Here is a 72,089-nt window from a genome sequence, read left to right on the forward strand (position 1 = left end):
AGGCCAATAGCCGTATGTTATGCATCAATAGCAGCAACAGCTTTTCCAGGTTCTGTAGTCATCTGAACAAAATTATAGACATCCAGCACACTCCAATAATAATAATAAAAAAAAGAAGTAAAAAACAAATCTCCAGAAAACAGCCAAGTTCTGTTGCTGTTGTGGTTCCTGGCACCATTTTTTTTTAAGCTTCTCCATCATCATCTGGAAAGAAAACATTCTAGGATAACGTCTTTAAAAACAGCTCTGATAAAGCACGGTCACGACTGCGTACCATAAAGCAGGTACAAGGTATTTTCCATTCACAGAGGTATGATACCGTACTGCCCTACGTCTATAATACTAGCGGTACAGTTAAAAAGGCATTGTTGGAGACTTGGTTCTGTTTTCCCAGCAGAGGCCCCAAGGGCGGGAGACTCACGTCCTCAGACAGGTTTCCTCTCATCGGTGGCATAGTTCTGGGTACGGACTGCTCTTCATGAGTTTCACCTAAAAACCGTTTCAGAAAGACCAAAATGAACAAACGAAAACAGTATCATGGCTGGCAGCGGATTACATGTAAAGTTTGGTAATATCAGAAATATTGGTACTTGGTAATCATCATAGAGGGTGGAAACATTACCAGCCGGTAAATATTGTTGCCCTAGGGCGAGGCTGTCTGGAGCAGTGCTCGGATAGAAGTGTTTTCACTGGGATTTAGCCTTAGTTAATGCGTCCACATCAGCTTTGTCTGCTTCTGCAAGGCGTTTTTGATGGCTCTCAGACAGGATATTGTCTTCCTTTCTTCGGGACCTCTGGGAAACATCATCCTTGGGAACTATAGAACCTGCCGTGTTCACTTCCTGCAGCACCATCAGTAGCCAATCCTGCCTTTCCTCCGTGTACAGATTTTTATGCAGGTTATGCATAAGCTGTATTTCACCCACAGTTTTCCTCCTGTAGGGAACAGAAACAGAGAAGCCACTCCATCAGTCCTCTTCCCATCATAAAGCCAGCCCTAAAAATGCAATCCCCAAGTCCTCGGCCCTGCAGAACAAGAAACGGTACTTACTTCAGGGGTCTCCCATCTGATTTTGCAAAAACACAGATTGCAAACAGGACGATCATTACTTTAACCATGTCATGTACAGACATCATCTTTACTAAGAAGGTAAAGCAGAATGCAGGTATCTAAAAAATATTTTTAGTATTCCAAATTATAAAATTTAATTTAGCAGTTTATATTTATAACTATTCAACTGTACACAGACTGATACAGCAACTAATTGCATTGCTTTTCATGAAGGACTTTTGGAATCAGCCTCTTTTTAAAAAAATATATTTTTATTGATTTCAGAAAGGAAGGGAGTGGAAGAGAGAGATAGAGACATCAATGATGAGAGAGAATCATTGATTGGTTGCCTCCTACACACCTCCTACTGGGGTTGAGCCCACAACCCAGGCATGTGCCCTTAACTGGATTCTAACCCAGGACCCTTCAGTCCCCAGGCTGACACTCTATCCACTGAGCCAAACCAGGTAGGGCCAACCTTTTTATTTTAGAGATACATTAGTATGTATTATATATACGCATAATTTGACTTAGAAATTAGACTGAATAATTTTACTTTATAGGTAAATTGTTTTTACTTTTTAGGTATCTTTTTGAGAGTTCTTGTGCAAGTTTTAATATATGAATTTTAAGCGACATGAGGAATGAACATGCTAACTTTTTAGAATTCTACATTTTATGTTACTTATGACTAAATGTTTATAATTTTCTTGGAAATGGCTAATTCTCTTACTTAGGTAAATTATTAACACTATTTATTTACTTAGAAAATTTCTTTATCATAAGTCAACGTCATTTCAGGCACTGCAATAATAACCATAAATACCAAATTAATAATCTCTGTGTTATAGATATTTTTACTAAATTAGTACATACTTCTACCATTTAAAAATGTGTCAAAGTATTTAGAAATCATCTAATTAATTATAAGAATTTAGAGCTTTGGCTTCATATAAAATGCTTGTTTGTTTGTTTTTCTTCAGCTTCTTTTAAAACTATCCTGTCTGAGTATAATTGTTAGCACTTTCCTCTTTTGTTCATGAAGCTTTTCATCTCAAAATAGACTAGTCTAATCTTAATCTGCACTTCAGTAATTGCAGAGCCTATTGTTATAGAAGTGCTTTTTCTTAATGCTTAATGTTCTCTTTTCACATACACATAGAGTCACTATGCACTCATATTTTAAAGGGAAATGGCTTTGTTTATTTATTTTTGAAGTGGTGCATCATTCAGAAGTGGTATAAGAAATAGAGCACTATGAGGAGGCCAGATCCGACCCAGCAAAGCCTGCCCGCTGCTGCATCTCCCCCACCCCTCACATCCATGTCTGATGTCCAGCCACCATCGCCATCATGCCCAAGAGAAAGGCTGAAGGGGATGCTAAAGGTGAAGGAGATAAAGCCAAGGTGAAGGACGAACCATAGAGAAGATCTGCCAGGTTACCAGCTAAACCTGCTCCTCCAAAGCCAGAGCCCAAGCCTGAAAAGGCCCCTGCAAAGAAGGGAGAGAAGATACGAAAAGGGAAAAGGGAGAGCTGATGCTGGCAAAGATGGGAATAGCCCTGCAGAAAATGGAGATGCCAAAGCAGACCAGGCACAGAAAGCTGAAGGTGCTGGAGGTGCCAAGAGAAGTGTGTGCATTTTTGATAGCTGTGTATTTCTGGTGACTGTACAGTTAGAAATACTATTTTTTATCAAGTTTTATAAAAATGCAGAATTTTGTTTTACCTTTTTTCTTTTAAGCTATGTTGTTAGCACACAGAACACTTCATTGTTATTTTGGGGGGAAGGACATATAGTACTAATAGAATGTCTTCAAAGCTGGACTGAAATGGGGGAAAATACCTTTCCCTTCTAGTTTTGAGAAACTTCCTCTTGGTTCCTGGGAGGAGGATCTCTTGATGTTGACACACATTAGCCATCTTGGCACAATCACCTTGTCGTGTGGGAAACTAAAATTTGTTTTTCTGTCCTTTTCTTCCTCTCCACTTCAGCATAGACTTTGGCTCTCTTAAGCCCAGAGACCTATTGGGACCTGACCCAAAAACGTTGACTTCCAGTCGGTTGGGCAATCTGAGCTTTCCAGTGTCACCACTGAGATGGCCTCCCTCTAAAGAACAGCAGTTCCTTTTTAGATTGTGGATCTACTGATATGCTCTGCCATTTTCATTTCATTTCCTGAAAGTCAGGGTCGGCTTGTGAAAAGTTGTTACACAACATGCTCAATGTGGAATGTCAACCCTCACTCTAAGCTTTCCCTATTCACAGCATCAGATGAAGACTTCACTGGGTTTTATGGTGGCTTTCTGATTTTGGTAATTCATTGAAGAAGGGAGTTTGAAAGGTGTTGTATACTGTTAATAATTGTCTGCCCATGTCCTGCCTGAAATACCATGATTGTTTATGAAAAGTATCTTTAATAAAGCTGGATGCATTTTGAAAAAAAAAAGAAGTAGTATAAGAAATATGATCTACTACATTTATTTTCCTTGAGCAATATGAAGCATCCCTGTGCAATATAAAGCTATTGATGGAGCAACAAATACATGTGCTTCAATTTGGTTTATGTTATTTTTAAAATGGCACTGTAGCTAGAAGATGGGAGCATTGGTGTCTAATCTTAGCTCTATCACATTCACCTAGTGCAGCAGTTCTCTACCTGTGGGTCACGATCCTTTTGGGGGTCGAACGACCCTTTCACAGGGGTCATCTAAGACCATCGGAAGACACATATATAATTACATATTGTTTTTGTGATTAATCACTATGCTTTAATTATTTTCAATTTGTAACAATGAAAATACATTCTGCATATCAGATATTTACATTATGATTCATAACAGTAGCAAAATTACAGTTATGAAGTAGCAACGAAAGTAATTTTATGGTTGGGGTCACCACAACATGAGGAACTGTATTAATGGGTCGCGCCATTAGGAAGGTTGAGAACCACTGACCTAGTGGCTTCAGACATCTCTGCTTTGTTTCCTATTCTTAATAGAGACAAGCTTCTTACAAGAATGTCATGAAAAAGCTCAAAAATCAGGTGTAAAATACCCTTACAATTCATGTACAGTTTTCAGAATAGGAAATTAGAAAAAAGCTTTATTAAAGGGAATAAATACTCAGCAGTAAAACTGTTTCTCCAGCTCTAGTATACAACTTGAGTTCTCTGTGAGTCATAAAACAAACAGTTTGATAAGGATATTCTGCAGGAAAAAAATGCACTTTTTACTCAATTTAATAAATGTATATTGGTTATTTAAATCAGAATGATTTTTTCCTCATTAGTCTGTTTTATTTGAAAATATCAGTAAGATACCATTAAAGCATATGATGCCAAATTATAATTTTGTGTGTGTGATTTCAGATAAATTTAGGAAAAGCAAGGCCCCTCAAAAGACTTTCATCACAAAAATAAATGATTTCAGAGTATTTTAGTAGCATAAATTTATTTTGTGTTGTGGCATTTTATATTAAACACTAGAGGCCCGGTGCACAAAAATTTGTGCACTCAGGGGGGTCCCTCAGCCCGGCCTATGGCCTCTTGCAGTCTGGGACCCCTCGGAGGATGTCAACCTGCTGGTTTAGGCCTGCTCCCTGGGGGAACGGGTCCAAGCTTGCAGTCAGACATCCCTCTGGCAGCTCGGCAGCCCTCGGGGGATGTCCACTTGCCAGCAGGGAGCAGGCCTAAGCTGCAGTCAGACATCCTTAGCGCTGCTGAGGAGGCGGGAGAGGCTCCCACCACCACTGCTGTACTGGCAGCCATCAACCTGGCTTGTGGCTGAGCAGAGCTCCCCCTGTGGGAGCACACTGACCACCAGGGGGAAGCTCCTGCATTGAGTGTCTGCCCCCTAGTGGTCAGTGTATGTCTTAGTGACCAGTTATTCCTAGTCGTTCTGCTGTTAGGGTCAGTTTGCATATTACCCTTTTATTATGTAGGATAGAGGCCTGGTTCATGGGTGGGGGCCAACTGGTTTGCCCTTAAGAGTGTCCTGGATCAGGGTGGGGTTCCCGCTGGGGTGCCTGGCCAGCCTGGGTGAGGGGCTGATGGGTGTTTGCAGGATGGTCACACCCTTTCAGAAAGGGGGTCCTCACTGGGGTGGCTGACCAGCCTGGGTGAGGGGCTGATGGCTGTTTTCAGGCTGGTCACACCCCCTTCAGGGTGTGGGGTCGACTGGGGTGCCTGGCCAGTCTGGCTGAGGGGCTGAGGGCCATGTTCAGGCTGGCCAACCCCCCCCCCTTCCCCCCGCCCCGGCGACAGAAGCTCCCAGCCTCTCCTTTTTTTCCTTTTTTCTTTTTTATTCTGGGATTTATTTACTTTCTATAATTAAAACTTTGCTGCTTTGAGTGGAGCTCAGAGCTGCCATGACAAGGGTGAAGCTTGGCTTCCTCCATTACCAGGGACAACCCACTCCTGCTTGCTCCAGCTCCGTGGCCATGGCTGGATAAAAGCAGGTATCTGGGGTGTATTTACCTTCTATAATTGAAACTTTGTTTCTTTGGGTGGAGTTCAGAGCTGCCATGGCAGACAGGAAGCTTGGCTTCCTCCATCATTGGGGCAACCAAGCCTCCAGCTTGCTCCAGTTTCCTGACTGCGGCCGTTATATTGGTTGGTTAATTTGCATATAGTCGCTCTGATTGGTTGGTGGGCGTGGCTTAAGGCATAGTGAAAGTACGGTCAATTTGCATGTTTGTCTTTTATTAGTGTAGATAACTCAAACCATCCTTTCACATTGTAACTTGAACAAACAGCATACTACTTGTAGAAAATTATACACATCAAATTATACCTAGATTATAACAATTATCTTATATGAAATTTAAAACAGAAAGTAAAGATTACTCACAACACAATGTCTTAGGACAATATATTTCAGGTATCTTGGCAGCTGGTGCTCTCTTAAAGTTGAGTAAACTTGAGGGAGCTGATGAATTCGATCGTAGACGCTTAAGGGTGACTTTTATATGTAGGTCTTCCTCTCAGCAAGAGAAGCTTTTTTTTGTTACAGATGATATCACTCCCAATTCTCTGGATCACAAGTATAGGGCAGAACAACAGACAACCCCATTGGGTGGTGCCCATTCTTCTTAAGATTTAGATCATTATATATTAATAAGAACACAGTATGGAGCTGGGAAAAAGAATTATGCAAGGATTTCTAACAAATATTACATTGCAGTTCTGAATTCTGACTGGGTTAATGAATTTGACATATTAAAAAAACTGATATCAATGATATACGGTGAAGTCATCATTTTAAGTAAAACTTAAAACTTAAACTAAAACTTAAAACATTGAAAATAAAAACTGAAAATAAGTATATGTTTATAACCATATTATTGATACAGTTATTATGAGAATTATAATGAATCATATTATGTTATTCTTACTTTACAAGCCATTTTCAAGTAATCCACATCAGTCCTTATCATCTTTCAAAATAATAGATATAGTGCCTTTCTTAAAGGTGTTAAAAATATTTTGAGAAAATGCTCTTAGTATATAATGAATTGTAAAGGCTTCAAAGGTGAAATAATTTAAACCTTTATATAACTTACATTTTATTAATGCATTTAATTTGCAATAATAAGACATTTGATACACACTAACTATATGAAGACTTTACATATACTATTCCACTGAGGTTTTGTAGCAATCCTTTCAATAAATACAATCATTAGCCCCATTTTCATGTGAGGACACTGAGGTTTGGAAAGTAAAGAAAATGGAATTCAACAATGGTTTTTATGACTCCAGAGTCATTTTTATTCTTACTACCTCAATTTCCCCCTAGAAACACATCAAAATTACAACTAAACTAAAAGTACAGATCAACCATCATTCAGAACTACCTGAAATCTAGCTGACTGGAAGTCCTCTAACTTGGGAATTAAGAAGAAGCCTCATTGAGACTGGAAGGAGGGGCGGTGACACAAAACACGTGTGTGAGAGGGATATCTTGGTTGTGAAGCCCCCTCTTGAGGAGTGAGGGCTCATAGCCTCACATCAGGCCTCCTAAACAGAGTTCCAGTACCAGGGAGAGAAGTCCCCATAACTTCTGGCTATAAAAACTAGTGGGGATTGTGACTGCGTGAGACCATCTGGGCATAAGCCACATTTTAAATGCATATGTGGCTATGGTATTGGACAGCACAGAACACAGAACATTTCCATCATCACAGGCAGTTGTATTGGACAGTATTGACCTAAATAGGTCAGGGCTGTGTATTTTACACTCCTGATGTATCTTGTGCATTTCTTTTAGAGCACTTATCAAAGTTAATAATGAATTAATGTCTGTCTTCCATACTAAATTATTGGCCCCATGAAGACAAGAACTGTGTCTATTTTGCTTGCTGGTGTATGTCCAGTGCCTAATATAGTACACGGCAAGTAATGAACCCTAAGTAGATATGTATCAAATGACAAATAAATAAAGTTATATTCTAAAACATACAAAAACTCTATTCCATGGAATTTGGGGTTCAGACTAGAAATATGATCAGTAGGATTGGGCATAGGCAAATACTTTTGCATTCAAGTTTCAAATCACTTTCTCCCTTGCTGAGTATTTCATTATCTTTCCTGAAATGAAGAGTACAAAAGTATCTAGCTACTAAGATTTGGGGACCAGGTACTTTGATAATATTACTGAAAGGATGATGTTCAATATATAATCATTTCACAATATATGTAAATCAAACCATCATGTTGTACACCTTTAACTTAGTGATGTATGTCTATTATTTTTCAATAAAACTGGAAATAAAACCATTTTATGTTGTTCTTCCTAGTCATGATCCATTTAAACATGTTGGTATTACCTATAACCAAAAAGATATTTTTTAAAAATATATTTTATTGATATTTTACAGAGAGAAAGGGAGAGAGATAGAGAGTTAGAAACATCGATGAGAGAGAAACATCAATCAGCTGCCTCCTACACATCTCCCACTGGGGATGTGCCCGCAACCCAGGTACATGCCCTTGACCGGAATCGAACCTGGGACCCTTGAGTCCGCAGGCCGTCGCTCTATCCACTGAGCCAAACCAGTTTCTGCCAAAAAGATATTTTTATAACAAATAAAAAATTCTTTACTTCACGTTTTTAGAACCATGATCATTAAATTTTATTTTGCATTGAAAGATGAGAGAGAGGTTAAAGAGTGCAATTTTATTCTTTTATAAATTATGCAATACATACTTTAAAAAGAATAAACAGCCAGGCTGGAACAGAAATAGGATAATTAAAAGACTCTTGAATAAAGTTAAATCAAAATAATCAATTAAATTATAGGTATCATGGTTAGGAATGGATTACATATAAAGTTTGGTAATATTAGAAATATTGGTGCTTGGTAATCATAATAGAGGGTGGAAACATTAGCAGCATGTAATAGTGTTGCCCTCGGCTGACTGGAGCAGTGCTCTGATACATGTGTTTTCACTGGGATTTAGCCTTAGTTAATGCGTCCACATCAGCTTTGTCTGTGTATCCAAGGCTTTTTTGATGGCTCTCAACCAAGACATTGTCTTCCTTTCTTTGGGGCCTCTGGGAAACATCATCCTTGGGAACTACAGATGCTTGGCGGGAAACAAAATTATACACATCCTGCAGCTTCTTCCGTAGCCACTCTGTCCTTTCCATCGCGTTCAGATGTTTACCCCGGTTATGCATAAGCTGTATTTCACTCACAGATCTCCTTCTGTAGGGCACAGAAACAGAGAAGCCATTCCATTAGCTCTCCTCTTCTCATCATAAAGCCAGCCCTAAATATCCAATCCCCAAGTCCTCACCCTGCAAAATGAGAAACGGTACTTACTTCATGGGTTTCCCTTCTGATTTTGCAAAAACATAAATTGCAAACAGGACGATCATTACTTTAACCATTTCTTTTGCATACATCATCTTCAATAAAAAGGAAAAGTAAAATGCAGGTATTTAAAAATATTTTTACTATTCCACATTATGTAATTAACTTTAGCAGTTTACATTTATAACTACACAACTGTACACAGAGTGGTACAGCAACTAATTGCATTGGTTTTTATGAAGGACTTTTGTAATCAGCCTCTTTATTTTACAGATACATTAGTATGTATCATATATACACATAATTTGACATAGAAATTACACAGATTAGTTTTACTTTCTAGGTAAATTAGTAATACTGTTTAGTGATCTTTTTGAGAATTCTTGTGCAAGTTTTAATATATGAATTTTAAGCCACATGAGGAATGAAAATGCTTACTTTTTAGAATTTCCTCCTACATTTTATGTTGCTTATGACCAAGTGCTTATAATTTGCTTGGAAAATGGCTAATTCTCTTAGGTAAATTATTAACACTGTTTATTTACTTAGAAAATTTCTTTTTCATAAGTCAACGTCATTTCAGGCACTGCAATAATAACCATAAATACCAAATTAATAATCTCTGTGTTATAGATATTTTTACTAAATTAGTACATACTTCTACCATTTAAAAATGTGTCAAAGTATTTAGAAATCATCTAATTAATTATAAGAATTTAGAGCTTTGGCTTCATATAAAATGCTTGTTTGTTTGTTTTTCTTCAGCTTCTTTTAAAATTATCCTGTCTGAGTATAATTGTTAGCACTTTCCTCTTTTGTTCATGAAGTTTTTCATCTCAGAATAGACTAGTCTTATCTTAATCTGCACTTCAGTAATTGCAAACCCTATTGTTACAGAAGTGCTTTTTCTTAATGTTTAATGTTCTCTTTTAACATACACATAGAGTCACTATGCACTCATATTTTAAAGGGAAATGGCTTTATTTATTTATTTTTGAAGTGGTGCATCATTCAGAAGTGGTATAAGAAATAGAGCACTATGAGGAGGCAAGATAGACCCAGGTCCCAGCAAAGCCTGTGCCCTGCTGCATTTCATCCCTCCCACAACCGCCACCTCCTACCACCGCCCCGCATCCCTTCTTATGTCCTGCCACCATGGACATCATGCCCAAGAGAAAGGCTGAAGGGGATGCTAAAGGTGAAGGAGATAAAGCCAAGGTGAAGGACAAACCACAGAGAAGATGTGCCAGGTTATCAGCTAAACCTGATCCTCCAAAGCCAGAGCCCAAGCCTAAAAAGGCCCCTGCAAAGAAGGGAGAGAAGGTACGAAAAGGGAAAAGGGAGAGCTGATGCTGGCAAAGATGGGAATAGCCCTGCAGAAAATGGAGATGCCAAAGCAGACCAGGCACAGAAAGCTGAAGGTGCTGGAGGTGCCAACTGAAGTGTGTGCATTTTTGATAGCTGTGTATTTCTGGTGACTGTACAGTTTGAAATACTAGTTTTTATCAAGTTTTATAAAAATGCAGAATTTTGTTTTACTCTTTTATTTTTTAAGCTATGTTGTTAGCACACAGAACACTTCATTGTTATTTTGGGGGAAGGACATATAGTACTAATAGAATGTCTTCAAAGCTGGACTGACATGGGGGAAAATACCTTTCCCTTCTAGTTTTGAGAAACTTCCTCTTGGTTCCTGGGAGGAGGATCTCTTGATGTTGACACACATTAGCCATCTTGGCACAAACACCTTGTCGTGTGGGAAACTAAAATTTTTTTTCTATCCATTTCTCCCTCTCCACTTCAGCATAAACTTTGGCTCTCTCAAGCCCAGAGACCTATTGGGACCTGTCCCAAAAACGTTGACTTCCAGTCGGTTGGGCAATCTGAGCTTTCCAGTGTCACCACTGAGATGGCCTCCCTCTAAAGAACAGCAGTTCCTTTTTAGATTGTGGATCTACTGATATGCTCTGCCATTTTCATTTCATTTCCTGAAAGTCAGGGTCGGCTTGTGAAAAGTTGTTACACAACATGCTCAATGTGGAATGTCAACCCTCACTCTAAACTTTCCCTATTCACAGCATCAGATGAAGACTTCACTGGGTTTTATGGTGGCTTTCTGATTTTGGTAGCTCATTGAAGAGGGGAGTTTGAAAGTTGTTGTATACTGTTAACCATAGCCCCATATCCTGCCTGAAATACCATGATTGTTTATGAAAAGTATCTTTAATAAAGCTGGATGCAGTTTGGGGGTGGGGGGAAAGAAGTAGTATGAGAAATATGATCTACTACATTTATTTTCCCTGTGCGACATAATATAACGCTATTGGTGGAGCAACAAATACATGTACTTCAATTTTGGTTTATGTTATTTTTAAAAAGGCACTGTAGCTGGAAGACGGCAGCATCGGTGTCTAATCCTAGGTCTATCACATTCACCTAGTGACGTCAGACATCTCTTCTTTGTTTCCTATTCCTAATAGAGACAAGCTTCTTACAAGAATGTCATGAAAAAGCTCAAAAATCAGCTTTTTACAATTCATGTACAGTTTTCAGAATAGAAAATTAGAAAAAAGTTTTATTAAAGAGAATAAATATTCAGTGGTAAAACTGTTTCTCCAGCTCTCGTATACAACTTGAGTTCTCCATGAGTCATAAAACCAACAGTTTGATAAGGATATTCTGCAAGAAAAATGGACTACTAACTCAATTTAATAAACATATATTGGTTATTTAAATCAGAATGATTTATTCCTCATTAGTCAGCTTTATTTGAAAATTTCAGTAAGATACCATTAAAGCATATGATGCCAAATTATAATTTTTTTGTGGGTAATTTCAGATAAATTTAGAAAAAGCAAGGCCCCTCAAAAGACTTTCATCACAAGAATAAATGATTTCAGAGTATTTTAGTAGCATAAATTTATTTCGTGTTGTGGCATTTTATATGAAACATAACTCTAACCCTCCTTTCACATTGTAACTTGAACAAACAGCATGCTACTTGTAGAAAATTATACACATCAAATAATACCTAGATTATAACAATTATCTTATATGAGATTTAAAACAGAAAGTAAAGATTACTCACCACACAATGTCTTAGGACAATATCTTTCAGGGATATTAGCAGCTGGTGCTCTCTTAAAGTTGACTAAACTTGAGAAAGCTGATGAATTGGATTGTAGACGCTTAAGGGTGACTTTTATATGTAGGTGTTCTTCTCACCAAAAGAAGCTCTTTTATTGTTACAGATGTCATCACTCCCAATTCTCTTGATCGCAACTATAGGACCAGAACAACAGATACCCCCATTGGGCGGTGCCCATTCCTCTTAAGATTTAGATCATTAGATATTAACAGAAAAACAGTAGGTGGCTGGGAAAAAGAATTATGCAAAGATTTCTAACAAATATTAAATTGCAATTTTGAATTCTCACTGGGTTAATGAATTTGTATTATACAAAAAACTGATTTCAATGATTTATGGGGAAGTCATCATTTTAAGTAAAACATCATCACTGAAAATAAGTACATGTTTATAACCATATTTTTGATACAATTATTATGAGGATTATAATGAATCCTATTATGTTATTCTTACTTTACAAGCCATTTTCAATTAATCCACATCAATCCTGTACATCTTTTAAAATAATAGATATAGTGCTTTTCTTAGAGGTGTTAAAAATATTTTGAGAAAATGCTCTTAGTATATAATGAATTTTAAGCACTTCATTTTTATTCTTACTCCCTCACTTTCCCCCTAGAAACTAACAGATCTCCCTTCTTTGAACTCCAGTCTTCTTGACTTTAATTTGCCTCGCCCTTTGCAGCTGCTTTGCTCACGTCTGGATTCTTTTTTTCTTTTTTCTTTTTTCTTTTTATATTTTATTGATTTTTCACAGAGAGAAAGGGAGAGAGACAGAGAGTTAGAAACATTGATGAGAGAGAAATATCGATCAGCTGCCTCCTACACATCCCCCACTAGGGATGTGCCCGCAACCCAGGCACATGCCCTTGACCGGAATCGAACCTGGGACCTTTCAGTCCGCAGGCCGACGCTCTATCCACTGAGCCAAACCGGTTTCGGCCCGTCTGGATTCTTGTGTTCCCCACCTGATGATTGAAGACCTGCTCCAAAACCTAATGGAGGCATAATGCTGCCACCTATCCTATGTCAAATATGGCCACACCATGGCTCCATCTATTCCATCAAGGCCCTTTGAATGCCATTGGTGTACCTAGGATTCATTTAAGCAGCTTATCTCCCAGCTAAAGTCTCAGAATGGGATCAGTTCTCTTAGCTCTGGTCCTATCCAGGCTTCATGTTATCCCTTTTTCTCCTAACCATTGCCAAGGTGTGACTTAGACCATGTAAAGAGCCAGTCCAAGCTTAAATAGTACCTGAATGAGAGAGATCTGTTAGTCCTGCTCTGGGGAGTCCTCTCTAGTAGGCAAATATCACTTAATTTCAGAAGTGTCAGAGACAGACTGCAATGTGTCTGCAGTTATGAACCAGGTTGATAAAAATGTTCGAAAACATGATGTGAGAGGCTGTGGAGTGAAACGGAAAGGAGAGGAGAGGAGAGGAGAGGAGAGGAGAGGAGAGGAGAGGAGAGGAGAGGAGAGGAGAGGGGAGGGGAGGGGAGGGGAGGGGAGGGGAGGGGAGGGGAGGGGAGGGGAGGGGAGGGGAGGAGAGGAGAGGAGAGGAGAGGAGAGGAGAGGAGAGGAGAGGAGAGGAGAGGAGAGGAGAGGAGAGGTGAGGAGAGGAGAGGAGAGGAGAGGAGAGGAGAGGAGAGGAGAGGAGAGGAGAGGAGAGGGGAGGGGAGGGGAGGGGGAGGGGGGAGGGGGGAGGGAGAGAAAGCCTGGAGTGACTATATGGCTGTTTTTCATTTTTTTATAGAGTAACCATAACAAAGAAGGTATATTTTCTGTGGTTTAAGACGAAAGGACTGACTTCAATTGTTAACAAATACAAGGAGGCAGACTTGAGCTAACTTGGATAATATCATTGTTAAAATAAGGAATCAAGTACCTTCTAAATAGTGAGTTCTCTCATCACTGGAAATGTTCAAGTAGAGACTAGGTAAGCATTTATCGGGGAGATTAGTATAGAGATTCATACATGACAGAATTGATCAAATGACCAAGAGGTCTCTTTTGAAGGTAAAAATCTATTGATTTGATCTTTTTAAAGACCTCTTCTGATGAAGTCTATACTGGATATTTGTGTATCTTTTTTTTTCTTATACTTACTCTGTTGAGAGAAAGGAGAATTGGAAATGGTTTTATAAACACCGTTTTCATTATAATTATAAAGCCACGTTTAACATTGTAATTTGTACATTTCCCCCACTTTGAGGGGTAAATTTAACAGAATTAGCAGCTTTCCAGGAGAGATGCAATTAGTTTGTTCACTGTCTTCCTCCTATTATAGGTATTTAAGAATAAATTGTCATATTGAAGACAACCACAGTATTAAGCTAGTTTCACAGAAAAATAAAGCAAACAATTTAGATGTTCATTCATTCAAAAAATGCATTGAGTACCTACTATCTGCCAGGGGCTGCATTAATCACTAGATGATTAAGACATGATCTCTGTCCTCAAATTTAACACATAAGTACAGTATGATGTGACAGGCATTATAGTAAAGAAATGAACAAAGCTCTATAAAAGCACAAAGAAGTGACTAAATTTCCCTGGAGTTGTTGGAAGATATTTTACAGAGAATCTGAAATGTTCTTAAGGATGATTATGAGGTTTCCATGGGAGAAGATGAGAAAGGACAGAAGGAACAGCATGTGCAAAGACACAGAGGCAATAGACAGAATATGTGCTAGTGGAAGGAAAAGAGAAATGGGTGAGGACCCTAAAGAAGTAAGTTGGTTACAAATTATGGAAGGCTTTTGTTTGCATGCCAATGAGTTTTATCTTGTAGTCCCCTCTAAACCCATATGTGCATTAGTAATATTTTTGTGTCCTTCAGATTTTTTAAGGGACTACATGACCTTCCCACAAAGAAGAGATATAGCTGCCAAGATTTTGCACATGATTTATCTGAGCCATCAGGCCATGGGACTGCAGGCATTAGATAGAAGGAAATCATTTAACGAAAAAGAGGACTCAGGGTTATGTGGGCATAAGAGGCTGATGTCACAGTGACAGAGAAGAGCTGAGCACAGCTTTTTGCTTTGAATAGCTCAGCCTTTCTTAGTACTCTCAAGTTCTCCAAAGCCAAGTTCTGACAACCTACTGTATGCCTCACAATTGGGAAGAATAAAGAGTCATGTGTTATTTCCTCTTGCTTTATGGGAGGTTTAATTTGAGACTGATATGTTTTTCCTTCTGTTCGCTCAATTAGAATTAGTATGGCTTTGAAGAAACTTCCAGGGCTTGAAAATACAGCCACAGTTCTCCTAATTTCATGTTTTATCAACAGATTAAATGGTGTCTGTTTTAACAGTAGACTTAATTTTTTTTTTCTTTTTCAGGAGGTCCCTGAGAGCAGGGGCTTCTATCCCCTAGAGTTGAGATGTGTCATCCTTCCAGCATGTGGATGTGCTTGCCAACCGAGAAGTTCTCTGAACTCCATGTTAAGGGATTTTTATGGATGCTTTCTCACATAGGCATAATTGATTATTAATTCAGCCTCCAAACCCTCTCTGCTCCCCATAGGATGGGGGAAGTTGACTTACTTTCTTGCTTTTAGCTCCTCTGTGGGATATTGAGCTACTGAGTTCTTCCTGATCTGACAGAGAAAACTTTCCCTCTTCCCTTTCCTGAATTTATCTATAGTTTCAGACAATGACAAAAATGCTTCAAAAGACAACGTATAATAACTGTTGAATTTTCCTAGTTCTTTTTGTAATGTGCAGTTCCTTATTTTTCTTTCTTGATAACCCTCTTATTGACGGATTCTTTGAGTGTGATACTCTAATAAGCAGCTTTTTTTAAAATCTTCACCCGAGGGTATTTTTCCATTGATTTTTTAGAGAGAGTGGAAGAGAGAGAGGATGACAGAGAGAAATATTGATGTGAGAGAAACACTGCAATTGGGGTATGTGCCTTTGGCCAGAATCGAACCTGTGGAGTCAACCTTTCTTTTCTTTTCTTCTCTTTTTTCTTTTCTTTCTTTTCTTCTCTTCTCTTCTCTTCTCTTCTCTTCTCTTCTCTTCTCTTCTCTTCTCTTCTCTTCTCTCTCTCTCTCTCTCTCTCTCTCTCTCTCTCTCTCTCTCTTCTCTCTCACACAATTTTCCCTCAATTTCATATGAATAAATGTTAATAGAATGGAAGCAGGGAATTCAACGCAAAGCACATTTGCTAAGGTTGAGGCCCTGTGTTGGAAGTTATGAGATTATAGAGAAGGTCAGGCATTGACCCTGACTGTGGGAAATGTATGCTCTGGTGAGAGAGACAGACAATTGTGATTTACAATAATACTAGGCACATTGGAGTGGGGAGGAAAGGCAGTTGTGGCTGTTTAACCCGCCACAACTTGAGTCCTGTGGGTGGCGAGAAGCTTCAAGGTCAGACTCTACACTTACATGCAATCTCTGCAGATTGGAAGATTACTTCTTTAGGCCTGAGGGAGCACTGAAGGATAGGATTCTTGGTTTCTTTTCAGGTGTGAATTAGATGACACTCACAAAGATAAAGCTGACAATCTTTTATCTAGTATAAAGGTCTTTGCCTATAGTTTTTCAACTGTAAATGCTTTCCTTGCCACCAAATAGTTCAGCTGACAACCTGATTATAAGCTTGGATTCAGTAAAAGATTCTTATTTTTCATTAATTAGAATGTAGTAATATAATAATTATCCTTATAGATCACTCATTTACTATATGCCAGGAACTATTCTAAGTGTTTTAAAAACATTATCTCTTTAATATTTAGAAAAATCCTAAAGTGGGACTCTTTTAACCCCTATTTTACAACTGAGGAATCTGAAACAAATAAGTGTAATACTTGCCCACGGTTACCCAGCTATAGTGCAGGAGGCATAATCTGAACAGGAGTGTGACTCCAGAAACCATCTTATAATAATTATGTTTCATTGTCTATCTACATCCTCCTCCCCCAACACACACATACACCCTGAAACAGTATGCTAAAGTGTGTTTGTTTATATTATAATTTATATGTGAGGAAATATAGTTTCTCTAATCGCTAAAATTATTTTGGTCTTCTCAGGTTCTCCAAGAGCTGGTTATCAAGGGCATAAATAGCCTCAATTTGCTTTAGTTTAAAAACAAGTTCAATTATACATAATCACCAAGTAGGATACATTCCTGGAATGCAAAAGTGGTTTAACATATGAAAATCAATTAATGTACTACATTACATTAACAGAATAAATGGGGAAAACACATGATTATCTCAATTGGTGCAGAAAAGCATTTGAACAAAATTCAACACCCTTTCACAATAAAAATACCCAGCAAACTAGAATTAGGAGAGAACGACCTCAACATAATAAAGGTCATGTATGAAAAACCCACAGCTAACATTATATTCAATGATATAAGACTGAAAACTTCCCTCTATGATCAGAAACAAAAGGATTTCTGCTTTTTCCACTTCTATTCAACATAGTACTGGAAGTCCTAAACTTAGTAAGAAGACACCCACAGAATGGGAGAAATTATTTGAAAATTTTATACCAAATAAGAGATTGATATCTAGAATATATAAGGAACTTCTCCAACTCAATAACAAAACAAAAAAAAATGGGCAAAGAACTTGAGCAGACACTTCTTCAAAGGAGATAAACAAATGGTCCATAAATACATGAAAAGATGCACAACATCAATAGATATTAAGGAAATGCGAACCAAAATCACAATGACATACCACCTCAAACCAATCAGGATAGCTATTTAAAAACAAAAACAGACAGGAGAAACCAAGATGGTGGCATAGGTAAACACCGTAGTTTGCTGCCTCGAACAACCACTTCAAAAATACAACTAAAAGACGGAATGGACATCATCCAGAACCACAGGAAGGCTGGCTAAGTGGAAGTTCTACAACTAGGAGGAAAGAGAAAAGCATACCGAGACTCAGAGAAGGTGCAGTGCTGAAGTAAAATACTAAGGTGCGGAGTGCATGCGGAGCGGGCTGGCGGCTGAGGGCGCGGTTGTTGTTTTCAATCGGGAGGGAGTCTCAGGCTCTGAGCTCCAGTTCCGGGTGAGTCTCTAGGGGCCCAGACTCAAACGGGAGAAGCAGGACTGTCTGGCATCGGTCGGAACCTGAGGGCAGCTTTCTCTCCGTGGGGCTTGCAGCAATTACTGGGACACTGAGAAGCAGAGCCTCTGAGGGCAAGACTGAGAGCAGCCATAATTGCTAACCCCGCCCTGTTGATCTCGTGGGACCTGCCCCGCCCAAGCCCTGCAGGGAGACCTTTGCTGGATAGCCTCAGGCAAAGGCTAGATTAGCACCTCCCTAGAGATCCAGGAGCCAGGAAGCCCAGAGGTCAGAGTGGGACCATCCAGTTTGCAGCTCTGTGGAAACATAAAAGACACACTCAGAGGGCAGACTCAGTGAGCACCAAAGCCCCATTGAAGCAAGTCTAGCCCCAGAGGGGTGTCTCCAGCATAAAAGCTCTCATACTGCAGACACAGCTAGTTCTCACAGCCAATTGGCCTGGAGGTCAATTCCTCACAGTGATAACTACAACAATCAAGGCTTAATTACAACAAGACTGTGCACAAAGCCCACAAGGGGGTGCGCCAAGAGTGTCTACCTCAGGTAATTGGGACACTTAGCAGAGAAAGGCACTCTATCGACACAGCGAAGCATAAAAAATGCTGAGACAAAGAAACAGGACACAAACGACAGAATTGGAGGAAAGCAAACTTCTGGATATAGAGTTCAAAACCACACTTTTAAGGTCTTTGAAGAACTGTCTAGAAGCCACCGATAAATTTAATAAGGCCCTCGAAAAGACTGGTGAGACCGCTGATAAATGTAGTGAGATTCTCGAGAAGACTGGTGAAACCCTCGATGTTGTGATAAAGGACCAACTAGAAATTAAGCATACACTGACTGAAATAAAGAATATTATACAGACTCCCAACAGCAGACCAGAGAATCGCAAGAATCAAGTCAAAGTGTTGAAATACGAAGAAGCAAAAAACACCCAACCGGAAAAGCAAAATGAAAAAAGAATCCAAAAATACGAAGATAGTGTAAGGAGCCTCTGGGACAGCTTCAAGTGTACCAACATCTGAATTATAGGGGTGCCAGAAGAAGAGAGAGAACAAGATACTGAAAACCTATTTAAAGAAATAATGACAGAAAACTTCCCCTACGTGGTGAAAGAAATAGACTTACAAGTCCAGGAAGCACAGAGAACCCCAAACAAAAGGAATCCAAAGAGGACCACATCAAGACACATCATAATTAAAATGCCAAGAGCAAAAGACAAGGAGAGAATCCTAAAAGCAGCAAGAGAAAGAAAATCAGTTACCTACAGGGGAGTACCCATACGACTGTCAGCTGATTTCTCAACAGAAACTTTGCAGGCCAGAAGGGAGTGGCAAGAAATATTCAAAGTGATGAATGCCAAGAACCTACAACCAAGATTACTTTATCCAGCAAAGCTATCATTCGGAATTGAAGGTCAGATAAAGAGCTTCACAGATAAGAAAAAGCTAAAGGAGTTCATCACTACCAAACCAATATTATATGAAATGCTGAAAGATATCCTTTAAGAAGAGGAGGAAGAAAAAAAAGGTAAAGATACAAATTATGAACAACAAATACACATCTATCAACAAGTGAATCTAAAAATCAAGTGAATAATCTGATGAACAGTATGAACTGGTGATTGTAATAGAATCAGGGACATAGAAAGGGAATGGGCCGAAACCGGTTTGGCTCAGTGGGTAGAGCGTCGGCCTGCGGACTGAAAGGTCCCAAGTTCGATTCCGGTCAAGGGCATGTACCTGGGTTGCGGGCACATCCCCAGTAGGAGATGTGCAGGAGGCGGCTGATCGATGTTTCCCTCCCATCGATGTTTCTAACTCTCTATCTCTCTCTCCCTTCCACTCTGTAAAAAATCAATAAAATATATATATAAAAAAAAAGGGGAATGGACTGACTATTCTTGGGGTGGGGAAAGGGGTGTGGGGGTGATGGAAGAGATTGGACAATAATTGTGCACTTATGAATGAGGACAGTGGGTGGGGAGTGAGGGCAGAGGGTAGGGTGGGAACTGGGTGGAGGGGAGTTATGGTGGGAAAAAAAGAGTAACTAATGTAATAATCTGAACAATAAAGATTTAATTAAAAAAATAAAATAAAAACAAAAACAGCCCTAGATGATTTTGCTCAGTAGATAGAGTGTTGGTCTGTGGACTGAAGGGTCCCATGTTCGATTCTGGTCAAGAGCATATGCCCAGGTTGCAGGATCCATCTCAGTAGGAGGCATGCAGGAATCAGCCAACCAATGATTCTCTCTCATCATTGATGTTTCTATCTCTCTCTGTCCTTCTCCCTTCCTCTCTGAAATCAATAAAAATATATGAAAACAAAAGCAAACAGAAAACAACAAGTGTATGTGAGGATGTGGAGAAACTGGAACTCTGTGCACTGTTGGTGAAAATGTAAAATGGTGTAACCAATGTGATAAACATGGTGGTTCCTCAAAAAATTGAACATAGATTAGCATATGATTTAGTAATTCCACTCCAGGTATATACCCAAAAGAATTTAAAGCAGGGGACTTAAACAGATATTTGTACACCTATATTCATGGCATTATTCACAACAGCAAAAAGGTGGAAACAACCAAATGTCCATCAACAGGTAAATGGATAAGCAAAGTAGTATATACACACTATGGAATATTACTCAACCTTAAAAAGGAATGAAGTTCTGATTCATGCCACAACATGGATGAACCTTGAAGATATGCTAAGTGTAATAAGCTAAACATAAAAGGACAAATATTGTATAATTTCAGTTATATAAGCATCCTAGAATAGTCAAATTCATAGAGACAGAAAGTAGAATAGTGGTTGCCAGGGGCTGTGAAGTAGGGGTCAATAGGTAGTTGTTGTCCAATGGGTACAAAGTTTTAGTCTGGGATGATGGAAAAGTTCTGGAGATAGGTAGTGATAATGTGAGAATAAGCAAGTTATCTTTGCTGTCAAAGAAGAGAGTTTATTTAGGCAGCCACCATTTTGAAACAGCAAAGGTCAATCCCTCCCTTTTTAAATTAGCCAATCCTGCAAGATTGTAGGCCTAAACTCTTCCAATCAAGAGTGAGGGACAGATCACATGTGTCAGGCATAAAAGCCCAAGCGGACTGCCTGCTCAGTGTGCATGTGCTCCCAGACCCTGTGTATGCATACCCTCCTGCAGGGGTAAAGACATTTGCCTTGCTGTCCGGCTCCCGAGTGTGCTTTGCATTCTACCAGGACCCCTGATTGTGGGGCTCGCCTTACTTTTAACAGTAATCATTATAAAACAATATGAATGTACTTAACACCACTGTACTGTACACGTAAAGATGATTAAGCCCACCTGGTATGGCTCAGTGGTTGAGCGTCAACGTATGAAACAGGAGGTCACAGTTCGATTCCCAGTCAGGACACATGCCTGGGTTGTGGGCTTGATCCCCGGGTGGGGGGCATGCAGGAGGCAGCTGATCAATGATCCTCTCTTATCACTGATGTTCCTATCTCTCTCCCTTCCTCTCTGAAATCAATAAAAGCATATTTTTAAAAAAATAATTATAATGGTGAACTTTATGTTATGTATATTTTTATACAATAAAAAATAAAATAGTTAAAGCCACTCATTTAAAAATATTTCTAAATTTAAATTAAGCTTTCTAAATTCACCCCCTCTCTTTTATCTCTTCAAAGATGACCTCTGGGTATACAGGTAGAAGGGTTTGGCCTTCATGATCTTGTGACATTTTTGTGGAGTAAAAAGCCCCACACCTAAGTTGATCCATGTATATGCACTGCCGGCCATTCATTCACATATATTTGGTTTATTCCTGACCTTTGGCATGAAAGTAATGGCCTATTTGTTATTCACTCAGTTTCCAGTGGACTTTCCTTGATGATTTAATTTCTCTTGTCTCAAGGTATTACAGTTTATTCTCTATTTCCACCACATTCTCCAACCAGGCCCTGGCCTGGGCGACTGTCCACTGTTCATGCCTTTGCTGCATGGTCATTTTACTTCTATTATCAGTTCATGCCCGAAACACTGCCCCTCAACTCAGGGTTCCCAGCACAAGGAAACCCAGGGCAAGTGAGAGAGCAAACTGAACTTTCTACCTAACCAGGCCACTCAACTAGCTTAACTATGCTCACCTTCTCTTCTGTACAGAGCCATGCAAAATAGTGGTTTACTTCCAAAGTCCCAAATTGGGTTCATGGCAAGAACTCCTTTGTTCTTGGAGCTGAAGGATAAAAAAGAGACACAAATCAATGATGATTGTCTCTATTGCCTTGAGAGCACGTATCTAAAGGCTTTTCTGTTTCAGTGTATGTCCTCTTGGCCTTAGATTCAATGACACTGAATATAATCAAGTACACATTTAATAAAACCCAGAAAATGCACAAAATGAAATTTGCATTCCCTACCATTACAAGCCACTACATTTATCCTACTAGGCAGCAGTCCTAAATTCTTAGCTTGCTGGAATTAAGATTTAGTTAGCTCTTTATCTTTTGTAACACATCACTCTATTACAGCAAATTTGATGATTAATGAATTGATGGGGAAAATGAGACATTTTGGGGGGTTAGCAATATGAATCTGAGCCAGTAACCTAATGTACATTCTTGATAGCCTATAATTAAGTCACTGCCCCTTTTCCCACAATCTGGTCTTGCAAGACTGGTTTACCTAAGTACTGCTCCCATTTTACAGAGACCATAACCCATGAACAATGCTGGTGCCAGGCCAGATGCTGGGGTCCAACCCCAGCAGGTCCAGGGGTCCCCAAAGGTGTGGACGGAGTCGGCGAAGAAGGAATGACATGGAGACAGCGTTCAGTTGATCAGCAGCCTAGCCAGGATCTCTAGCCAAGTTCTGGTTAGGATCTCCAGCCAAGTTCTGTATCCATGTTCTCTTGCTAGGTTCTCCAGGTTCTCCGGCCAGGTTCTGTAGCCATGTTCCCTCGCTAGGTTCTCCAGCCAGGTTCTATCCAGGTTCTCCTGCCAAGTTCTGTTGCCAGGTTCTGTCCAGGTTCTGTTGCCATGTTCTCTCGCTAGGTTTTCCAGCCAGGTTCTGTCCAGGTTCTCCTACCAGGTTCTCTCGCTAGGTTCTGTGGCCAGTTTCTGTCCAGGATCTTTTGCCATGTTCTCTCCAGCGAAGTTCTTCTGTCTCTAGGTTCTGTGTAGGTTCTGTGTCTAGGTTCTGTGTCCTGTTGTCTTGTTACATCTGTATTTATACCAGTTGATTCCAATCCTATCAATCTCTATTCCAAAGGTTAGGGCATTTCTTATCTCCTTTCCAGGGAGTAAAGATTATGTAGCTTAAGCATGATTGTTCGTAGTTAAAGTGATTAATTACCCGCCTGGCACTTGGTTAAGGGGTTTTATTCCCTCCCTAACTTCAGGGGAAAATCCCTACCTGGGGAAACAACCTTTCTCAGAGAGGTGACCTTGGTTAAAACACATAGTGCCAAGAAGGTGAGCAAACATATTAAGAACAGTATGCCATATATGCCAGGTCCCTTGAAACAGCAAGGATGGACCGGCTCCTGGCACAACCCAATCAGCCTGTACAAAAAAAAAAAAAAAGAAAGAAAGATGAATACTAATGACATCCTTTGAATGCCTGGATCTCACCAAGTTTTTTCTCATAATTTTTAGTTAGGTGAGCCAGTTTGCTTAAGCTATTTGGATTTGAGTTTCTGTCATTTGCATCTAAGAGCCCTGACATTTACCAGAATTCTATAAATGTTTGTTGACTAAGTATATTGAATTATAAATAGAATGAAATGGAAATATAGGTGATAAAACATGAGCTAGTTTGTTTAAGCTACTTGGATTGGGTTTCCGTCATTTGCATCTGAAAGAGTCCTGCCATTCAGCAGGCATTCTAGAAATACTTGTTGAATTATAAATAGAGTGAAATGGAAATAGAGATGAAGATGCAATGAATTCTGCCAAGGAGTGTTTTGAGAAGAAATGGTAATTTACATGTATCTAAGCCTATAATATAAATAATAGATCAGCAATAAGGTGAGTAGTGGGGACATACTGGGTCTAAGGAGCCTTTGTAAAAGCTAAGGTTTGGCAATCTGAAAGTACCTGTTTTTTGAGAGAGAAAAAAAAAATGAGTTGTCCTACAACTCAAAGGGGTGAAAAAAAAATGCTGATTTTGTTGAAGCAGCAAGTTTATAAGACTGTATAGAAGGGAAGGCTGACTATTACGGGCATGTATTACCAAGATTGTGGACTAATGCTGACAGGTGGGCTGTAAAAGAAGGTACAAAAAGTACAAACAACAATCTGATGCAATGACAAAGAGATGGCAGCCAGCATAATTGAGCTGTGGCTGTTAGTCATGGTCACATGCAATCAGGGTAAAGATCTGCTGAGACCCATAGATTCTGAGGTGTGTTCTTCACCCACATGGGAGCTCAATGTTCACACATCAGTGTCCTTGGAGTCATTTTGTCCTGATCTTTTCACCTCAGGCAAGAGATGGTTTGTACAAGGTAAAATTCACTTATTTTGATTATGTTAAGTCATCATCCAAGTCATTAGTCATTTTCAGAAAGCAATATTATAGGTATGCAGTATTATTCATATTTATTGCTCATAATAACACCTGCTCCCACAATGTATAATATGAACCTACATATATCCAGAGGCTTTCATATGAATTAACACATTTAATCTTCACAATCATTGAACAAAGATCAAAGAAGTTAAAACTTTGCCAAAGTCACCAGACTTTAAACCATGTTTTCTCTCCAAGTTCATTCCTCATGGTGAACCCTATGGGCACTCAATAAATATTTGCTAAGATGAGCTGAAATAGGACCACTAGTTCTTTTTAATACATTTATTTATTTATTTATTTATTTATTTATTTATTTGAGAGAGAGAGAGAGAGAGAGAGAGAGAGAGAGAGAGAGAGAGAGAGATTGATTTGTTGTTCCACTTATTCTTGCATTCAGTGGTTGATTTTTGTATGTGGCTGTCCAGGGATTGAACCTGCAACCTTGTCGTATTGGACTGATGCTCTAACCAACTGAGCAACCTGGCCAGGGCTACACCACTAGTTCTTGACTTTTATTTGTCTGTGCTTCTCAGGATAATGACCCTACCCCAGCACACTGGGAGTCAGGCTTCCCTTGAGAGTAAGCCTTCTTTGTAGGCTGCTTTTCTTGCTGGAAGAACCTGACCCTCATCCTACATTCCTTTTGGACATCTAATAGGTATTTCAGACTTAACATGTCTAAAATGAAATTATTGATGATTTTTAAAATCCATATATTCTCTAGTCCTCTCCAACTCTTACCCATTTCAGCAAATGATGCCACCATTTGTTGCGGTCCAACCCCAGCAGGTCCAGGGGTCCCCAAAGGTGTGGACGGAGTCAGTGAAGAAGGAATGACACAGAGACAGCGTTCAGTTGATCAGCAGCCTAGCCAGGTTCTCTAGCCAGGATCTCCAGCCAGGTTCTGTCTTTTATTGTCTTGTTACATCTGTATTTATACCAGTTGATTTTAATCCTGTCAATTTCTATTCCAAAGGTTAGGGCGTTTCTTATCTCCATTCCAGGGAGTAAAGATTATGTAGCTTAAGGGTGATTGTTCGTAGTTAAAGTGATTAACTACCGCCTGGCATTTAGTTAAGGGTTTGTTTTTTTTTTTAATCTTTTTTTTTTTTAATTAAATCTTTATTGTTCAGATTATTACATTTGTTCCTCTTTTTTCCCCCCAATAACTCCCCTCCTCCCAGTTCCCGCCCCACCCTCCGCCCTCACTCCCCACCCACTGTCCTCATCCATAGGTGCATGATTTTTGTCCAGTCTCTTCCTGCATCTCCCACACCCCTTTCCCCCCCAGGAATAGTCAGTCCATTCCCTTTCTATGTCCCTGATTCTATTATAATCAACAGTTCATTCTGTTCATCAGATTATTTATTCACTTGATTCTTAGATTCACTTGTTGATAGATGCATATTTGTTGTTCATAATTTGTATCTTTACCTTTTTCTTCCTCTTCCTCTTCTTAAAGGATACCTTTCAGGATTTCATATAATCCTGGTTTGGTGGTGATGAACTCCTTTAGCTTTTCCTTATCTGTGAAGCTCTTTATCTGACCTTCAATTCTGAATGATAGCTTTGCTGGATAAAGTAATCTTGGTTGTAGGTTCTTGGTATTCATCACTTTGAATATTTCTTGCCACTCCCTTCTGGCCTGCAAAGTTTCTGTTGAGAAATCAGCTGACAGTCGTATGGGTATTCCCTTGTAGGTAACTGAGTTTCTTTCTCTTGCTGTTTTTAAGATTCTCTCTTTATCTTTTGCTCTTGGCATTTTAATTATGATGTGTCTTGGTGTGGTCCTCTTTGGATTCCTTTTGTTTGGGGTTCTCTGCTCTTCTTGGACCTGTAAGTCCATTTCTTTCACCAGGTGGGGGAAGTTTTCTGTCATTATTTCTTCAAATAGGTTTTCAATATCTTGCTCTCTCTCATCTTCTGGCACCCCTATAATTCTGATGTTGGTACGCTTGAAGCTGTCCCAGAGGCTCCTTACACTATCCTCGCATTTTTGGATTCTTTTTTCATTTTGCTTTTCCGGTTGGGTGTTTTTTGCTTCCTCGCATTTCAAATCATTGACTTGATTCTTGCGCTCCTCTGGTCTGCTGTCGGGAGTCTGTATAATATTCGTTATTTCAGTCAGTGTATGCTTAATTTCTAGTTGGTTCCCCAATATAAGATCGAGGGTCTCATTAGTTTTCTTGTAGATCTCATTAAGTTTATCGGCGGCTTCTAAACAGTTCTTGAGAGACCTTAAAAGTGTGGTTCTGAACTCTATATCTTCCATTGACAATTTTGTCCTGTTTCTTTGTCTCTGCATTTTGTTATGCTTCCTTGGTGCACCCCCTAGTGGTCTTTGTTCGCAGTCTTATAGTTAAATCTTGATTGTTGTAGCTAATTCCAGGGAGGGTTTGACCTCCAGGCCAAGTGGCTATGAGAATCAGCTGTGTCAGCAGTGAGAGAACTTCTGTCCTCTAGGGAGGTGCTAATCTAGCCTTTGCCTGAGGCTATCCGGCAAAAGCCTCTGTGCAGGGCTTGGGCGGGGCGGGTCGCACAGGATCAACAGGGTGGGCCGGAGAGAGCAGTTATGGCGGCTCTCAGTCCTGTCCCCAGGGGCTCTGCCTCTCTGAGTCCCAGCACCCGCTGCAAAGCTCAGAGAGAAAGCTGCACTCACTCTGACCGAAGCCAGACAGTCCCGCTTCCCCCGTTTGAGTCTGGGTCCCTAAAGACTCGCCCGGATCTGGAGCTCAGAGTCTGCGACTCCCTCCCGGTTGAAAACGCCAACCGCGCCCTCCGCCGCCAGCCCGCTCGCGCACTCCGCACCTCAGAATTTGACTTCAGCACTGCGCCTCCTCTGAGTGTCCGTATGCGTTTCTCTTTCCTCCTAGTTGTAGGACTTCCACTCAGCCAGCGTTCCTGTGGTTCTGGGTGATGTCCCTTCCGTTTTTTGGTTTCACTTTTGAAGTAGTTGTTCAAAGCAGCAAACTCCGGCGTTAACCTATGCCGCCATCTTGGTTCTCGAAAAATTCTGAATCTCAGTTAAGGGGTTTTATTCCCTCCCGAACTTCAGGGAAAAATCCCTACCTGGGAAAACAACCTTTCTCAGAGAGGTGACCTTGGTTAAAACACATAGTGCCAAGAAAGGGAGCAAACATATTAAGGACAGTATGCCATATATGCCAGGTCCCTTGAAACATATGCTGTGCAGATGTTTCTTCCTTGCAGCGACTGTGTCAAGTAGCAAGGATGGACCGGCTTCCAGCAACCTTCAGTGAGTTATTAAAGCCAGAAACTTGAGTGTCAACCTGTTAATTTCACTTCCAAATTAGACCAAAATCTATTCAATCCTCTCTATTATCTCCACTAGTACCATCCTAGTCTAAGACACCCTTCTTTCAAAGCTGGAATAGCCTCCTAATTGTACTTCCTGATTCTAATCTTTTTGTCCCTTACACATAGCCTATTCTACACACATCAGCCAGAGTGAGCTTTAAAAGTGTAAACCAGATCACAGCATTCTTTGATTTAAAATCTTTTAATGACCTCTAATTGTACTTTGGATAAATTGGTTCTTAAAGAACCTACAGTGAAGGAATAAAATAGAGTCACTATAGTCAAGCTGTTAAGTTATTACAATCAAGTAAGTTGAGGCATGAGGAAACAATTCTATTTTTGTTTTAACTAGCCTAGAAACTTGCACTTTTAAATTTCCCAGTCCTGTGCCAATGCCTCCAGATAATTCTCCAATTATCTCCTGAAGGACTCCATATCCAGAACACTTGACATCCACCTGACATACATCATCCCTAACACTGGATGTGACCAGACACCCTGGTGCCCATCCTTCAGACCACCTGGTATCCATCATCTAGATAGCCTGACATCTGTCTGAAAACTGCCCTGGACCAATCCTAGGACTAAGAATACAGGACTGATTCTTCTCAAGAATGCACGTTTTACTATAAAAACTTCACTTTTCTTTCTTCTTTGGAACACTTCTGGGTTTTTGCCTAGTTGTATTTCTGGTTTACAAACCCAAAGACCCTTTAATAAATCTTTGACATTCATTTTTAACCAAAGTCTCCAACTCTTTTTTTGTTTGTTTTAAGATTTTTAAGTTGAATTTTAGAGAGAGAAGAAGGGAAGGGGAGAGAGAGAAACATCTATGTGAGAGCAAAACATCAATCGGCTGCCTCCTGCATGCCCCCGCCTGGGGATCGAGTCTCCAGATTCTTCTTGAGTTGATTTTGCACCCTGCATATATTGCCTGGTTACCTCTCCAGTATCACTGTCCTCGCTGCTCAGCACATTCCACTTTGGATTTCTGTTACTTCCTAGAGTGTATCTAGTTTTTTCTTGCCTCAGGGACTTTCTATTGGACTTTCTTTGCTTGGAATGTTCTTGATTAGGGCTAGTTTCCTCATTCTTCATGACTTAATACAATTTTACTTCTTCAAAAAGGCTTTCTGAAAAACCCCTATCTACAGTAGTTGTCTTAATATTCTCAATTGTGGCAATTGTTCTTTTTTTTAAAGCAACCTGAAAGTGTTGTAATTATTTTATTTCTGAGATTCCTTGTTATATGTTTTCTGTACAAGAAAGTGAACTTCATAAAGGCAAAGACATTGCCTCGTCTTGGTTATATCACTAATTCTTGGCACAAAGTAGACCTTTAATAAATATTATTTAAATGAAGAAATAATTGAATGATATTTCACCTAATTGCGAAGGCTATAAGGTGGCATTTATCCAGAATATACAAAGTACTCAGTAATAAGAAGACAAACAACTCAATAAAAGATAGGTTAAAAAGGTGAAAATGCCCAGCACGTGTGGCCTAGTTGGTTGAGCATCGTCAGGTGCACAGGAGGTCGCTGGTTCAATTCCTGGTCAGGGCACTTGCCCAGGTTGCAGGCTCGATACCCAGTAGGGGCATGCAGGAGTCAACCAATTGATGTTTTTCTCTCACCAATGTTTCTCTCTCTCTCTCTTCCTCTCCCTTCCTCTCACTGAAATCAATAAAAAAATATTAAAAATGTGAAGATATCTTATTTAGTTAATAAAGATATATAGAGGGCAAATAAATACAAGGAAAGATGCTCAACAACATTAGTGATTAGGGGAATGCAAATTAAACCCATATAGATACTTCTATATACCAGAGGTCCTCAAATTTTTTAAACAGGGGGCCAGTTCACTGTCCCTCAGACATTCCACACATGCGCACTGCGGGCCCGGGATGAGTCAGCTGCTAAGCAGGACAGACAGCGGCGGCAAAAACACCTGGCGGGCAGGATAAATGTTTTCGGCAGGCCGCATGTGGCCCGCGGGCTGTAGTTTGAGGACCCCTGCTATACACCCACTAGAATTGCTAAAATAAAAAAGGGTGATAATACCAAGTGTTAAGTATGTGAAACAAATGAACTCTCTACTTCACCAGTGGCAATGAGAAATGATACGGCCACTTTAGAAAATAATCATAGTTCCTCAAAAAATTAAACATTCACTTACTCTCTAACCCAGCAATCCTACTTCTAGGAATTTATCCAAGAATGAGGAGGAAACTGGTCTTGCAAGGCGTATCAGGCCATAAAAACTGTGAACAATGCACTGCCCTGGGGGGGGGGGGGGGGAGGTTATCACTGGCCCCAGGACAGATCATCCGATATGGCCTGGGGATCTCCAACACCTGGGGGCCTTCCTATAAGCCCACGGAAGGGGGTGGAACCATATCTGCAAGACAAAGACCAAAGAAGGTCATAAAAAGTGAAGCCCTCTGTGTGTTTCTTCACTCTGATTTGGAAATTATTTCCGGAGTCCACTAGTGTTAATAAATGGGGTCCCTCCCTTTCTCTAGGAAGAGTGCTTGGTATTTCTTTGCTCTTCTGCAACAAGAGAAATAAACATATGTTCACTTGAAGACTTGTATATGTCTTCATAGTAGTCTTAACAATAAAAGTAAAAAAACAAAAACCTGGGAACAACATAAGTGTTCACCAACTGACAAATAGGTTAAAATTGTGATATATTCAAATATTGGCATATATTTGTTAGGGCCAAAAATAGAATATTGGGGACTAGCTATGGGAAATATTAATCGTGCTCTGTTAACCATGATTACCTTGTGTTGGTTAAAGAAAGGACATTCTAACCTGGCTGGGAGTGGTACATCCCTGCGGGCTGGGAGTCATCCTTGGACCTGGAGTCAACCTTGGAATGTGGTCCATTCTCATTCAAGAACTGCCTATTGTCATGGAAAGATTAACAACCTTGTTGCCCAAACAATGGAGTCCTGCCCCAGCCTGCATTGCCTACTTCCCCATTCCTGAAATCCTTACTTCAACATGTAATCTTTGTCCTACTCTATGTAAGCAGCTGGGGGCTGCAAAGCAGATTTTTGTGAATGACCTGCTCTCCCATACTGCCTGCAATATTGGAATAAACGCTCACATATGATTCAACCCCGTCTCTGTTTAATTGGCACAAGTAGTGACAGGCAGCCTGGACCCATTGGTTGTCCAGTTTCATATTCAGCAATAAGTAATTTTTTTAAAATATATATTTTATTGATTTTTTTTTTTTTACAGAGAGGAAGAGAGAGGGATAGAGAGTTAGAAACATTGATGAGAGAGAAACATCAATCAGATGCTTCCTATACCCCTCCTACTGGGGATGTGCCCACAACCAAGGTACATGCCCTTGACTGGAATCAAAGCTGGAACCTTTCAGTCCGAAGGCTGACACTCTATTCACTGAGCCAAACCGGTTAGGGCTGCGATAAGTAAATTTTGATGAATGTAAAAAACATTAGGTTAAGTGCAAGAAACCAGACTTGATATTTTTGAAAAGGCAAAACTGTAGTGATGAAAATCAGATCTGTATTCCAAGGGCCAGGGATAATGGAAGGAGACTGTCTACAAAGGAGCAAGAGGGAACTCTTCGTAGTGGTGGAAATGGAATGTTCTCTATCATAATGATGGTGGTTAAAGGGCTGTACACATTTTCAGAATTCATCAAATTATATTAAGAATGGTGAATGGTATATACAAATAATATCTCATTAAAGCCGATTTTTAAAAAGAGCATCACCCAAAAGCCTCATTTAAGAGTGATAAAACTGAGATACAAAGGTGAGTGATTACACAAGTAGCAGAAATTACAAACAGTCCGTGACTCTTCACCTAGGGCTCTTTGCATTATAACTTGCACCTGATTTTCTAGAAAGAAAAACATCAAATGTACTTTCATTTATTTAGGTCTCCCCTCTCCACTATTTGCTGGATTTTCTTGAGATCATGGTAATTAAATGTTGGCATTCTCAGGTTTATCTTCTATTTAGCTCAACCTGGGCTCAAATCTCTTGATAAGAAACAATATATTGGACTCCTCAGTTTATAAATCCCTTCACTAAAAGGGGATTAGTAATTCCCCACGAGGTTTTTAACAGACTAAGAAAAACTCAGATAGTGGTTTGATAGAAATGAAAGTGTTGTCTTCAGGCTTATGATTTGTTTTGTGTGTTCTCTATTGCCTTGTTCCAAAAGGAAGCAAATACTTTACTTGAGAACTCCCAAGTATTCATTCAGGTTAACATTTTTTTTCCACAGATTTCGTTTGGAAAATGCAGGGGAGCCCCCTGGTGTAGCTTCTTGTTACTGCACTTGCGTTATACTGCCATCAAGCGGAGAGGAGAGTCGTAGAGGGTGAGGAAACCAAATAAAAGGGCTATTATTTATTTCTTTTGACAGTAGGTTTATTTAAGCTGGGAACAGTGAAACAAGGAAGGGCCTAGGACAGAAGAAGCAACAGGAGAGAGCCTAGGCAGGGCTGCTTTGGCTCTCTGGAAACTCAGAGAAAAGGGGTCCCTGGGAACAGGTTCAGGGGGTTAGTGCCTGGAAGCTGCCACTGTCCATTGCTCCCGTGATTGCAGGTCTGCTGGGGTCCCCTGAGTTTAGGAAATGCACACCTGTGGGAGAAGAAGAGGGGTAAGCGGAAGGCGCAGGGCTGCTCCAGGAGGGAGAGCGTGCTTAAAAGGGCTTGAAGTATCCATCTTACATAAAAACTGCTGTTTGAAATTTTAACCGTGATAGTATGGCTTCTGTCTTAAATAATAAGGAAAATAAGACTCCTCCCATTCCAGAGAGGCCGTAAATTATGCCCCAGACAGAGTTGTCAGTGCTGGCACCCAGACAGTTGCCAGGCCTTGAGATATGGTCTCATGGCCCCTCCCCAGCATGCAGGCCTTCTTTCTCAGAAGGCCCGGGAGTCTCATTCCAAATTTGGGAGACAAAGGACTGGAAAAAGTATAAATAAAGAGAGTTTCCTCCATATTGGGGACCCAGAATTTGAAAGACACATTTTTCTCTGGGCCTCCACAGAATTTAATAATAAAATGTAACTCCTGTAGTCGGCACTGCAGTTCAGCCTCTGCTTCGGCAGGGTGCTATAACTGTAGTTGCTGGCCAGCTTAATAAAGGCTCCTAAATTTTGATCTGAGTCCCTGGTGGTCGTCTGTACGGGTCACCCCATTACAGGCTGACTTAACATCTTGTACATCCAGGTGCTCCTGACCCTTTAGGTTCATCACCGTGGCCAGACTAGCTAATACAGACTATGTCAGAATTGGATGTAATTCAATAAGCGTTATTAAAAGTCTATTATTTTCCAGGCGTTAAACTGATTCATAAGAATGGATACTTGGAGACAGACCTAAAATCAAAAGTTAACTGTTACAAAAATGTATGACTTACAAGGCACTTTTATGCCAATTAAAAAATATTTGAAAAATATTTTTTTATTAATTTAGTGGGTTTGATTTTCTAACCGCTCTACAAAGTAGGTATTAATATTCTAATTTTATAGCTAGAAAACTGGGGATCAGAAAAGCAGAGATCTGCCCTGACTGGTTTGGCTCAGTGGATAGAGCATCAGCCTGTGGACTTAAGGGTCCCAGGTTCGATTCCAGTCAAGGTCATGTACCTTGGTTGCGGGCACATCCCCAGTAGGGGGTGTGCAGGAGGCAACTGATCGATGTTTCTAACTCTCTATTGCTCTCCCTTCCTCTCTGTAAAAAATCAATAAAATATATTCTTTAAAAAAGAAAGAAAGAAAAGCAGAGATCTGCCCAACATTACTTTTTTGGAAAGCACTTTATTTATTTATTTTTATTCCTATTTTTTTTTTTAGTTTTTCTTTTATAAAGTACTTTAAAATTGAGTACTTTCTATTATTGACTATATTCTTGGCCAGGTTCTAAGACTATAAGGAGAAATAAGTTTACATACAAAGAACCTATTGTTCATTGTATGTAAAATAATTATAACACAGAGAGAGTATTGGGAAATACTTCCTAAGAGCAATGGTTTGGCTCTAAAAAGTGAAAATAAATATGCAGTGTAGGGAAGAGGTTACTAGGCAGGGAGAAAAATAAAACGCATCAGATGCAAAGATATGGGAGTACAGAAGACCCTTGCAATAAGAGAATGGTGAAAATTTCATTGACTAACTAAGCCATCAGGTACATGCTGAGAAGTCATGGGGTTGAGCCTGGGAAACAAAGCTTCAACCAGATTGTAAAAGGCCTCCAAAGGGTTTGGATTTTAAAAATCTCTGTGGGTTGCCACTGCTTACAACGTCAGCAGAGTACTGTTTGGAGAAGATAACTCTGGAGCCAATGAGGAAGCTACACTAAAAGAGGTGAGTTATTGGGGGCTGTTGTAGAAGTCAGACACTGACAACTAAGGCACAATGAGGATGAAGACAAAGAGGCAGCACTGAGAGACACCAGGAGTCAGACTTGTCAGAATTGGGTGATGAGTTGGAGTTGGAGATTTAAGGGAAAAAAGAGGAGGAGGAGAAGTCTGAACTACTGGGTGGATGGTAATGCTGCCATTATCTATACAGACCACAGGGTTTGGGGCAGCCAGTAAATGATGGGTCCAGAATTCAATCCCAAGCCTTCTGACTTCAGACCTTCTGCGTATTACACTCTAACATACCGTGTTTTATAGGCTAGCAATGCCACTTATGTCAGAAAAATATTAATGAAAGTAATCTAAAATTCTTACAAAAACAATTTCGACAATATAGCTAAATTATTATATCATCACTAGTGGCCTGGTGCACAAATTCTTGCACATCATAAACCTAGATGATATAGCCTACTGCACATGTAGGCTATACAGTATGGTCTGTTGCTCCTAGTCTATAAGTTTACAGCATGTTATGGTACTGAATACCTTAGGCAATTGTAACAAAATGGTAAGTATTTGTGTATCAAACAGAAAAGGTATAGTAAAAATATGGTAGAAAAGGATAAAAAATGGTACACCTGTAAAGGGCACTTACTATGAATGGAGCTCACAGGACTAGGTGTTGCTCTGGATGAGTTGGTGAGAGAGTGGAAAATGATTGTGAAGGCCTAGGACATTACTGTACACTACTGTAGACACAAACACTGTACAATTAGGCTACACTAAATTTATAAAAAAATATTTTTTTCAAAACTAAATTTACTTTAGCTTACTGTAACTAACATTTTTACTTTGTAAAAGTTTTAATTTTTTTAAATGTTTCAACTCTTTTATAATAATACTTAGCTTAAAACAAACATATTGTATAGCTGTACAAACATATTTTTATCTTTAAACTATAAGCTTTTTAATATTTTTAGTTAAATTTTTTTACCTTTAAAACTTTTTTTTTTTGTAAAAGCTAAGATACACACACATTAGCCTAGGCCTACACCAAGGTCAGTATCATCAATATCACTGTTTTCCACCTCCACTGGAAGGTCTTCAGGGGTAATAATATGCATGGAGCTATCCTCCCCTATAATAACAATGCTTTTTTAAAGAATAACTTTTGAAGGACCTTTGAGAAGGTGTCACTCTTTTCAGAAATATATCCATAGTAGTTTGCTTGGTTTGCTTCTTTTTTTCATCAAAGATTTGCTTATAAACAGACTAGAGGTCCAGTGCATGAAATTCGTGCACTGGGGGTGGGGCATTCCTCAGCCCAGCCTGCATCCTCTCACAGTCTGGGCCTCTTGCTCCTTACTGCCCACCTGCTCACTGCTCCTTACCACTCGGCTTGCTGATCCTTAGCACTGCCACAGAGGTGGGAGAGGATCGTGCCACCACTGCTGCACTCGCCAGCCGTGAGCCTGGCTTTTAGCTGAGTGACACTCCCTATGTGGGAATGCACTGACCACCAGAGGGCAGCTCTTGCATTGAGCGTCTGCCTCCTGGTGGTCAGTGCACATCATAGCAACTGATCATTCTGGTCATTTTGCCGTAACAGTCACTTAGGCTTTTATTATATAGATAATTGCCATGAACATTCCTGTGAATGAACACCTTTCAGTGTTAAAAGTACATGTCTTCAAACTTTTTAAGGAGCTTGTAGTTGAGGTCTGCGAAAGCATCTGTTAAACTCTTCATTGTGAATTTTCTTGGGGGTTCTTTCTTTATTTATTTTTTTGTTGGGATGGGGGGGGGGGGTTTGCTTCTTTTTCTTCTCCTACAGTTTCCTTTCCTCTTGTCTCTTCTTCAGTTATGCATTTCTGTTCCAATTTCAAGAACTACCCATCAGTCACTTCCTTGGAACCACCTCTAGGAGTTCTTCAGTGTCATCCTCAACTACACGCAACTTAAAGTTGTTGGACATTTCAACCACAGTCTTTTTGATTTTGCAACCTCTTTACCCTAGACCAGTCCTTTTAGATATGGACAAACCTCTTTGAGTGTCTTTTTCCAGATGCCCTCATATACTCCTTGGCGACATCACCCTAAACCAAAGCATGATTCTTGATGCATCATAGATGTAATCCTTTCAGAATTGCATCAGTGTCCTCAATTGCAATACTTATCTGGGTAAAGTTCATCTCCGGTAGTAAGGCTTACAAGTTGCTATAATTCCTTGATCCATTGGTTCAATCAAAGAGGTGATATTTGGAGGGATGATTTTGATATTGGGATGAAGATCACCAATAAAAGGATGTCTGGGAGCATTATTGACAAGAAGCAAAGTTTTAAAAGGTATGTTACCCTCCAAACAGTACTTGTCCATTTTGCTGTCATTGTAATTCAGGAGGACATCTTGGAAGAGGAGCTGGGTCATCCATGACTTTATTGCTCCTATAGAACACTGGCATTGTGTGCTTATCAGTATGCTTGAAGGTCCTTAGGGTTACTACACCAGATCACAAAGGGTTTCAATTTGTATCCTGCAACATTGCCCCAAAGCAAGACTGTTATCTTGTCCTTAAAAGCCTTGAAACCTGGCATTGACTTGCCCTCATTTCAGGCGTCTGTTTCCAGAACAGGAAGATTTCATTTACATTGAGTATTTCCTCTGGCAGGTAATTTCCCTCCTCATTCAGCTTAGCTAGAGTTTCCAGAAATTCTTCAGCTGCCTTCTATCAGCATTCGCAGGCTTATCACTCACTTTCACACTATATAATGAATAATTGTTTTTGAATCACTTAAACCACCCAGTAAATTCAATATCAGAATCAGGTTCAGCCCTTTTTTTCAACATTGCAAACAAATTGTTTGCTTTGGTTGTAATCGTCTTGGTGTTGAGAGAGATACACTTCTGTGTCTGGTCTTCAACCCAGGTCATTAATAAGTTTCTGCATGTTTGATACAGGCCCTTCTCAAATTTTTGTTAGTCTTGTTACCTTCAGTGAAACAGATCCTTTAACAGCGCCCATCACTTTGTTCTTTTTCTTCAAGATCATAGCTGTGGTGGAATGGAACATACCTGACAGATAAGTGATAACCATCACTGATTTTCCACCTTCACTGTCATTAAACATATTGTCATTAATTGTTCTCAGGTCAATCATTCATCATAGCCTCTTACTGACAATATTAGCAGCGAATCTTGTACACTTAAAGGCCATAGTGAACAAAACAATATGGGATTAAATCAAGCACAAGAGAAAATGATGCAATCAAGAGACATGGTAAACATGAGTAACATAGTTGCCTATTACCATTACCAGGTACTATATACTGTACATAATTGAATCAAAATAAAATAGAACTTATTTATTTATTTATTTATTCATTTATTTGAATTTGCTGGGGTGACACTGGTTAATCAAATTATATAGCTTTCAGGGGCACAATTCTACAATACATCATCTGTACATTGTATCGTGTCTTCACCACCCCAAGTCAAGTCTCCTTCCATCACCATTAACCACACTTTACCCTCTTCCCCCTCCCTCTCAACCCCCTTTCCCTCTGTAATCACCATACTGCAAATATAACACTTTTAAAGAAGAAAGGATACACTGGGTACCTTCTGTGGATTCAGTCCATTCTCTTCATTGTGCAACTTCTTGAGTGATCTAAAAGTCACTTCTATGTAACCTAGATAAAGTGTTTCTCCAATTGTTGAAATGTGGCTCCCTTACTTCACCATTCATACTGTTCTTGCCAAGGACTCCATGTTGCCACATCCAATTGTTAGTATTACTTTGTCTCAGGTGGCCTCTGTACTACATTAGATTCAACTGCCTGTGCTCTGCTTTGTGAACTTAGTCCTGTGAACTCTGCCCAGGTGTTATATCACCCTGGATCTCATTCTTCCTACCCACATCCCATTACTGAAGAATATCGAGAACCACCTGGTTTCTATATTCTTCAATAATCTCCCTTCCTACCACATCCTAGGGACATGTGCTAGGCCACCTAATCTAGGCCTTGCTCAATGATTTATTTCTTAACGGCAATGACCAATTTTTAAGATCATTAGATTTCAATCTCCTGCCCCGTCATCCCCTATTTATAATCAATTGCCAGAAAGTTCTGCAGGTATTTTTTGAAAGAATTCTCAAACAAATGTATTCATCTCCATTCCACTTCTGCTACTTGTTCAATTGCTTATTATATGACTTATCAATGAGGCCAAGGGAAACCTAGTAAGAGATTTAATCTGCAAGGCATGCACCAATCTAGAAGGCAAGTTAGGTCCTAAAAGCTGGGCAAGATAAAATGAGTGACTGATCTCGTTTGAGGGCTGTTTTCAGACGGTATCAAGAATATCTCAGGATATTTTTTTACTTTCTTATTAAATTTATTGAACTGACATTAGTTAATAAAATTATATAGGTTTCAGGTGTACAATTCTGTAATACATCATCTGTATATTGTATTGTATGTTACCGGAGGCTAAGACCAACAGTAGTTAACATATTAATGCGATATTTAGCAGGGCTGAAAATCAGCATAATATCGCCCTGTTGTTGGCCAAATGGCTCAAGGCAATCCCCTAACCTGATAATCCTTTTACTGTTTACCAAACTTTACCTTTGATATGCCTGTATTCATTCCTAAAGGGTAAATGTGTATTCAAGTGAATTAAAGCAAACAGGACCAAGAAGTTAGAGAGCCTCTCCACTAGAGAAAAGTTTCCGCCTGGCCCCCGCACCCCCATGCCTTCTAAATTCATATTTCTTGTCTAGTGCATTCATTTGTGCACGGCCCCTTCTCTAGATCCTGAATCCTCGCTGTAAAAGGTTGCAGCATGTGTTCCCACCCTGAGACAAGTCTCCTTCCATCATTATTTATCCTCCCTATGCCCTCTTCTACCTCCCCACAACCTCCTTTTTCTCTGGTAATCACCATACTGTTCTTTAGGATTGTATTACTACAATTCCTAACCATGTCTCCCAGATGCTATGTGCTACTAACATGTTTTGCGCACACCTACCTCTATACTTTTATTTGGTTACTCTGGGTTGGTGGTACTAGTTTAGTATTGTCTCATTTCAAGGTTGCTATGTAATGTCATAAAGCCTTTAGTATCATGGTCAAAGCAAAAATGTGGTTAAGCACATCCCTAGGTGGTTTCCATGGAAACCAAAATGTGAGTTGACATGTATAATTCTTAACTGAAGACACTGATCAGTAAGTCAACATCGCAGTGTCAGGAACTGGAACTGAAGTACAATTTTCCAGAACCAGGGGAGACACAAGCCAACAGAAAAATTCTGGGCAGTTTTTCTAAGCTCGTTGAAGTTCTCTGCTATCTGTAAAAAAAAAAAAAAAAAAAAAAAAAAAAAACAACTCAAACCTTCACACTGAGTCCTATTTGAATTCTCCTTGTCTTTGACTTCTAACAAGGCTCAGTATCTCCTGCAGAAGAATAGCTAACTCATACAACACTTTCCAAAGGCTAGTGCATTAATTATATTTTTAATATTTTATGATGTTTTGATATACTGGGGGGTCTAGCTGGCTGATGAGAGACTGTCCCTCCCAGGGTTAGCTAATTCCCAAAGATAATTAACAATTTGTTTAAAAACATGTGTTTCACTCACAAACCAACCAAATCCCAAGTCCATACCCCAAACCACCTTCTTTATCCTACTCTTCCACAGCAAGACAATATTTTTCCTGCCCTAAATCACCAAGGGCCAGGTACCAGAAAACTAGAGACTGTAGCTCAGAGCCCACTAGAATTATTTAAACTAACCAGTCCTGAACTATTTCTCCTGCCCTGCCTTGCCTTTCCCATGAAAAATAGTAAAAGCTCTGGGCCAGACTTCCCCTCTCATTTCTTTCTGCCTCCTGATGAACACTGGTGTTTCCCCATGTGGCCCCCATGGTGTGATGTAGCCCCCTCCTCTTGGAGAATGTGAGTAAGAAAAAATTTTTTTCAATAGCATTAGATTCTCCATGTCATCTTTCAGTCATCTTCATAAATTAAAATACCATGAGTACAACTAAAAAAGCTAGCAGCCATTGTAAGCACTTTGTATAGATAAATGTATTTATTTAATCTTCATTAGTCTATGAGATATATACTATTACTATTCCCATTTTAACAAGGACATAAGGTACAGAGAGAACAAGTAACTTGCTCAAAGTTCTATGAGTGGGTGGCAGAACTGGCGCCAAGTCTGTAATTTCACAACTGTACTGTATTGTCTCTTGAGAAAGTTGGGATGTTCTTTGTGTTCAAGACCCAAATCTGTGGCATTCTTCTCATTACTGCAGACCACCTGCAAGGGTTGCCATTTTTGTTTGAAAACCTGCTTTAAATAAGTTATCAGAATGGTATATCTGGGGACCTAAAAAGCATCACTATTTCTGATCCCAGGTGAACAGAGAAGAGAACATTTAGTTTAAATTGGGTAGTACTCAGATGCTATAAGATTGAGAACCCATACACTGTCTCTTGGATTTGTCTTTTTAAAGAATATAGCACCAGTACCAAACACAGGAGAACACAGTCCTTTGAGTGATCCTAGGAATGAACCAAATGCCTTGTAAGCAGCCAGCTATAAGCCATTCGGTGTATCTAGGGCACAGAGCACAGAATGACTCCAGGAGATGAAATCAGAGAGGTCCACAGGAGCCAGGCCAGGAATGGCCCAGTTGACTTGCAAAAAAGTATGTAGGTCATAGGGAGCCAATTTCTGTTCCTTCCTCATACTTGAGCAATGGAACCCCCTGACTGATCTCCCACTGATGGCTACATAAATGATCATTTAGGGTCCTAGCTGATTTGGCTCAGTGTCTAGAGCGTTGGCCTGTGGACTGAAGGATCCCAGGTTCGATTCCAGTCAAGGGCACATGACCTAGTTGTGGGCTTGATCCCCAGTAGGAGCAGCTGATCTATGATTCTCTCTCATCATTGATGTTTCTATCTCTATCTCTCTCCCTCTTTTTTTTTTTCCTCTCTGAAATCAACTATATATATATATATATATATATATATATATATATATATATATATGCCTGGCGCACAAAATTCATGCACTGGAGAGGGGGTCCCTCAGCCCAGCCTGCCCCCTCTCACAGTCTGGGAGCCCTCAGGGGATATCCTACAGATAACTTAGGCCCACTCCCTGCAGCAGTCTGGCCTCCTTCTGCAGGAGGCAACCAGCTGATCAGGGGAAGACGCCACCCCCATCACCCCGCTGCTGCTGCCACTGCCAGCCGCTGTAGCCACTAAGGTGTTTTCATCAGCGCAGACTCCAGTCTCTTCACCACGAAAAAATGACAACTTTCTTTAGGCATTTTCAAGATGTCTCTTTCATTCTTTCTTTCTTTTTTTTTTTTTTTATCCTCACCTGAGGATATTTTTCCATTGATTTTTAGAGAGTGTGGAAGAGAGAGGGAAAGACAAAGAGAAACACCAATGTGAGAGGAACACTTTGATTGGTTGCCTCCTGCATGAGCCCTGACCTGGGCCCCTGCCAGGGAGGAACCTGCAACCCAGGTACATGCCCTTAATCAGAATTGAACCTGGACCCTGCGGTCCATAGGCCAAGGCTCTATCCATTGAGCCAAACTGGCTAGGGCAGGATATGACATTTCTTAGCCCCTCCCGCAGCAGACCTTCGTTTTTTCCTCCAGGAGTGAGGTGGAAAAACCCTAGATCAGGGGTGGGAAACCCCTGGCACACGTGCTAAACATGGCATGCCAGTAACTTTTGCTGGCATGTGAAACCCTCTCTTATAATCTTCCATTTACAATTATGAATCTTTGTTCTCAGTGATGAATTTTGTTAAGTCTCGTAATAGGAGTAGCCTGATGGATAAAAGTAGTAGCTCGTGCATATCTCTAAAGGTCACAAAATATAAACCTGATGTAAAATCTCTGTCATCAGTGATGCAGCAGCAAAAGTCCCAATGATAATATCAAACGGAGTCATAAAGTTCTCTGTCGGACTATCAGTGTACATGTATACATTAAAAAATAAATGTATTTTTCATCATCATATACTGTGTTTTTGTTACTCGAATGAATTTTATTTCTTCAAGGTTCTTCACATATGTACACCTTAAGAGATATCAAGTAGGTGTAACATGTTCTCAAGAAATTAGGGTTGGCACGCAGAAGAATTTTGAGTCAGAGATTTTGCTGGTTTTGGCATGCACTCACAAAAAGATTGCCCACCCCTGCCCTAGATCACCTTCTTGGATTCTTATTACCCAAGTTACCATGAATGCTGCGAGTGGTGTACCGGGAGCTTAGCCAATGAGCAGTCAGAAGAGGTGTTTCCTCTGCAGCTCATGTGCAGAGGTGGGACTGCTGGTGCACTGCAGCTGGAGCAACCCCAGGCCCCCCTGTCTGTGTCTGCTCCGGGCCTCACCTACGTGCGCAGCTTCCTCCTGACTGGTCGTGACTGTTATGGTGCCCGGGCTAATTACTATATTACCTCTTTATATATATATATATATAGATTTTAAAAATAATCATTTAGGTTGTGTAACATGTAGAGTAAAACTTTTATTAATGACACTAATAAAACTTACAGCCAACATTTGACAAACATTACTATTTTCTTTTCAATTACTGCCTTGGGACAATATCCAGAAATAAGATTGAATCAAAGATTATTATTGTTCTCATACTTCTTATCTTGTTAACCTCTAGACTACTTTCAAGGAGAGGCATTCCAGGTCTCTACCTAGGAGATGCCAGTAGCACACTTCTCCATGTTGTGACACCAAAAATGTCTCCAGACATTATCAAAGTTCTCCTGGGGGTCAAAACTGGCCACTGATCTAAATAATGGGAATTTCTTAAAATGAAGTGTGCAACCTCCAGGCTCCACTCTTTTAAAAGAAAGGAGAATCTTTTCTCCTATTTTTTAAATATATTTTTATTGATTTCAGAGAGGGAGAGAGAGATAGAAACATCAATGATGAGAGCGAATCATGGATCGGCTGCCTCCTGCACGACCCCTCCTGGGGATTGAGCTCACAAGCTGAGCATGTGCCCTGACTGGGAATCGAACCGTGATCTCCTGGTTCATAGGTTGATGCTCAACCCTGAGTCACACTGGCCAGCCTCCCCTTGACTATTTCTTCCTGCCGGCTGGCTGGAAAGTGGATGTGATTATGTGTGTTGGAGCAGCCATTTTATTCACAAGATAGATGCCATAGGTAAGAATGATAGCGCAATAATGGAAAAAAAAAAAAAAAAAAAAAAAAGCCTGGCCCTTTATAACTATAGTGCCATCACACCAACCATAAATTGCCTATCCAGATTTATCCATGAGATTGAAAAGGATCTTCTAATTTGTTTAAGCCGTTATTATTTTGAACCACAGCAGCTAAATATATCCTAACAAATACACATTTTTTTAAATCCACCCCCAGCTTTTATTTCAATTTGTAAAATTGTTGCTTGAACAAATCCCTGTAGCTCTCCCAGAAGAATGAGCACATAGCTAGCAGTCACATTTTGCCATAACAGTGTCAGTATGTTCCTGATTTCATCAGGCATTCTGTAGGACACCGCATGTGTAAATGCATGGAAGAATACAACAGCATGATGATCTATGGGTGGGAATGACAAGGAATTCAATGCAATTGACATATAAAAGCCAAATAGGGAAATAGTTAAAAATGTAGGTATAAGCCAGCTTTTGAAGGCTCTATCACATGTTTTGAAGAACTCTATTTTTTTCCTGAAGGATGTGCACGTCATGAAAGTACCTGATGGACTTCCATTTTAGAAAGGTAATTCTTATGGCAAGGTAAAAAATAGATTGGAGGAAATCATTACATGAGGAGGAAAAGTAAATTAATGACATGCCTATTTGGAGAAAAAATTAAAGGAACGCAATTTAGAGGATAAACTACCCAATCTAATATAGCACGTTTTAGAAGATTAGCTAGTCTAATACAGAAGAGAGAAAGAGAAACATAAATGAGGAATGGTGGTAGCAGGTTACAGATAGAGGAAATTTTTAAAAAAATTGTACATTTCTCCCTCTTCTTCCCTTGTTCACTTACATTCCCCTTCTCCTATGGGTATTCATTTTAGTATATCAAATGCATTTCTTTTCTTTTTAAAAAACTATTTTTATTGATTTCAAAGAAGAAGCGAGAGGGAGGAAGAGACAGAAACATCAATGATGAAAGAGAATCATTGATCGGCTGCCTCCTGCATGTCCCACACTGGAGATCGTGCCCACAACCTGGCATGTGTTCTGAATAGGAATCTATCCATGACCTCCTGTTCATAGGTCGATGCTCAACCACTGAGCCACTCTGGCCAGGCAAATACATGTCTTTTTAATTCACCTTCCATGTATTCATTTTTACAAGTACTTATATATTCTTGAAAAATATAACACTGTTTTGGCTTTTTAAAAATTTTATTAAAGTATAACATACAGATATGTATAAAAACTGTAAGTGTAAAGATCAATAAATTAACACATGAACATGCTCTGGTAATTACACCCAAGTCAAGAAATAGAATACTGCCAGAATCCCAGAAACTTCCATCTTAACCCTTTCCTGCCACTACCTCCTCCCCAATTTTAACCACAGAATGACTTCTAGCACCATAGATTAGTTTTTGTCTGTTTTGAGCTTCAGATAAATCCAATAATGTGACATGTATTCTTTTGTGCCTGTGCCTTTTATTTAACATTACGTTAATGAAATTTGTCCACATTGTGTGTACTAGTAGCTGCAGTTCTTATTTTTATTGCTGTATAGTATTCCATTGCTTGGTTATATCACAATTTATGTATCCATTCTATTATTGATAGACTTTTGGGTAATGGCCAATTGACTATAATGAATTGTGCTTCTATGAATAGTGTTACATCTCTCCCTTTTTTTTTCTTTAAATTTTGCACAAATGCAGTCCCCCTACTACTACAAATTATGCAGTCGAGTTTCCCACACTTGGGGAAATTGCAGGGGTCAGCACATCTGGAGTGCAATAGATAATCCGTGCCCTGGGAAAACCACATTCGTGATCATTACATGTCTTTTGATATACATGTGATTTCATTTCCTCTACCAAGGACTAAAATTGGTTGTACCAAAATACATATCCATCATCAGTGTTCTGAGAGATCCAGTAGCTTTAAAATTTCCTAGACATGACATTGTCACTTTTTTATTTTCGGTCATTCTGGTAGCTATATAGTCATTGATTTTACTTTGTATCTTTTATGACTGTTGAAGTGAGCACCTTTTCAAATGTGTATTGGCTATTATTTTTTGCGAAGTGCCTCATCAAGTCTCTTGCGCATTTTTTATTATTATAATTGTTTGCTTATTTCTTTTTCCTTATTAATAGGCATTTTTAAATATATTCTGGGTATGAGGCTCTTATCATATGTTTATTAATCAATGTTTTGATCTCACATCAATATTTCTCTCTCCCTCTTCCATCCTCTCTCTCTAAAAATCAATTAAAATATTTTTTAAATAATAAGAGTTTTGCATCTATGTTCTCGAATGAGAATTACCCACAATTTTTTCTTGTTGTTTTCGCAGGATTTTTTATTTGAAAGCAATACTCAATTTATAAAATAAATTGATATAGTCTCCCTCCTTTCGTATTCTCTATAAATATTTGTGTAGAATTGGTATCATTTTTTGAAGAAATACCCAAGCTTCCCCCACCCCCACCTTTCAAATTCCAATTTTCTCCTGATGCCTCCTTTTGAATCGATCTAAAAGCACTTGCGAATGGAATCTTCACTCTATAATACAAGGCAGAGCAAGGAATGGGTCTCAGAGCAAACAGCAAAAGACATGCACACTTTCCATTGCTTGAAGGAAATAGAGATAAACAACCTATTTCTTAGCCCCAAAGAGTGTGATTTACAAACTTTGATTATCCTGGCATTCTCCCTTCATAGATGATGAATATCGTGTTGGCTATTGCTTGCACTTTGGAAACATCCATCAGCCTGGGGTGACTCTGCAGTAGACAGCCCAGGAGCACAAGCATCAGTGCTCCTTCCAGGCTAGGTCCAGTGAGGAAATCAGGATGCAATTTAGTGATTCGATTACTAACCTCTGTGAAAACTGTTAAAGGGAAACCTCATTTAAAATAAAGTCCAGTGGGAAAGAGCAATGTTGACATGGTAGCCGTCACGGGGTCATTAGTTGGCATCTACCATAACTATTGACCGACTATGGAAGACTATCAAAATAGAGAAAATTGCAGAAAGTACCTACGGGTAGAGACAAAACTACAGGTCACGCGGTAACTATAAAAGAAATCAGACTAGAAAGTGAAGAGGAAGGGGTTCTTTATACTGAAATTCAGGAAATTTCTCTATTAATTGAATTTCATCATCCAAATATAGTCAGTCTGCAAAATGTGCTCATGCAGGATTCTAGGTTATATCTCATCTTTAAATACCTTCCAGGGATCTAAAGAAATGCTTGGATTCTATCCCTCCTAGTCAGTTCATGGATTTTTCACTTGTTAAGGGTTATTTGTACCAAAACCTACAAGGGGTTGTTTTGTCACTCTAGAATCGTTCTACACCAAGACTTACCAGGTAAAACCTCAAACTCTGTTGATCAAGTGACAAAGGAACAATTAAACTGTCTGGTTTTTGTCCTTGCCAGAGCTTTTGGAACACCCATTACAGTATATGCTCATGAGGTAGAAACACTTTGGTATAGATCCCCAGAAGTACTGCTGGGATCAGCTTGCTATTCAACTCCAGTTGCCATTTGGAGTAAAAGCACTATATTTGCAGAATTAGCAATGAAGAAACCACTTTTCCATGGGGATTCAGAAATTGGTAAACTCTTCAGAATTTCCAGAGCTTTGGGTACCCCCAACAATGAAGTGTGGCCAAAAGTGGAATCTTTACAGGACTATAAAAATACGTTTCCCACCACATGACCTCACTCGTTTGTGGAATATAGTGAACAACATAAACCAATGGACAAAATTGAATCCAGAGACAGAGAAGTATTGAACTGACTGTCAAACCTCAGAGGGGGCCTTAGCTGGTTTGGCTCAGTGGATAGAGCATCGGTCTGTGGACTGAGGGGTCCTGGGTTTGATTCTGGTCAAGGGCACATGCCTGGGGTTGCCAACTCGATCCTCATCATTGATGTGTCTATCTCTCTCTCCCCTCTCCCTTCCTCTCTGAAATCAATAAAAATATATTAAAAAAAAAAAAAAACACCTCAGAGGGAAGGCAGGGGAGGGGTGGAGGTGGGGGTAAGAGATGAACCAAAAGACTTGTATAAATGCATCTAAGCATTACCAATGGACACAGTCACTAGGGGGAGTAGTGGGGGGGGGGTAGAAGTGGCTGGGGAGAGGTCAATGGAGGAAACAAATCATATTGTAATAGCTATGTATGGGCCGGGGCAGAGGGGGTACTTGAAATATTAGGGGGAACACTCTGTAAAGTATGATTGTCTAACCACTATGTTGTGCACCTGAAACTAATACAGAATACTATTGAATGTGAACTATACTTGAAAAAAAAGATGGAAAACTGTATATGTTTGTCAACATAATAATTTTTAAAAGAATACATTTCCCAAGTGGAAACCAGGCAGCCTAGCATCCCATGTCAAAAACTTGGATGAAATGGCTTGGATCTGCTCTTTAAACTATTAGTCTACAATGCTGCATCGAGAACAGATAGTTATACTGTCAACTCTATTTTTGCTTTGTGTATTTTTGTATCCTCTGTTGTAAAACTTAAGTTCTACTTCATCTTCTAACTTCAAGAGCTGTAACTTAAAATGTAAATATTGTTCTATATGAATTTAAATATAATAATTCTGTATGTGTGTGTACATCTCACTGTAACAACTATTGTTACTATAATAAAAGTATAAATCTTTTTTTTTTATAATAAAAGTATAAATCTTTAAAAAAAATGGAGTCAGGAGGCCAGAAGGGGGAGCCCTCACACCTACCACTCTAGTCAATTACAGACCCCACAGGAAAGTATCAATTACAGACCCCAACAGGAAGAATCCTCAGTTATGAACCTTCACCCATTTTACTGAGGCACGCAGAAGTTAAGTAAGTTTTCTACTCCTACATATTTGTTAAGGTGTGGATTTTGGCTTTAAGCCAAGGCAATCTGACCCAAGAGTCTTCATCTTAACTTCTCCCTGATAATGCTTCACTTGAATTGAATACATAATTCTCAAAGACACGTGAGTGGGTAGGAGAGACTGATAAATATTTTAATTATGTCAATGAAACGGAGGTATAAATGATAAAAATAATATAGCTGATGGTTCAAGAGCAATTTTCTGAAATTAAGATGGAGAAACATGGGCATAATCCGAGGCAGGTGTGCATGACTACGCAGAGGATAAAGAATGAGACTGTACTTGGTCTAAAACAAGTCTCTCTGGACAGCTTGTCCCAAGCCTTTTGACAGTTCTTCAGTCCCTTGAGAATTTTACATTATTGAGTTGATCTCTTTCATGCTAACTCTTTTGAACTCTTTTGATCTTGTGAGTACTTTTCCTTTCACAATGCCCTTCTCAGCAACCCCGCCAGGTAAGCAAGGTAGCTACAGTATTCTTATACTCATTTTACAAGTGGGGTAAGTGGTTTGCCTAAGGTCACATTAGAAAGTGGCAGACTCAAAATTACCCAAGGGTATTGCCTCTAGATTCTATGCTGTTTACATTTTGTCACGTTGGCATTCTAGAATAGCATTTTGTTGTGCCACTACTCTTTTTGCTTTTTAACTTGTCTTTACTTTTTCTCCCATAGTCTGTTGTACTGACTAATTAACATGCAATAGCAGGCTTTCCTTAGTATCCACGTCTACCTTATCAAGAGATCTTGATAACCCAATTCAAGTGTTTCTTGAAAAATTCTTTGTAGATAGAGTTTCTTACTGATGAATTCTCAGGTTTTAGATATTTCAAAAAGCTTTTATAATGAGTTCTTTGTAAGACTAAATAATTGATTCAAGGCATGTTTAAACTATTACCTACTAGTAAGATTTACCTGGCTTTCATTTTGGCAGAGTAAAATCAGAAATTACTCTAAGTTCTTTTGTTCCCTTTCAATTCTTCCTACCCTTAGGAAGACAAAAATGTAAATCAAAGTTTTCTTTCAACCAAGTCACTTTGACTAGCTCAGAATATATTTGTTCAGAGTTAAAATATATTCACTATTTAAATATTGGACTTTGAATCTACTTTTTTCTTGTTTTATGATTAATAGCATGTCTCTATGTAAAAAAAAATGTTTAAAATAAGATTTAAATCACCTTTTATTACCTTCAACAATATGGATCTGTCCCCTTCCACTGATACCACTTTCACTTTTTTTTTTTTTTTTTTTTTTTTTTTTTTTTTTTTTGCCTTTCTCCTTCTTTTTTTTTTAATTAAATCTTTATTGTTCAGATTATTACATTTGTTCCTCTTTTTTTTCCCCCCATAACTCCCCTCCTCCCAGTTCCTGCCCCACCCTCCGCCCTCACTCCCCACCCACTGTCCTCATCCATAGGTGCACGATTTTTGTCCAGTCTCTTCCCGCATCTCCCACACCCCTTTCCCCCCCAGGAATAGTCAGTCCATTCCCTTTCTATGTCCCTGATTCTATTATAATCAACAGTTCATTCTGTTCATCAGATTATTTATTCACTTGATTCTTAGATTCACTTGTTGATAGATGCATATTTGTTGTTCATAATTTGTATCTTTACCTTTTTCTTCCTCTTCCTCTTCTTAAAGGATACCTTTCAGCATTTCATATAATCCTGGTTTGGTGGTGATGAATTCCTTTAGCTTTTCCTTATCTGTGAAGCTCTTTATCTGACCTTCAATTCTGAATGATAGCTTTGCTGGATAAAGTAATCTTGGTTGTAGGTTCTTGGTATTCATCACTTTGAATATTTCTTGCCACTCCCTTCTGGCCTGCAAAGTTTCTGTTGAGAAATCAGCTGACAGTCGTATGGGTATTCCCTTGTAGGTAACTGAGTTTCTTTCTCTTGCTGTTTTTAAGATTCTCTCTTTATCTTTTGCTCGTGGCATTTTAATTATGATGTGTCTTGGTGTGGTCCTCTTTGGATTCCTTTTGTTTGGGGTTCTCCGCGCTTCTTGGACCTGTAAGTCCATTTCTTTCACCAGGTAGGGGAAGTTTTCTGTCATTATTTCTTCAAATAGGTTTTCAATATCTTGCTCTCTCTCATCTTCTGGCACCCCTATAATTCTGATGTTGGTACACTTGAAGCTGTCCCAGAGGCTCCTTACACTATCCTCGCATTTTTGGATTCTTTTTTCATTTTGCTTTTCCGGTTGGGTGTTTTTTGCTTCCTCGCATTTCAAATCATTGACTTGATTCTTGCGGTCCTCTGGTCTGCTGTCGGGAGTCTGTATAATATTCGTTATTTCAGTCCGTGTATGCTTAATTTCCAGTTGGTTCCCCAATATAAGATCGAGGGTCTTATTAGTTTTCTTGTAGATCTCATTAAGTTTATCGGCGGCTTCTAGACAGTTCTTGAGAGACCTTAAAAGTGTGGTTCTGAACTCTATATCTTCCATTGACAATTTTGTCCTGTTTCTTTGTCTCCGCATTTTGTTATGCTTCCTTGGTGCACCCCCTAGTGGTCTTTGTTCGCAGTCTTATAGTTAAATCTTGATTGTTGTAGCTAATTCCAGGGAGGGTTTGACCTCCAGGCCAAGTGGCTATGAGAATCAGCTGTGTCAGCAGTGAGAGAACTTCTGTCCTCTAGGGAGGTGCTAATCTGGCGTTTGCCTGAGGCTATCCGGCAAATGCCTGTGTGCAGGGCTTGGGCGGGGCGGGTCGCACAGGATCAACAGGGTGGGCCGGAGAGAGCAGTTATGGCGGCTCTCAGTCCTGTCCCCAGGGGCTCTGCCTCTCTGAGTCCCAGCACCCGCTGCAAAGCTCAGAGAGAAAGCTGCACTCACTCTGACCGAAGCCAGACAGTCCCGCTTCTCCCGTTTGAGTCTGGGTCCCTAAAGACTCGCCCGGATCTGGAGCTCAGAGTCTGCGACTCCCTCCCGATTGAAAACGCCAACCGCGCCCTCCGCCGCCAGCCCGCTCCGCGCACTCCGCACCTCAGAATTTGACTTCAGCACTGTGCCTCCTCTGAGTGTCCGTATGCGTTTCTCTTTCCTCCTAGTTGTAGGACTTCCACTCAGCCAGCGTTCCTGTGGTTCTGGGTGATGTCCCTTCCGTTTTTTGGTTTCACTTTTGAAGTAGTTGTTCAAAGCAGCAAACTCCGGCGTTAACCTATGCCGCCATCTTGGTTCCCCACTTTCACTTTTGATTTCCCAAACTTTTTCCCCCTTACATTTATATATGTAGGGGAACTCACTTTAGAGATGCAATATAGCTCCAGCAGCAAAGGCACCTGGGAGATGTTGAACTCTCTGTGACTGTCAAACTCTGTAAGCTCAGACACGGGTGACTACTCTGAATCACTTCCCCTCCCTCCCCGAAACCCCCCCCCTCCCCGCAACCCCCCCCCCACCCCCATGCTACCCAAAGACAAACACCATGCCCCCAGGAAGGAGGTTAATGAATGTAGAGTGTAGTAACTGCCTGATGTTTGTCTTTTAACTTTTCTTTTAACTCAGTGATTCGTTGTTCTCTCTGGAGGTCTCCCTGCCAGCTGGTTTTGCTATTAACCCCTGCTATTAATCCCCTTTAAAAAGAAACTCTGTTCTGGGAGGGGTGTGGATTCTCGCTGCCGGCCACCACTGGAAGCAGCTGCCTTGCCCATTATGTAAGTTGCTCCTATTAAAGCTCTTATGAGTTTGAATAAGACTATGTGTCAGTTCTTCAGAATCAATCCTGAATTTAGACTTTTCGGGCTTTCCCCCAACATATGCATACATACACAATATACATTCCCATAGGAAACAAAGTATTTGGTAGTTTGGTTTTGTTAGATTTTGTAGATTTTTACATAAATGAAGAATGTTTTAAAACTTGCTTTTTAAATTTAACAGTATTTCTTAGGAATCTTTCCATTTTAACATTATTTGTTTTAGTGGTTATATATTATTATGTGGCACAATATTTTTTTAAAATATATTTTTATTTATTTCAGAGAGGAAGACAGAGGGAGAGAGAGATAGAAACATCCATGATGAGAGAGAATCACTGATAGGCTGCCTCCCTCACGCTGGGGATCGAGCCCACAACCCGGCACATGCCCTGAACAGAAATCAAATCGCGACCTCTTAGTCCATAGGTCAACATTCAACCACTGAGCCATGCTGGCTGGGCAATTCTACCCTAATTTATTTCTCCACACTCATTGGTTTGTTTCTTATTTTTGCATTTACAAAAAAAAAAAAAAAATGCTGCAACAAATATACTTGTACATGCTTTCATATGTACCTCTACTGATATTTTGGGGGAGTAAATACAGAGAAGTAGAATTGCTAAGTTGCAGAGGGTGTATATTTTAAAATTTTAACACTTTACTACCAAATTACCCTCCAAAATGATTGCATTTTAAACTTGTATTAGCAGTATATAAGATCATCTTTTTCCAACTCTTAGACACCCTTGATATTTTCAAATTCTTTCAATTTTGCAAATCTACAAAGATATGCTATCTCATTGTTATAATGTGCATTTTTCTTTTTTCTAGTTAACTTCGTGTCTTCTCATATCTTTATGGCTATACATATTTCTTTTGTGAGTCTGTTTACATTTTTTACACGTTTTATATACAGGTGGTCTTTTGCTCACCACTAATGTCTTTGGTGAAAAGAGTTTTACATATTGATAAAGTCCGTTTATGACTTGATTTTTAAAAATATATACATTTTTATTGATTTCAGAGAGGAGGGGAGAGAGAGAGAGAGATAGAAACATCAATGATGAGAGAGAATCATTGATTGGCTGCCTTTTGCACGTCCCCCCCACTGAGGATCAATTCAAGCCCACAACCCAGGCATGTGCCCCTGACCAGAATTAAATCCGGGACCCTTCAGTCCACAGGCTGACGCTCTCTCCGCTGAGCCAAACTGGTTATGGCAGATATTTTTAAGTTGAGGTAAAATTCACATAATAAACAAATTACTTTTTAAAATAATTTTAAAGTATGTATATAATTTAGTGATCTTAATACATTCACAATGTTGTGCAACCCTCACCACTATCTAATTCTAGAATATAGAGGGGGACCAGAGTTTGCCACACCAAAATATGCCTTTGGGATATTGAATTTAAGCTGGTTATTAACAAACAAAAGCCTCAGAAAGAACCTTTGACCCTCCACCTTACCTACCTAAAGAGATTCAGATAGAAAAACCTATTTATTTAGAAAAACTTGTTTAAAGGAAGAGAGCATCACCTTAGAATCATAATATAAATTTAGTGTGGCAGTCAGGAAGAAATCCAGCAACAAACAGGCCCCCCCCTTTTGTGCCCCAATTGTTCCAGGGTGACCCAGCAAGAATTTCTTTATTACATGTTTGCTTTTTGTCATTTACTTATGAATTGCTTTCTTTCCCTTTGAAATCCAAAACTCCTGCCTCTCTCTTCTTTTTCCAGAATGGCATATAAGCCTCAACAGCTGAGTGTATTCTTGGGGTTCACATTCTTATATAACTCCCAAATGTACATATGCAATAAATTTGGACATTTTATCCTATTAATCTTTCTCACATTAATTTGATTATTAGCCCAGCCAGAACTTAGAAAGGTGGAAGGAAAATTATGTTTTGTGCCCCACAACATCATCCCCTGAGAGAGAAACCCTATACCCGTTAGGCATTCACTCTACATTCCTCTCCTCCACCAAGCTCCTGGGCAAACACTAATCAGCTTTATGTCTCTACTAGAGGCCTGATGCACGGATTCGTGCACTGGTGGGGTCCCTCAGCCTGGCCTGTGGGGATAGGGTAGAAACTGACTCTCCAACATCCTGAGGGGTCCCGGATTGCAAGAGGGTGCAGGCCAGGCTGAGGGACCCCACTGGTGCATGAATCCGTGCACCGGGCCTCTAGTATGCACATATGATCTTTGGTTAATCTCTTCCTGTCCTCCCCCACTCCCTTCTTCCCTCTGAGATTCATCAGTCTGTTCCATGTTTCCATGCCTGTGGTTTCCACTCCTGCATTGAATGTCTGCCCTTTGGTGGTCAGTGCATGTCATAGCTACCGTTTGGATAGTCGGACAGTTGGACAGTCAGATGGTCAGCGGTCGCTTAGGCTTTTATATAATATAGATGGATTTGTCTATGCTGGACATTTCATACAAATGGAATCATAATCTGTGGCTTTTTGAGTCTGGTTTCTTTCACTTAGCATAATGTTTTCAAGGGTCATTCATGTTGTAGTACGTATTAGTACTTCACTTCTTTTTATTACCAAACAATGTTCCATTATGTGGATATACCACATTTTATTTATTAATTCGTTAGTCATGGGCATTTTGAGTTGTTTTTAATTTTTGGCTATTATGTATAAAGCTTCTATGAACATTCCTATCCATGTTTTTGTCTGATCAACTGTTTTTAATCTCTTATGTATGTACGTGGGAGTAGAACTGCTGAGTCTTGTGGTAAGTCCTTTTTAACGTTTTGAAGAACAGCTAAATTGTTTTTCAAAACACTTGCCCCATTTTACATTCCTACCAGCAACTTAGAAGAGTTCTAATTGCTCCATATCTTTGTCAACACTTATTATTTTCCTATTTTTAAATTATAACCACCTTAGTGGATGTGAAGTGGTACCTCATTTTAGATTTGAATTGTGTTTCTTTAAATATTAATGTTATATGCTTTTTAGTCATTTATATATCTCTTTTATTTTTTTGAGATATATTCCTGGACTAGAACAGAATTAAGAAATCTAACTAAAGATTTCCCTGACCCTCTCCAGAACCCAAACTCCTTTACAAAGGAATTTGATTTAACTGTTAGAATATATGATCCTGGCTATTCTGACCTATTCCAATTAATATACCTACTGGTTTCTGAGAGCAAGGCAACAGAATGGCTGAATAAGGTTCACTGGCATACTCTGGTTCAAGATTTTTTAAAGCAGAGAGACACAGACAGGGAAAAATGCAGGGAATTAGCTCACGGGCTTTATCAAGCCATACCTGAGATTTTTCCTCGGAAAATGGACTGGACCAAAATCCAGCAATGTAAAAGAAAGCCAGATGAACCAGTGCTTGATTTCTTTGAACGTTTTGAAAAAACTTTCCAACTATACTCAGGTCTCTCTCCAGACAGTTTTAAGGATCATCAAAATGATCCCTTACTAAATTCGGCATTTTTGGAAGGACTGGATGAAGAGCTTGTAACTTTGATCAAACAACATAAGTTAAACAGGCAAACTACTCATGCTGATGAACTGGCTATTCTGGCTGATCGACTATCTAACATTATCCAAAAGAGAAAAAAAGATAAAGCTGACCAAATTATAAACTTACAGCTCCAACAATTAATCAATCAAGTCAATTCTACTCGGAAATCTCTTAGAAAAGGAGGGAAAGAAGTTTTTACTGTAAAAAGGCAGACCACCATAAGAAAGATTATAGAAAACTGAAATGGTATTTACAAAGAGAAAACAAACAGAAGCAAGCATAGGGCTACTCCGAGGACTGAAAGGGTACTTCCTCTTCTCCTTACTAATACTTTAGGAGAAATTGAAATTTTCATAAAAGGGGAAGTTACTAAGGCCCTTGTGGACACTGGGGCTACTTTATCTGTTCTTTATCCTACCCAACTAAGTTTCCTTCTCACTCGGAATAAAGCTTCTGTATAAATGGTAGGGATATCTAACCAACCAATGACTGTTTTTAAATCCAAACTTGCCCCCTTTCAAGTAGGAGATGTTATGGCGCAACATATATTTTTACTGGTCAAAAAGGGGGCTTATAATTCCATGTACAAGCCCCTGTAATTCTGCTATTCTTCCAGTAAAGAAACCAAATGAAAAAGGATGGCTGGTTTGGCTCAGTGGATAGAGCGTCGGCCTGCGGACTCAAGGGTCCCAGGTTCGGTTCTGGTCAGGGGCATGTACCTTGGTTGCGGGCACATCCCCAGTAGGGGGTGTGCAGGAGGCAGCTGATTGATGTTTCTCTCTCATCGATGTTTCTAGCTCTCTACCCCTCTCCCTTCCTCTCTGTAAAAAATCAATAAAATATATTTAAAAAAAGAAAGAAAGAAAAAGGATGGAGATTTGTACAGGATCTCAGAGCTATAAATAAAATAGTTATACCCAGACATCCTGTGGTTTCAAATCCACGTACATTATTATCAGCCATTCCTGTGGACTGCCAATATTTTTCAGTAACAGGTTTATGTAGTGCCTTTTCAGTATTCCAGTAGAAAAGGACAGTCAATATCTCTTTGCCTTCACCTGGAAAGATGGACAATTTACTTCTATTATAATGCCCCGGGGATATACAGAAAGTCCCACCTATTTTCCCAGATATTAAAAGCTGATTTAAATGATATTAAATTTCCTAGAGATTCCACTCTAATCCAGTATGTAGATGATTTATTTTTATGCTTTAGGACATTACTAGACCCTCAAAAGGACACAATTTACCTACTGTAGCAGCTAGCTATAAAAGGACATAAAGTCTCGAAGGATAAGCTTCAGTTTTACTTACCTCAAGTAAAATACCTTGGCCATCTCATATCTAAAGATGGGCTACTGATTAACCCTGACTTAGAGGAATCCTATCTTTCTCTCTTGCAAAAACAAGAAAGCAACTTAGAGGATTCCTGGGTTTGACTGGATATTGTAGAAATTGGGTTCCAAACTTTTCATTGATAGCCCAACCTCTCTCTGCCCTATTAAAGTCAGATAAACCGGATCCAAATTCAATGGAATCCTGAAGGGAATCAAGCTATAGAGGCTCTATCAGAAGTACTGTCTAAAACTCCTGCGCTGGGGCATCCAAACTATAAACTTCTCTTCTTCCTTTTCACATATGAAAGTGAAGGAAATGCTTTAGCAGTTCTAACTCCGAAATATGGAGATCACTATAGGTTTATAGTCAGCAGCTAGACACAGTAGCAAAAGAGCTCCTTCCTGTATGAGGGCAATCTCTGCTACAGCCCTGTTATGTAAACACACAGGAGATATAGTTATGGGCTCTCCTTTAACTATTTCTGTTCCTCGTTCTGTTGAATCTTTCCTGAACTCTCATCACACTCAACACTTTTCTGTCAGTAGATTGGCTTCTTATGAAGTGCTCCTGCTCTCTGCACCTCATATTACTTTAACTTGCTGTAATCGCCTTAACCCTCCCACTCTGTTACCCTCTTTACAGGAGGAAGACACCCACAGTTGTGTTTTGCTCACTGAGCACCTTCTTGCTCCTAGGAATGATTTACAGGAAACTCTTATTGATAATGCTGACTTAATTTGGTTCACAGATGGATCTTATCTGAAAGATGGACAGGGACATTACCGAACTGGATATGCAATAACTTCCATGGTGGACATAATTGAAAGTTCTTAGCTACCTGAAATAAGATCTGCCCAACAAGCTGAACTATTTGCTCTAACTTGGGCTTGTCAATTGGCCCAAGGCCAAGTAGCCAATATTTACACTGATAGTTGCTATGTATTTGCGGTAGCTCTGACTTTGGAATGTTATGGAAGCAGCAAGGCTTCTTAACTTCCTCTGGGCAGCCCATGAAAAATGGAAAACTGGTTGCAGAATTTTTAGATGCCATACAGCAACTGAAACAATTGGCAATTATCAAAATCCCAGGGCATTCTAAAGCTACCACCATGGAAGCAAAAGGAAATCATTTTGCTGCTGCTGCAGCTAAGCAGGCGGTATTGAACAGTCAAGTTATCCAGACCCAAGAATGTTCTTTGCTTTCTATTAAATCAATAAAAGGTTATCTTTTACAGTTTCAGTACACAACTACAGAAGATGAAAAAAGAATATGGCAACTAACAGTGGGAACCTTTAACCCAGACAGACATGGCTTGGATCTAATCAGAAATCTATTTTACCTGTAGAGGCCCAATCCCATGTACTTCAACATGTACATGAGCTAACACATTGGGGTCCTAAAAAAATGATTTCATGGACTAAACAATATTACTGGAAACTTTCTCTTATAGTAGCTTATAAAGTGTACAGCAGATATCCCATCTGTCCAAATATAACCCAGGAAAAGCACTCCATGGATCCCAAGGACATTTCCCACTCCCTTTAGGACCACTTGAAGTATGACAATTGGATTTTATCCAAATGTCACTATTTCAAGGGTACAGACATATATTAGTTATGACTTGTATTTTTTCTCACTGGGTTGAAGCATTCCCTTGCAGGAGAGCAACAGCCTTAACAGTTAGTAAATTGTTATTAGAAAAAATAATTTCTAATTGGGAATTCCCTCTGAGTTACATAGTGACCAAGGGACTCATTTCACTGGGCAAATAATAAAATCCATTGGTAACATTTGGTCTATACTATAGGATTTCCATTGTGCCGATCACCCCCAGTCTTCTGGACTGGTGGGACGTACAATCATCTAATCAAAATCCAACTAGCCAAAATTTCAGAAGCTTTTAATCTCCCTGGACAAAAACTCTCCCTGTAGTACTCCTCAACCTGAGATCTGCTCCTTTTGGTAAACATAAACTTTCTCTTTATGCAATAGTCACTTACCTCCCTATGCATCTGAAAGAAAGCATGTATGAACAAACTTTGCTAAAAGGAGACATTTTACATTATTGTCGAGGGTTTGTTAAACAACTTAAAGACATTCATAAGTTAGTAACCAATTCACTTCACAGTATCTGCTGTTGAACCACTCAAGTGATTTAAAAATTTTATTTATTGCATTTTTCAACTCCAGAATTTTTATTTGGTTCCTTTAAAAAAAAATTTATTGATTTCAGAGAGGGTGAGGGAGAGAGAGAAACATCAATGATGAGATAGACAGAATCATCAATTGGCTGCCTCCTGCACGCCCCACACTGGGGATCGAGTCTGCAACCCTGGTGTGTGCCCTGACTGGGAATCTAACTGTGACCTCCTGGTTCATAGGTTGACGCTCAACCACTGAGCCACGCCATCTGGGCTGGTCCCTCCTTTAAAAATAAATTTCTATCTCTTTATTGATAATTTTTATTTGATGAGACTTTGTACTCTTGGTTTTCTTTATTTCTTTGTACAAAATACATTATTATTATTATTATTATTATTATTACCAAATTCATGCACAGGTGCAGTCCCTAGGCCTGGCCAGCGATCGAAGTGCAAGTGTCTGGCATGGAAGGGCAGGTCCCAGCTGACCTCTGGGCCCTGGGCAGCACCTGGGCCCCTGGGCCCCCACGCACCCTCCTCCACCTGAGTCACAGTGCCCGAATCCCCACACGAAGATGCAGTAAGCGCGGCCGGACACTGCGGGCAGGGGTGCAGGGTGGGCCTCTGGACCTCCTGGCAGCGCCACACAGAAGCTGGGCAGGCAGTGTGCTCTCTCCAAACCGGCCTTGGCAGACCGGCTCCTGCACGAACCCACAGTGAGCCCAACTGGCCCCTGGGGTCCCTGCAGCTGCAGCCCTGATCACCTGGAAGCCCATTGGGGCTGGCAGCTCTTCCACTGCCGCCCGCTGCTAGTGCCTCGTCACTGACGCCTGCCATGATCTGCACTGCCCACTGGGGTCAGCGCACGTCATAGCGAGCGGTGGGACTCCTAGTCGAGGGGACAATTTGCATATTAGGCTTTTATTATATAGGATGTAGCAATTCCAGTAATTATATTGTGCCCTCCCTAGGATCTGTTGTTGCTTTTTTATTTGTTTATTGAATTTTCTGAAAACATTTTGTAAGCTCTTTTTGTTGTTGTTATTGTGTGGGACCACTGAAGTCTCTCTTCCATTAGCTGAGTGATCAGCTAATAATTTGACAGAGATTTCCTTAAATGCCTGGAACAACAATCACAGAAAAACCTCCCAATTTGCCAAGGGTCTCCATGGCATGTTGGGACACACCTTCAACACTCAGCCAGACAGGTAACAATTGTGCCTTAGTCTTTACTTCCCATGTGAGCAGAGTCTAGAGATAAGAGCTCAATGTTTTCTCAGATGTTTTCAAGCATGTCCCAGCCCTGGGCATGCACCCGACCTTCTATATTTTCTAGAAATTATGGGAGCTTTTCAAAGGCCTTATTCCCCCAAAGCATCTCATTTCCCAGACTTTCCTCCGAAGGTTTTTTTATTTTTATTTTTCCACTGCTTGCCCCAACTGTTATTCTTCCCTGAAGCTTCCAGAGGAATGCAGCCCTTCTGATACCTTGCTTTTAGACTTCTGACCTCCAGAATTGTAAGAGAATAAATTTGTGTTGTTTTAAGCCACTAATTTGTTAAGCAGCAATAAGAAAATAATACGTGTTTCTTATTTAAAATTTTACCAAAAGAACATCCAATTATACCCAATGACACGTAGTGAAAATATATCCTTTCCTCCCTAATTGGAAATTCAGGGATGGGGTTGTATGGGTGGGAGAGTTGTGCAAGAGTAACATGTTTTTAAAAGAGCATTATGATTGCTGTCTCAACAATAGACTATGTGGGAAGGTGGAGATACAAACACAGGAAGATCAGGGAGAAAGCTATTAACTAATCCAGTTGGGAGCCCTGGTGGCTTGAATCAGGGTAGTGGAAGTTGTGGTGATAGAAAATAGTCAGACTTCATTTATATTTTAAAGATGGAAAATATTGGATATCCAGAGGGACTAGATGTGAAATATGAGAAAAAGAGAAATCCAGGATGATTTTTTTTTTTTCCAGAGCAACTGATAGAATGGAGTTGTCAATTATTAAAATAATAATAATAATGAAAAACTATACGAGGAATAGGTTTGGGGAAGAAAGACAATATTAAACATCTATATTCACCAAATGGAGTCACCAAGAAGGGTCTGGAAAAGTTAATGACTTTGGACTGGGTTTAGATGTCAGGGCTAGAGATAAAAATTTGGGGAGCCATTAGCACATGGATGCCATGAGACTGGATGAGATAATCTGGGAAGGGAAGGTAGAGACAGAAGAGGGTTGGGCCTTAAGCTTTGATGGACTCCAATAAATGTTGAGGAAAAGGAGCCCACAGTGGAATTCAGAAGGAGTGGTCTATGAGGTAGAAGGAAAATCAAAGGAATATGATGCTCGGGAAGCCACGTGAAGAACTCTTTCTAGAAAAAGGAAGTGGTCAACTCTGTCAACACTGCTAAGAGGTTAACAAGATGAAACAGAAATAACCATTAGATTTGGAAACATGAAGTTTGAAAACTTTGCCAAAGTTGTTGGGACAAAGCCTGATTGATGTGGATTGAAGAGGAAATAGGAAAATAGGAAATAAAACAGGGGAAATTGACAACCCTTTTGAAGAGTCTCGCTATAAAGTGGAACTGAGAAATAAAGACACATTTACAAAGGGAAGAGGGGTGAAGAAGCATTTTTTTGAAAGTTGGGACATACTCAATTATATGGCTCTGAGCATCTTCTAGTGATATCACCCAATATCATATCCCTAATCCACTCTGAAATCTCCCTAATCCACTCTGCCCTTTGGAAATCTTGGTCTTTAGCAAAATATCCTACTCCCTCAACCTGTTCTCTGAACCTTCACCCACTTATATGGATCAGAGTCATGTACACCAAGTTGGGCTGGGAGTAGAGCAGAACAAATTCCAACCATAGATATTCCCTACTCCTTCTCCTTAATGGGAATTCATTACTAGACATCTTCTGGTTTTACTGATGCCCTTCCCAGGAATTCTCAAATTTGGATCACTTCTGACCTTTGTCAATGATACAAATACCTTGCTTCTACTCCAGACCTACAGATCAGAATGTTTTTAAGCACACAAGTTTGAAAACTACTACTACTGCCTACTGTGTTCTTTGCTGGTTGTTCTCACTTTTTTAATTCTGCACTCAGGCTCTTAATATCTGCCTCTGGCATTCCAGACTATGTAAGATACATTTTATACATAATACCTATCTCAACCTCAGATGTGACTCTACTATACACCATTTGGCCCTAAGATCTTTGACAAGAAGTAAAAGATACTTAGTCTTTAGCCTCACAAACTCACTGTTCAAGGAATCAAATAGTAGCCCCAAATCTATTTGAGTTCTCTTGGAAGGTAGCCAGACAAAAAATCTTTGTGGTTGGATATTCAAACAAAAGGGTGATAGTGTTAGAGAAATTATGTTAAATCTGCCACTTAAACTTTGAATATGTAAGAGATGTTACAGTGGTGTCATCCAAGATAGTCGTTTCTTAAGGAAAGACAGACACGAATATTTGTAAAATGGCTGAATTACAAACTTTAATATAGCACTGGAGTTCTTCAAGTATTTGACAAAAGGGTATATGAGCATAAGGTCAAAAATTGTTTTCATAAGCAATGTGTAACTGTTATTATCTGAAGTGATGCAAAGGAATTTTATCTCTGGCTCCTAGCCATTGCATGGCCTTAGGGAGCTGGTTACTCAACTCTGAATTTTATTTTTATCTCAGCTGTAAAGTAGAGATAATGGTACTTCCTATGAAAGCTGTTGTGTGGCTTGAATATAAAGTATTACTATAGTGCCTAGAACATGGTATATATTCAATAACCATTAGGTTCTCTCACTCCATGCTCCCATGGGAATCTAAGGCTTAAATATAGGCAACTTGATAAAATATGACTTGGGGACCTGGTTTTAAACTTATGTTTTGAGCAGAAGTATCAAGCTTACCAAGTTCTATACCAAGCAGTGAAGCAATCTAGGGATTTGGAAAGGACACCTCCAGATTTAGTAAAACAGCAGTCCTCATAAGCCTCGTGTAGGACACTATAAGGCACAAGCCTCCTCCTCCCTACCCCAGATGTAAAATTAACAAATTTCTAAAGGGCTGGGAAGAGATTAATAACTGGGAAACTTACATGCATATGTGCATAGGCCATGGACACAGACAATAGTGTGGTGAAGGCTTGGGAGGGGCTGGTGCAGGGTGGAGTGGGTCAATAGGGGGATACAGGGGGACATCTGTAATGCTTTCAACAATAAAGATAAATTTCAAAAAATGAGAATTTTTCTCAAAAGCAGAAGTGGAGTCATATAAGTAAGACACTATTTCAAGAAAGGTACCTTAGATCTATAATAATAATTAGAGAAAAATTAAACGATACAAAATAAACAAAACCTCTGCAAAACCGAAAATCTTCCTGAAGATAGAGGTAAAAGGAAAGGAATTGCAAGGAGGGAGAGAGAGAGAGAGAGAGAGAGAGAGAGAGAGAGAGAGAGAGATCCATTGATTGGTTGCCTTCCATATTCATCCCCACCAGGGATTGAACACAGGTATGTCCCTTGACATAGCATCGAACTGGCAACCTTTTGTGCACAGGACAACACTCAGCCAACTGAGCCACTCCAGTGGCCACCTCACTCCTACCAAAAGACCAAACACTTCCAAAGCCTGCTCACTACTTGGTGAACTTCTTTCCCCGACTCTGTTCTGGTCTTTGGATACTTGCTCTACCTCCAGGACAGCCTGTGACAAATAGGGCAACTTAGTAGAATCAGGAACCCCAATGAGGAACTTGCTTGCTTCTGGCACCACTGTTTGTAGAGGGGCAGGGTGGGGCCCTACGTCAGGTCAGCTCTGTGTTGTTCTCTGTGTCCACTCCACCAAACTCCTTGTTGTGGTTGTGACTTACTTAGTATGATGCTGAGAGAGCTATCAAAATATTTGCCATGTCCCCAGCCCTACCCATGGCCCATGCTGACTAGTCATCCTGTTTTCTATCGTGTTACTAACTTATCCCGTATTCCCAGGGCCGCTGGTAACAGAGTGAACTGACTGAAGAACAACCAAAACACAGGCTAGCCTACATACTGTGCAGTGGGATCACATGAAGTGCTGTGCCTTAACTGAGGTATGGGTTTGCTCACTGAAGAATGAACCTTACAAAAAACATAGATGTATGAAAATTTTGAATTTATATATTAGAAGCACTTTCTGCCACCCAGAATGGAAAAACAGCTTGTTTTGGGGAACATACCCTCCCTGTGTTCTGGGAAGTATTATTTTTGCACGACTTTTTAGTTAAGTGGATATAGTTAACTATCAATTTTTCTTGGGAAAGTCAATGATAATACTCAAATATAGAAGATTTATGTTGAAAATTGAGTGTCCTATTTAAAAAAAGTAAATCTTTCTGTAGAACAACATCCCTGAACATGATATTAAAGACGTTTACTCTAATCTGGCATTAGAATAGCTTATCTATAAAAATCGCTATTTTGGAGAAATAAATGTGACTTGTTCAAGGAGGTAAAAGTAGAAAATTAGAACTGGAGACAAACCAATTATCCAAAACAAACTTGACTATTTGGTTGTAAGCCTATACCAGTATGTGATATTATTAAAAACTGAATTATTCATATTTTGGAACACACACCGCTCATTATTTTCAGAAGAACCTTCCGATGGTATAGAAGGACAGCCCCAAGGGTGGGGTGTAAAGAGAATGTGTGCTTCCCCCTTTAATCATCCTGAGAAAAGGTAAATTCTGGACCATACAATAAGGGCTCTTTGGGAAAGATAAAAGCAACTTCCGCTCACCGAGCCTTGGGAATCTGAGAATGGACTTTAGGGAGGAGAGATTTGCTGAAGGGTACTGTAGCAGGAATTAGGCTGGCCCTAATTGGGGTTAAGATAAGCATAGTTTCGGAACACTGTGCTGAAGCATTTCAGGCCAGGACTAGGGTGAGGCAAGCAAGATACCCTGGGTGCAGCATTTCCAGAAGTGCTTCCTTTCACGGTTGTGTAAGTGCCTGGTTGTCATCACAAGTGAGAAACCTACCTTATGAAATGTTTCGCCCTGGGCACCTGGCTTGCTTCATCCTTGTCCTGGCCGGGTGGGGCACTCTCCATTGTTGGAGAATGCGCTGTGTCAAACAGATTCTCACTCACAGGAATTTAATTGCAGAATTCTGATAGATTCAGTTAATTAAAGATGAGAGCAGAGCTTCAGACTTCAGAAGTGTGATCGCCTAGGGGATCAAAACATGCCACCCCCAAATATAATGCTGTGGCCTATTTATTGTGAGCTGAGGGCTCTTGAGGAATAGCACATGCAGGAAGGGCTCTTTAACCTCCCTCTTTCTGCCTAAAAGCAGATCATGAAATTTCCCTTGAGAAACTAGCCCTACCTGTACCAGAACTTTCTTATCAACAGAGGGAGTGAATGCCAAAATAAACCTGTACAAACAAACCTATGAAGACAACCCTTATTTTTCCATTAGTTCCCCATTATATTTTTTAGGCACTTCCTCACAATTTGCCACTCCTAGAAGCTTAAAATCTTTTCCTGTGTCTTGTCTCTTCTCCAAAAATTAACATTCATTGTGTTAAAAACAGTAGCTAAGCTCTCTGTCCTAACTGCCTCTCCCAGTCTTCAGTTTTCATGAAAATTTTAAATGAAATTTACATGCTTTTCTCCTGTTGATATGCCTCATGTCAGTTTCATTCTTAGCGTGATACCACAACCTAAGAGGGTAAAGAAATGAGTTTTACCTCCCCTGCAGGGGCTATGAGAATGTTGAAGAGAATAACTGAAATTTTGAGTATACAGAAACTGTGAGCTGGAAATTAGACAAAGGTGAGGAAGTCCGTTGGTAGTAGGGAAAGGAACAGATGCAGAGTAGTAGCAGATAGGCAGAGAGTAGTTAGTCATGTTACACTAGAGCAGCGGTTCTCAACCTGTGGGTCGCGACCCCTTTGGGGGGTCGAACGACCCTTTCACAGAGGTCGCCTAATTTGTAACAATGAAATTGGGGGTCACCACAACATGAGGAACTGTATTAAAGGGTCATGGCATTAGGAAGGTTGAGAACTACTGCATATAGAGAGAGATTTTGAGTTTCTTTTTTTATATATACACTAGAGCAGTGGTTCTCAATCTTTCTAATGTCGCGACCCTTTAATACAGTTCCTCATGTTGTGGTGACCCTCAACCATAAAATTATTATTTTTTTAAATATATTTTATTGATTTTTTACAGAGAGGAAGGGAGAGGGATAGAGAGTTAGAAACATCGATGAGAGAGAAACATCAACCAGCCGCCTCCTGCACACCCCCTACTGGGGATGTGCCCGCAACCGAGGTACATGCCCTTGACCGGAATCGAACCTGGGACCTTTCAGTCTGCAGGCCGACGCTCTATCCACTGAGCCAAACCGGTTTGGCAACCATAAAATTATTTTTGTTGCTACTTCATAACTGTAATTTTGCTGTTATGAATCGTAACGTAAATATCTGATATGCAGGATGTATTTTCATTGTTACAAATTGAACATAATTAAAGCATAGTGATTAATCACAAAAATATGTAATTATATATGTGTTTTCCGATGGTCTTAGGCGACCCCTGTGAAAGGGTCGTTAGACCCCCAAAGGGGTTGTGATCCACAGGTTGAGAACCACTGCACTAGAGGCTCAGTGCACGAAATTCATGGAGGTGGGGGTCACCTCAGTCCAGACTGCACCCTCTCCAATCTGGGACCCCTCAGGGACCTAAACCGGCAGTCGGACATCCTTCTCACAATCCTGGACTGCTGGCTCCTAATTGCTCTACTGCCTGCCTGCCTGATCACCCCTAACTGCCCCCTCCCCCCGCCGGTTTGGTCATCCCTTACTGCCCCCCATGACGGCCTGGTTGCCCCTAACTGCCACTCCCATGCCTACTTGGTTGCCCCCAACTGCCGTCCCCCCCCCCCCCGCCGGCCTAGTCGCTCCTCACTGCTGTGCCTACCAGCCTCATTGCCCCCAACTGCCCCCTCAGCCAGCCTGGTCACCCCCAACTGCCCCCCTGCCGGCCTGGTCACCCTCACGGCCCACCACCAGCCTGGTCGCCACACACAGCCTGCTGTTCAGTCATTTGGTCATCCCTCACTAATCTCCTGCTGGCCTGGTCACCCCACGCAGCCTGCTGTTCAGTCATTTGGTTGTCCCTCACTAATCCCCCTGCCAGCCTGGTCTTGTGAGGGCGTGAGGGTTAATTTGCATATTACCTCTTTATTATATAGGATTTTCTTTTCTATATATTTATTGCTTTCAGAGAGGAAAGGAAAGGGAGAGAGAGAAAAACATAATGATGAGAGAGAATCATTGATTGGATGCTTCCTGCACACCCCCTTCTAGGGATTGAGCCCTCAACCCAGGCATGTGCCCTGACCAGAATCAAACTGGGAACCCTTTAATCTGAAGGCTGACACTATCCACTGAGCCAAACTGGCTAGGGCGAGTTCTTGAATTTCTATTGCTAAGGACTCTAGAGCTGTTTTGGATTCTGCAAGACTACCCAGTCCTATGGGACCCAGCCCTACCATGGTCCCTGCCACTCATGAGTGAATCTTTCTGTGGCATGCTTCAGAAAATGACTCTAACTTACGCAGAAAGGAATTTATTCAAAAGGCATTAGGGATATAATCAAATAGACAAGAGGTAAGAGAGTCAGGAGTGAGAACAGTGGAAAGGAGACAGCCCTGAAGACAATAGTAGTCTCTGTGGCAGAAATGGTCTGGTCAGGATGCTGTTATACAAGCAGAAGAGAAACTTGATCACTGATAGCTTCAATCTTTATCCCTGCACTAGAAATGCAAATTACAGGAAAGGCAAATACAATGCCCTAACTTGAGAAGCCAAGTCTCAAATAATAGCTCTACCAAATAGCCAGAGTAGAAGAGGCAATGGAGAAAAAAAGAAAATTGGGGTGCTAAGAAGGGAAAAAAGCCCAGTAACAGGGCTTTTTGTCCTTTCCTGATTTCCTTTAAATAAATATATTTTTATTGATTTCAGAGAGAAAAGGAGAGGAAGAGGAAGATAGAAACATCGATGATGAGAGAGAATCATTGATTGGCTCCCTCCTGTATACCCCATATTGGGTGGGGGTTGACCCTCCATTTCCCCCCTCGCCAAACCCAGGCATGTGCCCTGACTGGGAATCAAACTGAGATGGGTTGATGATTAACCACTGAGCTACGCCAGTCAGGTTCAAGATTGTCTTTGCTATTCTGGGTTCCTTGTTATTCCATGTGAATTTCAGGATCAACTTATCAATTTCTATATAAGAAAAGCTGATTTTTATTGAGATTGTATGGAATCTGTAGAACAATTTGTGGAGTATCACCATCTTAGCAATATTAAGTTTTCCAATCTGTGAACATGTCTTTTCATTTGTTTAGTCTTTAATTTCTTTCAAAATTTTAATAATTAAAAATATTTCTAAGTGTTTTATTTCTATGATGTTACTAAAAATGAAATTTTTTTCTTAACTTTATTCTCTGTTGTTTGATGGTGTACAAAAATGCAATTGATATTTATAATTGATTTGGTATTTTTCAACTTTGATGAATTAATGCATTTCTCAGTTTTAACGGAGTCCTTAGAATTTTCTACAAACAAGTTTATGTCATCTACATGTAGAAGTAGTTTAATTTCTTTCCCAATATGATTTGTTTGTTTGTTTGTTTTTGCTTAATTGCCCTAACTAGTGTCTCCAGCACAATGTTGAATAAAAGTGGTAAGACATACTTGTCTTGTTTCTGATCTTAGAAAAAAGTTTTAATCTTTCATTAGTTGGGATGTGTTCCCTCCCCTCTTATTTTTTCAAAGAATTTGCAAAGGCCTTAGTAATGCACTAAAGCCAAGAAAATTAAAGCCTGCTTTGTGCTGAATAATTCTACATTTTTGGGTTATAAGAATACAAAATATTACATACAAAGGTAGACTTATGAACAAGGTACTAAATATTTAAAGGATAAAAATCAAGCCAAGTTTTATCCCAGTTAGTTTATCCCCTCCTAAAATTTCTAGAGATAAATTATTTAAGCTAGATCACCAATTTATATTTACACTAATGATTATGTTTGTGAATATGTAATATAGCATATTCTTTGAAAAGCATTCAAACAACACAGAGAGATTAATAAGAAAGGTAAAATATAATAGCCCTAATCGGTTTGGCTCAGTGGAGAGAGTGTTGGCCTGCAGACTGAAGGCTCCCAGGTTCAATTCCAGTCAAGGGCGTATGCCTGGGTTGTGGGATTGATTCCCAGTAAGGGGCATGCAGGAGGCAGCCAATCAGTGATTCTCTCTCACCATTGATGTTTCTATGTTTCTCTCCATCTCCCTTCCTCTCTGAAATCAATAAACATATATTTTAAATTCTATCACCCAGAAATAATCATCACATTTAGTGAATCATGCTTTACACCATGCTTTATATCACAGTTATTTAATTCCGTATTTAAATGTAGTCATTGTTTACCACCAATGATTTTTTTTTTTTTTGCCTTCTCTATCCTGAAATCTCATGGATATATGGACTTTATTAAAAAGTAGTTTTGTTCTAGGATTCCTGGGTAATGTGATTCCAGAGTTCCTTTATACTTAGGAATGTAAATATACTGCCTTAAATGTGAACAACCTGGCTGTGTAATAGTCTTGTCTCACATTTTAACTTTCTAGATATTGCTCTGTTATCCCCTTGCATTGAATATTACTGTGGAAAAGTCAGAGGATGATTCTATTTTCCTCTATTATAGATGACTTTACTTGAAATTCAACTGAATTTGGCATTTTTCATCCCAGGTTAATAATCTTTTAAAATGTATTTTTCAGGCCCTAACTGGTTTGGTTCAGTAGATAGAGCATTGGCCTGCAGACTGAAGGGGTCCCAGTTTGGATTCTGGTTAAGGGCACATGCCTGAGTTGTGGGCTTGATCCCCAGTAGGGGGCATACAGGAGGCAGTCGATCAATGATTCTCATCATTGATGTTTCTATCTCTCTCTCCCTCTCCCTTCCTGTCTGAAATCAATAAAAATATATTTAAAAATAAAATGTATTTTTCAGTTACAGTTGACATAATGTTATATTAGTTTTAGGTGTACAATATGGCAATTAGACATTTATATACCTTATGAAGTGATTATTCTGATAAGTCTAGTATCCATCTGACATCAGGTTGATCATTTCATATCACTTTTTTTCTAGAACAAGATGGATCCTTTAATTTACAAATTCACTTTCTTTTAATCCCTTTTTTTTTTCTGCTGCATTTTTTAGGATTACTCTTTTGGGAAAAATTGATCTTATGTTGGGTAATGTTTGTCCTCTGTAATGATTAACTTCTTTCTAATTGCTTTAACCTTTGTTTTCTTCTCCTCTGGCATTTCAGTGTTTAACGAGGCTTTTGTAAAATCTCATGTCAGTGGTGTCTATTCTATTTCTTGCTATTTCATATTAATTTGTTAGTAACAGCTAACAAATTTGGTCCTTGAATTGCTATTTTAACTCTGAAATTTCCCTTTCTATCTCCTGTTATTGTTTTATCTGGTGTTTAAGCTCTTGCTTTATTAAATTTATATTTTTATTAAATTTCTGTTAGATGTAAAGTACTCATGAATATTTTATTGGGTTTTTTTTTTTTAGTACTGAATATGAATAGTACTTAAATAGTTACAGTTAATTCTTCTTAAACATTTCACACACCTCTAAACTTTCACCATTTGGGTATTTGCAGGGAGAGGGAGAATGTTTAATATGGCATGTTTTAATCCTATTGGTTAGGATGCTTTGGGCTGGAAATAACAGAATCTTTTGCAATGTTTAAATAACAGATATTCTGTTATCTCACATAACTACTATTTAATGATAGTCAGTTCCAAAGTTGGTTCTGCAGTATAACTATGTCATTGAGGATCTTCTCATCTGCCTGCCCTGCCGACCTCATAATCCCAAGATGACTGCCAAGGGTCCAAATTCAAGTCCGTGCACACCAGCATCCCAGGCAACAAGGAAGGTGAAGGGACAAAAAGGGCCTCATTATTGTTAGTTCTCTCTTTTTTTCAGAAAGGAAAGTCTTCCTCAGGATCTCTCTTCCTTTCAATCTCAAACCATAAGGTCCATTTTGTCAGAACTGGATCATATGCCTTCCCCAAATATATCACTGATAGAGAATTGGGTGGCCATGATTGGTCTAAAACAGTGATTCTCGGAAGTCACTCTGGGAGGCCTCTCTCTTCCTCTTCCAGTTGCAAGCGCTTCTGGAGCTGTGGGCTTTGGTGCAAATATGGCCAAGTCAAAGAACCACACCATATGCAACCAGTCCTGAAAATGGCACAGAAACAGCATTAGGAAACCTCAATCACAAAGATATGAATCTCTTAAGGGTAGTTCCTGAGAAACATGCACTCTGCCAAGAAGCACAACAAGAAGGGCCTGAAGATGTAGGCCAACACCAAGGCCATGAGCGCACGTGCTGAGGCTATCAAGGCCCTTATAAAGCCCAAGGAGATCAAGCCCAAGATCCCAAAGGGCAGCAGCTGCAAGCTCAATTGACTTGCCTAATTGCTCAAGCTTGGAAAACGTGCTTGTGCCCATATTGCCAAATGTCTCAGGCTTGTATGGAAGTTTGACTGGAACTTGGTACACTGATGGCTCTAGCTGTGCTAATCTGCCCACCTGATGGCAGCCAGCATTCAACTGTCCGCTGATACTCTCTACGTGGAAACAGAAAAAAATCACAGTAGCCAATGGGCCGAGTTATGAGGGGTCTGGTTGGTAATCATGCATGAGCCTTGCCCTACCCTGGGTAGTGACACTTGGGTGATTCTGAAATGATTGACGCTATGGCTTGGCCATGATAATTGAGGGCAGCAAGCCCTATTGTCCCTAGAACTGGGACTATTTACTGCAGCGGTTCTCAA

General features: G+C 39.8%; 2 protein-coding genes, 1 non-coding gene and 3 pseudogenes across 3 annotated transcripts; 3 read left to right on the forward strand and 3 right to left on the reverse strand.

Moving 5' to 3' along the window:
- Window positions 1-686: 686 nt before the first annotated feature.
- On the reverse strand, window positions 687-1,137 carry LOC118663474 (parathyroid hormone-like). Its single transcript, XM_036323130.1, has 2 exons — window positions 1,052-1,137; window positions 687-936 (listed from the first exon to the last, which is right to left on the reverse strand). Exons 1-2 carry the CDS (start codon window positions 1,135-1,137, stop codon window positions 687-689), a joined length of 336 nt encoding a protein of 111 aa, XP_036179023.1.
- A 1,266-nt stretch (window positions 1,138-2,403) lies between these two features.
- Window positions 2,404-2,908, forward strand: LOC118665417 (annotated as a pseudogene).
- Window positions 2,909-8,476: 5,568 nt separating this feature from the next.
- On the reverse strand, window positions 8,477-8,973 carry LOC118663481 (parathyroid hormone-like). Its single transcript, XM_036323142.1, has 2 exons — window positions 8,878-8,973; window positions 8,477-8,760 (listed from the first exon to the last, which is right to left on the reverse strand). Exons 1-2 carry the CDS (start codon window positions 8,961-8,963, stop codon window positions 8,499-8,501), a joined length of 348 nt encoding a protein of 115 aa, XP_036179035.1. The 5' UTR covers window positions 8,964-8,973; the 3' UTR covers window positions 8,477-8,498.
- Window positions 8,974-10,032: 1,059 nt separating this feature from the next.
- Window positions 10,033-10,309, forward strand: LOC118665418 (annotated as a pseudogene).
- A 26,282-nt stretch (window positions 10,310-36,591) lies between these two features.
- On the forward strand, window positions 36,592-48,100 carry LOC118665419 (annotated as a pseudogene).
- LOC118665558 lies at window positions 45,228-45,392 on the reverse strand. Its single transcript, XR_004970666.1, has one exon. It is a non-coding gene; the product is annotated as a U1 spliceosomal RNA (small nuclear RNA).
- Window positions 48,101-72,089: the final 23,989 nt, after the last annotated feature.

This window comes from Myotis myotis, unplaced genomic scaffold, assembly GCF_014108235.1.
Source record: "Myotis myotis isolate mMyoMyo1 unplaced genomic scaffold, mMyoMyo1.p scaffold_m19_p_10, whole genome shotgun sequence".
Lineage (NCBI taxonomy): Eukaryota > Metazoa > Chordata > Mammalia > Chiroptera > Vespertilionidae > Myotis > Myotis myotis.

Excerpts from the sequence above, each read along its gene's own strand:
- LOC118663474 (XM_036323130.1), bottom strand. The coding sequence starts at position 1,137 with ATGATGTCTGTACATGACATGGTTAAAGTAATGATCGTCCTGTTTGCA. Across the intron at positions 937-1,051 it reads TCAGATGGGAGACCCCTGAA|GAGGAAAACTGTGGGTGAAA; the intron begins GTAAGTACCGTT and ends TGTTCCCTACAG.
- LOC118663481 (XM_036323142.1), bottom strand. The coding sequence starts at position 8,963 with ATGATGTATGCAAAAGAAATGGTTAAAGTAATGATCGTCCTGTTTGCA. Across the intron at positions 8,761-8,877 it reads TCAGAAGGGAAACCCATGAA|AAGGAGATCTGTGAGTGAAA; the intron begins GTAAGTACCGTT and ends TGTGCCCTACAG.